We start from the raw sequence: 72,089 nt of genomic DNA, 5'->3' as shown, positions 1-72,089 counted from the left end.
CTTTGCGGCTTCTAATACAACTTATCATTACCTTTCCAACGCATGTCTAATTTTGAAAATCGGTTATACCATTCAAAAGTTATAGAGCTTAGAAATGTGACTCAATTTTTATTTAAAAAAGAGAAAATGTTTGTGGATATGTATGTATGTGTGTTTAAAAGTTAAACCGATTTGATATTTTTTCTCTGTGTTTGAAGAGGAGGTCAGGGCCGATTTAGAACCGGTGTAGTTTGTGACTTTTGACCACCCATAAGCCAGCTATAGGACTTGGTAGGTACAAAACAGCATATTGTTTTGGGGTATATATCTTCGGTTCAAGAAGAGACAGGAAAACCGCAAATACACCAAATCCATAGAGTTGAGTTAAGCCTTCAAATAGTGTCTAAGCTGTCAGGATCAGACATACACACGGCTCAGTATCGCCGAAAAACTGAAAAACTAAACTTGGAAAATTTTGGTTTTTCGACAATTACTCAACATTTCAACCTACTAATTGCGCCAATAACTTAGCGTTTGTAGAAGGACTAAGACGAATCTAACGGTGTATACCTTATATCCGGGAAAGTTCGAATTTTTAGGTTATAGGCTTCATAAGTATGATAAAATCTATTTCCTGTGGGAAAAACGGTTTCTTAAGATCAATAATTCCTGTAATAGCTTCAGTTATCATACTTGACCTTAGATCCATCAGATACTACTGATCGATACGTTTCAAACTCATGTTTACTGATCAAAATCGGTTAAGCCGTTTAGAAGTTATTAAGCTATAAAAGTATAATCCAATTAACGATTATTTCCGAAATGGTTTATGTAGTTGTAGTGGTTACGACGCTAAATTTGATCTGGCAACGGGCAATCCGATTTCATTTACCGGCCATCTCAATATTTTTGTTTCAATCTATTTCGAATAGAAAAAAATCTAGTGTACATTCGATGGATACTAGATTATCTGGGATATAATGCAACAAAGGTGACCATTTATAAAGCTTGACGTGTAATAGGTAGTGTGACCAACTCCAATTCAGTCGAACTCGGGACAAAGCTGAAAAAAATACTTAAAATCCGGGACTTTTCAATGAAAATCGGGCCATGTTTTTCAAATATAGAACTTTAATATCATCATTTTATTGACAATATAACATTTTTATGTTGACAATGATATTTTTGTTGGGATTAAGCAACAATTGATTGTAATTATAACTACATTTTTCTTAGTTTTTGACGTTTCGACTTCCAATCCGGAAATCGTTCTTAAAAAAGGAAATTTTTTATGTGGTACTAGTAATACAAAGAGCACTGAACGCTAGAATGCTGGAAAAAAGACCGGTTGGAAAGCCAAGAAAGGGCTGGGAAGACACAGTAAACAGCGACGCACAAGCACTTTTAGGAGTCCGTGTATGGAGAAGAGCAGCCACATACAAACAAGGGTGGAGGCAAAAAATAAAGGAGGCCAAGGCTCAATTTGGGCTGTAGCGTCGTAGAAGAAAAAAAAATTAGTACATATTACATTCCAGACATTGTCGACTTTTTTGCGTCCCACCAATTCAATTTAATGTGAATTCTTAAAAGAATAACGTATTCAAAATTTCAAAATAAAATTTTACCAAAACTTTGAAAATTCGGATGGCCCGGAAGCCTTGTTCGGGACACCTGGACACGACTTCGTAATTCGGGCCATGTCCCGGATTTTTCGGGCTAGTTGGTCACATTAGTAATAAAGGAAAATTGCATTCAACTTCATACATTTAATTTATAAATAACTTTGAAAAACTCCTGATACAAGAATAAAAAACCGCTAAACGCCGTAAAAATGAGTGGCGCATAAAATATTCCAGCTACAAAAGATCTGATATGAATATTACGTGGCGCGAAAATGGATTTTCATTTGATGCAAAACAAAATTCTAGTTTTATTTTAAAAGATTTTTCCATAATATTTGCTAAATTTGAAGTAAACGCGCCACAAAAGAGTTTTAAAATGCAAACTGTATCAAAGTTACTCTTTTGTGGCGCGTTTACTTCAAATTTAGCAAATATTATGGAAAAATATTTTAAAATAAAACTAGAATTTTGTTTTGCATCAAATGAAAATCCATTTTTGCGCCACGTAATATTCATATCAGATCTTTTGTAGCTGGAATATTTTATGCGCCACTCATTTTTACGGCGTTTAGCGGTTTTTTATTCTTGTATTATTACACAAATAATTTTTAATGTATATATCGATGGCATAAGTCAGTTTTTTCGAGATATTTTGAACATTTGTAAAATCCACCACATATTTGTAAATCGTTAATTAAGACTATAGAGACCGGTGTCGCGAAAAAAGGTCGCCAACAATTGGTCGAGCGAAAAAATGTCGCGCACATTTGAGCGCGTATCAAACGGTCGCCGGCGAAAAAACAGCGCCGACGAAATAAGGTCGCGTGCAATTGATCGCGCGAAAAAAGATCGCGTCATGTTTTACATTATTAAAACCATTCAATTGGTTTTCAAAAAGGTTCTAAAGAAATTCTATTTGCATACTTTAACTTTATGCATTATGAGCCGATTAGTCTTGGAATTCCATCTAATTACTTTTTAATGTATTTTGGATGTATAAGAAGATGGGAAAAATAACGTATATCTAAATACTTTTTAATGTATTTTGGATGTGTAGGAAGATGGGAAATATAGGAGAATGGGAAATTATTTCATATGGTATTTTCAGGTTATTCAAGTGAATATACTTGAAAATTGAACAATTTTTAACATGAAGAAAGTATTTTTTTTGTTCTACGTGAATAATTTTAATATATGGATCTAAATTCAGAAAGGTACTTTCCTTCACACTTTTTACAGGCTTAGGACTGTCAGCAAAAAACTGGCGTGTTTAAAAGTGTTTGCTCTTCCTAATCGGATATCGTTAAAAATGTACAGTAATAATAGTTCTATTTACAGTATATATTACATACAAACGAATACCAGGTACCAGTTTACCTATTTTTGGTATTTTCAGAGACCGGTAATTAGCATAATTGGTTCTTAGTAGAAAGTCGTTATGCAGATTAGTGAAGAATAAGTAGTTTAGATAAGGGCACCTTATTGTGTAGGTATTTATTAGGAATTCCATGAAGTCATTACGATAAGACATTATTGGAAATGCTAAAATAAATATTGTACAAAAGTTCTTTGTCTAATTGTGCGTTATTCACGAATGTGGTAATTATTATTCCATATTCGTGAAACGTACTTTTATTACTTTTTAATGTATTTTGGATGTATAAGAAGATGGGAAAAATATCGTATATCTCATTATTCATTAGCTTGTCGATTTGTCAAGATGGTCTTAACTTACGTAAAGAGTCAAAAAGGTGCCAATATGTTGGTGTATAATGGATATATCCATAGAAAGGAAAAAACGATTGATCAAAAGACAATTTGGAAGTGCGCTCAGTACAATAAGCATAAATGTACCGGGAGAGTTCACACAGTGGGAGATGAAGTAGTGAAAAGTACAAGTCACAACCACGTTGCCGATGCGTCAATATTAGAAGCAAAAAAGGCTTGTAACAGAATGAAAGAACTGGCTCATCAAGTTGAACTAACAACACAAGGAATCATAGCTACCGTTTCACAAGAAGTGTCTGTGGGTGCAACTGGGCAGCTACCTTCTATTTCATCCCTAAAGCGAACTATTCAGAACACACGCCAAAGAGTGGAAGCTATTCCGGCAAATCCAAGAAGCTTAACAGAGCTTATTATTCCGGAAGAATACACCAGAAACAATAACGGCGAACCGTTTCTTTTATTTGACAGTGGTCCAAACGAACAGAGAATTTTAATATTTTCCACTGAAAGAAATTTAACTTTGATGGCGAGCTGTGAACACTGGTATGCCGATGGAACATTCACATGTACTCCTCTATTGTTTGGTCAGCTGTATACAATACATGGCGTACAGTATAGCAACGTTATTCCAACTGTTTTTGCTCTACTTCCCTAATAAAACTCAGGCAACATACACTCGACTCTTCCATGAATTAAAAACGTTACGACCAGGTTTACGTCCTACAACAATAATGGTGGATTATGAAAAAGCAGCAATTAATGCTTTACAACAAGAGTTTCCTGAAGTCAGAATCCGTGGATGTTTCTTTCATTTCACACAATGTTTGTGGAGAAACATGCAAGGTACAGGACTGCAACAAGTTTATACAGAAGACGCGAATTTTGCTCTACATCTGCGACAATTGGCAGCCCTAGCCTTCGTACCTGAAGTAGATGTTGTTGCAACATTCGGAGAGCTACTGGACAGCGAGTTTTACACTCAAAATGAAAATTTACTAACAACTTTAATAAACTACTTTGAGGATGTATGGATAGGCAGATTGGATCGACGACAACAAAGAAGACCGCCAATGTTTCCAAGGAATCTTTGGAATTGCTTCGAATTTATAGAGGAAGATCTACCGCGTACTAATAATGCTGTCGAAGGTTGGCACAACAGCTTCTCCTCGATATTAAATGCAGCACACCCAAATCTATGGAAGTTTATTACGGGGCTAAAGAAAGAAGAGAGTTTAAATCGATTAAAAGTGGAGCAATACATAGCTGGAAACCAACAACCTCAAAAAAAAATTTATAAAGATACAGCGCGGCGAATAAAAACGATTTGTTTGCAATACGGGAACCGGCCAAATCTAGAATATTTAAGAGGAATTGCCCAAAATTTTCAACTGCAAGTATAAAAAACTAAAAAACAATTAAAAAAAATTTTTTTAAAAAAACAAAAAAAAAATAAAAATTAAAAAAACACAAAAAAATAAAAATAAAAAAAAATAAATAAAAATTAGAAAAAAATAAAAAAATTAAAATTAAAAAAACTTTTAAACACGCCAGTTACTAACTGCCAGTTCTAAGCCTGGATAAAGTGTGAAGGAAAGTTAAAGTATGCAAATCTGTTATTAATATAAATGTATTCTTTAACTATGATATCTTCAATAAGTACTCACCAGTGACAATGTATTAATGAAATTGTGCCTGTTATATAATTTTTAACCACAATATCATTATTTTATTTGGGAAATTTTATTTTAATAAAGATGGTAGCCCTTAACCTACCCTATCTATATGTAGTATATACCCTGTAAAATATATTAAGCTTATATTAAAACTTACTCTTAAATAACCAAGGGTAAATTTTGCGACACTGCCAAGTCGTGAAATAATACCTCTAGGTACTTTCCCTACAACATTTACAGTTAAAATTACCTTAATTCGACCATTAAATTGGTCGAACATTTTACATGATCAATTTCAAATAGGATTATTTACTTCCAATTATTTTCCTATTATTTAAAGTGGAAAATAAAACTAAAGTCATTTAGAAGTCAATATTGGGTTGACGAAATATTTTTTACCAATAGGTTAAAATGACTAATAAGAAAATATTTAACTGTTTGGGTCATTATTTAACAGCAATCCTTTAGTTCTATTGCATCATCTAAATCTGACCTAAGCCTGGATTAAGTGTGAAGGAAAGTTAAAGTATGCAAATGAAAACATATTTTCTGACGCGATCTTTTTTCGCGCGATCAATTGCACGCGACCTTATTTCGTCGGCGCTGTTTTTTCGCCGGCGACCTTTTGATACGCGCTCAAATGTGCGCGACATTTTTTCGCACGACCAATTGTTGGCGACCTTTTTTCGTAGATCCATAGAGACCAGGTAAAAATATGAAAATATATACACTCCCTGGCACAAAATTACGCCACTAAATATTTTTGATTTAGTTTGACAATTTATAATTTTTTATTTGTATTCCGATTTTCAAGGTTTTTGTATCAGTTTGTAGGTACATGTATTGACACCGTCTTTTATTATTCTGGTTATAAATTTTTTTTTCTTAGATGGCATTATACGGAGGTGAATAGAAGCGGTGTATTTTCTCCTAACTTTAAAAAATTCTGTCGAAAAATTGAAGAGCTGATTTTGTTTCATAGTCCTTTCGTATTATTCCGGAGACATCCCTAAGATTTTGTTTTTTGAATTATTCGAATATCTCTTTTCTTGTAAGCGCTGCACAATTGGACTATGAAACAAAATCCCCCTTCAATTTTTTACCGAATTTTTTAAAGTTAGGAGAAAATACAACGCTTCCATTCGCCATCGTATAATGTCATCGAAGCAAAATTTTTTGTTACCAAAATAATAACAAACGATGCCAATCCATGTACCTACAAACTGATGTAAGAATCTTGAAAATCGCAGTATAAATAATAGGTTATTGATTATGTTCAAAATAAAAAAGATGAAAGGAACTAAAACGTTAACGGGATTTTATTGTCTCATATGGTCAGTGGACCTCTAAATTTGAAAAAACCGCGGAGTGCTACCACTTAAATTGGTGCGTTTTTGAGAAAGAGGTGAATTCGTCCCTAGGCACAGGGTGAATTAGGGTGAGTTCTATGCACTTTTGGTACACAAACGTCTACAGGAAAATTATTCCAGGTTAAATTTGCTATCGAAATATCACATTTTAAAGTCAAAAATTTATTTTTTAACAAAAATATATTCAAAAGAAAAGCAAGAGAAGAACACGAAAGAAAGCAATTTTGTTTTTTGCCCCATAACTTTTTTCCACAGGGATATAGGTATAGGCATTGCTTTAGCGAAAAATAAGTTCCATCTGTTCTCTTTAAAATGAAGTTTGGTAAAAGTCTCTAGGATTTAAAGTTTCCGAAACAGGAGTTTTCAAAGTTCGCCGCGCACAGGAATTTTTTGACATCTTCCCCATTATTTCGCAAACATTGTTCTGTAACTTTTTTATAAGCATTTCTAGGTATATGCAATGGTATATTTAGTAGAAAGAGAAGTCAATTACCTATAAAATGGTCTATAGTTTATTGTATAAGATTATACGGCTCTTTTTAAGCAAGTTACGCTTTTTAAAATGTTTTACACTTTTGAAAATTTTTGATATTTTTAAGATTATTTTTTAAATTTACTTTAAAAAAGGTACTTTACTCTTAAGCGAAATTCATAGTTTTTAACATACCTCGTAAACTATTGATAAAATTTTATATCTGATGATTGCATCTCAGGTTTTAGATTATGCAGAGCATTCTATATCCCCATCTGGACGTATGGCATCCAAATCTGGGGAACTGCCAGTGAAACAAATTTACTCAAGATACAGCGCTTTCAATCAAAAGTTCTAAGGCAACTGTGCCAAGCTCCTTGGTACATTTCCAACGATAATATACATAGGGATCTACAAGTCCAAACCGTCAAAGAAGAAATTGTTTCTCTGTGCTCCAAGTATCACAATAGACTACAGGTTCACCCAAACATATTGGTCGCCAATCTCCTGACACCCCTACAGAACAGAAGACTAAAAAGAACAGCCACTCTTGACCTCAACACCAACACTAACTAATCATTCCAACTTATAACTATTGTACTATTCAAATTAATTCAATTATTATTGTACTCTTTTAGGTATTCACCACTGGGTGAATATTGACTGTGTCACTTTCTTAACACTCATATGTATTGTTTATTATTTTGTATAAAATAGATTGCGATAAAATGGATGTCAAAAAAAAAATTTATTGTTGAAATGTTTAAATGTTTATTGTCGGGGTTCCACTGTACCTGCAACCGCGCTATCAATCCTTTCGCTCCTTTCACACACTAACATGCCCCGCTAACTCTAATAAAAAACATGTAATCGTATTTATTTTCCTTCCGTTTAGTCAGAGGCGCTGATGTCGGCATTGTGATTGGTGGAACATGACTTTTGACAAATCCTGCGCTATCTGTGAATCTGTAATCTGTGTTCGTGTTCGTTCGTTCGTTGTCGTTCACTTATTTTATATGGTCGGTTATGTGATGTGTTTGGTGTTTGTGTTTAGTTTGTGTCACCATAAAAAGCTGATATTCAGTCGTGTTTTTTGATATTTTTGTTATTTCATAATCGAGTACCTTTTTAAAGGTAAGCTTTTTTGATTGTAGGTACTGTTTATCCAACAGTTTTAAAATACACATTTTATTTCGCGTTTTGTTGTTGGGTCTAATGGCCGATCAGCTGTTGTGTGCAGCCGATAAATTCAACAAGTAAACATATATTTAATCGAAATTAAATACTCATATTTCTATGTAAAATGTCACATTATTGTATAAATAAATAATTAAGAAACAAAAGTTGTTTGTGTTTTACCTTTATTGTCCACTTGAATAACATAATATTAAATATTGGAAGTACCGTATGGAGGCTATGGTGTACCTAGCGTGGAGGCTAGATAACGCTACCCTTCCTATCCAATCAACAGCAAGAACGTTTAAAATTTCACACCTATCATGTCGAAGCTACAGACCACTTATGTGGAGGCCAGATTTGTAGTATCCTTCCAATTTTCCAGGTGCTGAAATACGTGACATATTTTTTGAAGGGTAAGATCGCATTCTACCAAATCACACAACACTTTTTTCTATGCACACTAACAATGGACCGTGATAGTCGTGACGTCAAAACGTCAAAAAAAGTTTTCCAAACACGTTGTGTCTAGGTACACGCTAAAATGTACGCAAATAAAAAAGTTAAACTTCATCAAGCTAGTGACTATTTAGCGTGGGCAGTGACTGTATAGAGAGTTATCAAGTAACCCTAGGAGAATACGGTAACGCTATTTTACTGTATACTTTACATGTTATTTATAACGTTACCGTATTCTCATAGAGTTACTTGATAACTCTCTTATATTTTGATACACGCTATTTTGATATGTTTAGTGTTTGTTTGATAGAAAAATATTTGTTATGACGTTTAATTCTACCTAACTTTTTTTATTTGCGTACACGTTAGCGTATACCTTAGACACAACGTGTTTGGAAAAAATTTTACGTTTTGACGTCACACTATCACGGTCCATTTGAAACGTGCCAGGGTTAGAACGCACCACGGTTATTAGACTTTATTAGGGTTGTCTTGTCCGACGGTGGTGGGGAGACTTATATTTTTGACTTTACGTCACAAGAGTTTACATTCCCATATTTTTAAATTATTTTCGATCATTGAATGTGTCTTCTTCTTCTTCTTGTGCCACTCCTATCGGAGATTGGAAATCATCAAGGCTACCCTGACTTTGTTTACAGCTGACCTAAAAAGTTCATTAGTGGTGCAGCCACTTTGGTACGGAATTTGAGAGAGTGGTTTGGCTGCACCACTAATTGAATGTGTGTTATTGTGTATATATGTGTATTATTTGTGTAATTATGAAATAATTAAAAAATAGTACACATTTTATCTTATACCGGGTGGTGAATCGTAAAAAGGGCCATAGGAAACTCAATGTAAAATTCTGAATTGTTGAATTCCTGCTTCCCTAATTATTTTACATCAAAAGTCATGAGAGAATACTTGTAGAGAATTAAAATCTGTATTAAAATCAAAAGGTAAAATTGTTCTACGATTTAAATGCATTCCAAAATTTTGAAAAATATGATACATTTGCCACAATAGGTATGCGTGTAAAAGTAAGGCCACACGTTACTATTTAACTGACAGTGCTCACACCATTGACTGAATAAAAAAATCTTTATTATTAATCCTTTCTCCGCAACTGAGGGTACCTTATCAAACTGTATTGTTTTTAAACAATAGATGATAAAATAAAAATGACAGTTCAAAAATGTGAACATTATTGCATTGTGTGTGGCCTAAGTTTGGGCTGAAAACTAAAATGTATTACATTTTTACAAAATTTTGGAATATGTTTAATTACGTAGACCAATTTTAACAGTTATTTCCAATACAGATTTCAATCCTCTACAAATAGTTTCTAATGTCTTTTGATGTACAATAATTATTAGGGAAGCTGGAATTCAACAGTTCAGAATTTTACACTGAGTTAATGCAAAATTTTGACGCATGTCAAAATTCTCAATGTGTTTTAATTGTATGCATTTTTTCGAATCCTGAGAAAACTAATAAATATTTTTGAAAAATTTAAACTCAGAATGAAAGACTACATTATTACCGAGGGCTGAAAGTCCCTGAAAACTTCTATAATGTTTATTTTAATAAATTACAGGGCTGAAAATAAAAGAGAAGTGTGATATTTAATTTCAAATATTTCATTCAATAGAATCTGCTTGTTTATTCTAAGGGGCTTTCCGCCCGCGGTAATAATGTAATCTTGCATCCTGCGTTTAAATTTTTCTAAAATACTTTAAATTTTTCTAAAATCATATTACGATTCAAATGACAGTAAACTCTCGTGACGTAATCTCACCCTTAATGTTCATTGGTTAGTCGATTTAGGCAACCGTAGTAATGTCTAAGAACCGTGAGAACGCACTATGACAATCCAATAGTGGTTCGAGCAATCCTATTGGCGATTCGGATTAAGATCGCAGCGCCAATGTGGTATCAAATTGAACTGAGCTTAGGGGCCATTCGGCCATTGTGAAGTTAGTCATATTGATGACAGTGGAGAAAACTAATGGCGTAACATTGTTTACATATTGTATTGTTGTATGTTTAGTTTTGTGTTTTAGTTTTGTTCGTTTATCTGTGTTTTTCTTTTAAATTTAACACACCAGTAGTGCATTTTTAAGTCAAAAAAACTTGAAAACCACAATTAACCTTTAACGCGAAACAACAAATAACGTAACAACAAACGGGTAATATACAGCAACAATTAATTAAACGTGATTAAACCATAAACAAACAAAGTCTCCTAACCTAAACAATATGTCAGATGCCATGCCTTCAACCGTCAACGTGAAAGAAAATAAACAATGGCCCGTCATTGAATGGCCCCTTAGCTCGGTTACTGCAATATCCTCCAGAGGGCGTATTGCTTAAGACGAGATGCCAATGGTATTTTTCTCATTACATGCCACCAATTGCATACAATTGCTTGAGCCACCATTGGAATGTCATCGGGCGTTCTAGCGATCGCACGTTCAAATTCTTAGGGTGTGAAAGGAGCGTTATGTAGTGTTCAATACACACGAACTTTTTATATTAAGATGAATTTTTAAAAGCGTCGGAAATAATGCTACACAAAAATATCAATAGTGACTCAAAAACGGTCCTGTTATTTTCGCTACAGCACATAAATGAAACGCTACACTATTGTCTGTGGTTGGTTTAGCAGAAGAAATCTTTGGGGTTGGTACAATGGCAATAAGAGATAACGATCGCTCGACAGAAGGGTTCTAGTAGGTTATTTTCGTCATTAACGACTCCATATGTTTCCAAGATAACCCTCTCAACGCATTTTCCATAAGCCTCTAAAATGTCACAGGAGCATTACAGAGTCCAAATGGCATAACGTTGAATTGCCACAATCCAGATTCTGTGGTGATGGTTGTCTTCTCCTTATCCTCTGGGACCATTTCCACCTGCCAATATCCAGACTTCAAGTCCAACGTAGAAAACAATTTAGTTCCAGCCAATGTATCCAACGTGTCGTCGATCCAATGCTGAGGATAATTATCTTTCTTGGTAACATTGTTTAACAAACGGTAGCCCACACAGAACCTCGTAGTTCTGTCTTTCTTCTTGACCAGGACCAGCCGAGAAGCCCATGGGCTCTTAGAAGGTTCTATCATTCCGACTTTCTTCATTTCCTGAATAATCCTTTCATCTTCCCCTCTTGCCGCCAGCGGTAATCGAAAAGCTGTTGGACGAATTTGCTTAGCGTTACCAATATCAATTTTATGCTTAACAACGGTAGTTCTTCCTGTTTTTTTTTTCTCCTTTAGTTATGAAGTTGTTGTATGATACAATACCGCCAAATAAATTCCTTTAATTTCCTTTTCTCCACCTGATTTAGAGTCTGGCCAGCAATTTCAACCAGTTGATCGAACTTGTCGTTGGAGTAATCGTCTGACGGATAATAGACGTCACTGGTAAGGGAAATTGGGGAAATGGTGCGCACTTAAGCGGAAATCGATTCTGTTGTAAATTATTTAAATCTATCATAACGGCTAGTACGTTACAGTAAGCTCTAATTATTCTACTTTGAATATTTAAAATAGGTTTTAGAGAAATACAAAAGTACTAAAGCAGAATATTAAAAAACGCAAAGAAGTGCCTTGGCGCACGTATCCATGAGGGTAATAATGTGCACGGATTCGTAAATGGTGCGCACTGAATAATGTTTTTATAAAATTCTTTAAATATTGTTCTTTTCTGTTTTGCAGCAAATACAACATGTCCCTAGGTGCAGCTGGTTTTCTGGTGGTGGAATGAAACTTAATTTTATATCATATAATTTGTCTTCATCGATAATATCTGACAAATCAGTGTCTGTTACATAAGACTACTCAGGTGATAGTTCCATTTGCACTCTCTTCTTGTTTTGTTTGCCTTCAAGTTTTTTTCTGTCTGGCGAGATATCTAGCAATTTTTTAACAAATCATTTTTGAACAGTTGCCTTTCTTGCTGCTTTCTGTTCCTCCTTTCTCTTGAGATTCACGTTCCTTAATCATCTTTTTTCTTGGGGTTCTCCAATTTTATCTTCATTTTGGTGAACTTGTAAGATTATTCGTTTGTTCGAGATTTTCTTTTAATTTCTGGTTTAACTCGTGATAGATTAACATGAGTGGAATATAATTTTCTCCAGCACTCATGCAATAAACGGACATGATAGTTCTTCCACCATCAACAGACAGAGCGTACATTTGTAGCTCCTTTAGGTACATAAACCCGTTCGTCTTTTTCTTGAAGCCGATCACGCATGTCCAAAGCTCTTATCGTTTCCCTTATTTTTTGCCGTAATTTCTGATTGCATACAGAGGATTTTGTAAATCTTCGTTAGTAGATGTAAGAAACATATATTTTCTAGTATAGTTTTGTGTCCTCTGGAAAGGAAAATGGTAACTTTATTATTTACCACTTCATTGTTTGTAGGGGAATCATGCGCACTCCTGCTCACTATTACCCCATTTACGCCTTAAATAGCAAACGTCGTCACAAACAAAAAACTACTAAACCATATACCTAAACCAACAGATGCACCAAAATGTACGGAAAACAACATGATTTAAATCAATCAAACCAAAGCAACTTAACAAAACCTACGAACTTAGCGTCTTAATTTTTGGAGCAGAAAAACTAAAATAATTGTTGCGATTTTCCATAATCGGATCTCACTTAGTCCACGTGCAACATTCGACTGAAGATATATGGCGTCAACCGTTCACGAGATCATCGAAAAGGTGTAGGACTTATTGAGTTCTTAAAATCATCCACGAAATTTGAAATACAATGCAGCGCACGATTACCCGCTGCGCACCATTCCCCCACTTTTACTTACACAAGTTCCTACTTTTGTCTCTTTCTTGATGGTAACTAGAGAGTCATTAACATTAATGTCTTATAATAATGTAAGTCTTATAGGAATTTCTTTAGTTGAAGTAACCAATTCTTTTCCAATTATGATTCCTCGGCCAACCTCCTCATCGTGGTTCCAAGGCTCCATCAAAACACGTATTCCTTCGTCCATAGTGAACTAACCAATTTTGTGTAATGTTCTATACTTACGATTTTTTTTATAAATTGATAGATATATTTCTAAAAGCGTTGGAGATAATACGACACAAAAATATCAGTGTAGTGATACAAAAACGGTCCTGTTATTTTCGCTATAGCACATAAATGAAACGCTACACTATTGTCTGTGGTTGGTTTAGCAGAAAAAATCTTTGGGGTTGGCACAATGGCAATAAGAGATAACGATCGCTCGATAGAAGGGTTCTAGTACGTTATTTTCGTCGTTAAACACTCGGAGGTTTATAATGAACGGACGATTTTAATAGCATGACATTGTCTCATGGGAATTGATGGCAATATTGCGAATTGTCAGATGAATCTAAAACGCTAATATAATGAAGCTAATTGTAGTGTCACCATTTTGTTGATTTATAATGCAGAAACTGAGCTTAATTGGGTTTGACTGCATTTTTTATTATTATGACATGTTATAATAAATTTTAATGGTAAATGCTGTTTTTCTACAGATCATAAAGTTTTTAAACCAAACTCTATGTAGAAGTTATCTTAACTTTTCTTAAATATATTTAGCATTCGAACTACTGTATTAAGGCTCTTAATCCTTAGTCATTGAACAGAAATATCTTACAAATTGTATTTTTATACTCTTGAATTCAATAGCCTTAAGTAACCAAACCATCCAAATCAAAACCATCTTCGGTTACAACCCTTTAATATTGCAGAATTAGAATATGCTCTTAAAAACGACAATAACAGAAGTTCAAGATTGGATAATATTAAATATTTCATGATACCATATACGTCTCAAAAATGGCTAAACTCCTACTATTAGAAATATCTAATAATGTACTTAGTCAGAAATATTGGTATAGTTCCCCAATTTCAAGATATTATTATATCAAAACCTATAGGCGATGCAACTAATGAATAAAGCTACCAATTTTTTGCAGTTGGATAAATTCCAATCAAAGTTGTTGCATTCGATTCGTAAGAGCATTAGGAAACTTTGAGAACTGAAGTGATGATATCGAAATGGAAATTGCATTATTGAGTTCAATATTACTATTCGATGGTTTTTGGGGTAGCTGAATACGAATATACTGACGACCCTAGTCCTTGAGACACCTGGTGGTCTGTCTTGAGTTTTATGAAAATTCGATACAAAATCATTGCCAACTCTTTACTCGGGTGTTTTTGGGGTGGCTAATTACGAATATTATGACGGCGATGGTTTCCTAGGCATCTGGTGCCCTGGAGGGTATTTTTCACCTGGAATTTTGTGGAAATACGGTACAGATTCAGTGCAAACGATAGAAGAATTCTAGTACGTTATTTTCGTCGTTAAATACTCTGAGGTTTATAATGAATGGACGATGTTACTCGCACGTCTCATGGGAATTGATGGTAATATTGCGAATTGTCAGATGAATCTAAAACGCTAATATAATGAAGCTAATTGTAATGCCAGTATTTTGTTGATTTATAATGCAGAAATTCAGCGTAATTGTGTTTAATTGTAGAATTCGAATTATTTTTTACTGCTACAGTATCATGGCATATTATAACTACGGGTCTTAATATTTTTTTTAAACCAAACTCTATTTCTAACTTATATCCACTGGTCTTAAATACCTACTATTATTCCTCAACTTAGAAATGTTTCTGAACGTAATCATTTTAAGTATTTCAATACCACTATCCTTAATGATACTGGTCGTTTTTCACCAAAGTATTAGGATTTACTTACGGCTCTAAAGCCTGACTCTAATAAGGTTTCCTTTAATATGTGGAACGACTCTATTTCATATTAATTTTTCATACAGCTTGAATTTTGAACACATGGTAGAGATAGGGTGATAGCTATTTGGGTCTTGTAGATCCTTTCCTGGTTTTAATACAGCTACACCACTTTAGATTTTTGCCATAGCATCTATACATAATTAGTTAGATTATAACCATCGTTAGATGTGTCTGTATAAAAACGAGTATACATTTGGTATCTGTTTAGTATTTGATTAACTATTTCATTTATTATTATTAAATTATTTATATTATTTATTATTAATTCCCAAAACCTCCTTATAATGACTTTGATATCTAACTTACACCTGTGTTGACAGCTATAATAGCAATGGATACTTTTTATCTCGCGAGGTAGTGTCAAATTTGACCGGAGCATTTTAGCATGACTGTTTTATTTTTATTTAGTTAGGTGTTCCAAAGCTTATTAACAAATGATGTATCAGCTGGCTCAAAACCGGGGATTTTAGACAAGAAAAGGTAAAATTTGACACTTGATGGAAAATCGCTACAACTTATATTTGAAATATTTATCACCGTGACTTACGTGTCTAAGGGTGCGTTCACTACGGAGACCAAAGGATAGTATTTTAGCCTAGAGCATGGTATCGTACTCTTCATATTCGTGAATTCTTGCATTTAAAATAATGTATTTATTCTACCTGGCGATGGAAACTACATTATCGATCGCTATGTAAAATAAATGCATTATTTTAAATGCGAGAATTCACGAATATGAAGAGTACGATACCATGCTCTAGGCTAGGATACTATCCTTTGGTATCGGCGACTTTTAGCGACTCAGGTTCAATTCCTGCCGTTGGAATTTTTTTTAAATTGACATTTTGATTTGAAAAATAATTATTTTTTGATAATACCACGTTTTTATTATTTATACGACACAATATAAAAAGTCTGTATGTCTTTTATAAGTCGTAAACTATGCATTTGATCATATTATTATGATTGACCCTAATAAGCAAATGTGTTGTACATTTACCCCTAAAGCTTTCTGAGTTGGTACGACCCCCCTTTTCATTTGGATTGGTCGTACCAACTAAGCAACCTTCAGGGGTTCATGTACAACAAATTTGCTTTTTAAGATCAATCATAATAATAATATGATCAAATGCATAGTTTAGGATTATATAAAAGACATACAGACTTTTTATATTGTGTCGTATAAATAAGAGAAACGTGGTATTATTAAAATAATTGTTTTTCAAATCAAAATGTCAATTTTAAAAACAAAAAAAATTCCAATGGCAGGAATTGAACTCGAGTCGCTTGGGTGAAAGCCAGTAGCTAGGTATTCTAGGCTATTATACACGTAAGTCACGGAGATAAATATTTGACATGTAAGTTGTAGAGTTTTTTCATTAAGTTTCATATTTTACCTTTTCTTGTCTAAAATCCCAGATATTGGGCCAGCTGACAGATAAGCTTTGGAACACCTAACTAAATAAAAAGAAATCAGCCATGCTAAAATGCTCCGGTCAAATTTGACACTACCTCCCGGGCTATTTGTGTTTCTGTCTCCTTCAAGTGATGCATTTTTGACTTTAACCTTTGAAAATGAAGAAGTGAAAAATGCTAAAAAATATGAGTAGAAAATCTCAATTTCTAAGATGGCCAAAACCAAACAAAACCTAATCTTTTTAGGTATGTCCCTTTCAAGCAGGTGGCATATTGAACACGGTATTAAAAGGGAGATATTATAATTTATGATAACAAATCGAAATAAAAGTGATTTGGAAATTGTGGAAAAATTTGGATATTTAGATTTGTTTTAACAAAATCAATCTTTGTATACGAAGCGATACTAAATATGCCAACTTGACTTTTTAGTAAAAAAATATGAAAAAAAAATTTTTAAGAAACGCTTTTCTTTAGTTACGAGTGCCTAAAATTTTAAATTAGTTATAAAAAATCAACTAAAAAGCAAAAAATAAAAAAAATTGAAAAAATCTAACACATTCGTTAAAGAAAAGCGTTGCGCGTCTTCATCGAATAAACGGTTTTCGCCCCACGCTTTTCTTTAACGAATGTGTTAGATTTTTTCAATTTTTTTTATTTTTTGCTTTTTAGTTGATTTTTTATAATATTTTTAATTTTAGGCGCTCGTAACTAAAGAAAAGCGTTTCTTAAAAAAATTTTTTTTCCTATTTTTTTATTTTTTACTTTTTAGTCTTACACTTTTCAAACATTAAAATATATCGTTATGTTTATTAAAATATGTATAAATATGATAGTCGGAATCGGCAAAAAATTTGAAACTTTATTGCATAACGTAAATAATTAACGTAAAAAGTGAAATTATGTATAGTTCATATAACAAGCTACAATCTGTAAAAGTTTCAAGTTTCTTCGTTGTAAAAAACAAGAGATTTTATTCATTTTCCGTTAAAATCGTTTTTTTATTTAGACAATTATAAAACATAAACAATTTTTTTTATTTATTATTCGTGTATTGTTTCCGCGAATGCATATGTCTGACCCAAACGATTGAACTAAAGAAAAGCGTTTAATTAATACGTCAAAACGAATGCGTTAATGTTAATAATTGTAGCACAAAACCTTTTTTTTTTTAGCACAAAAATTTTTTAAAATCGAGGTTTGGTTGAACGATGGCTTAGTGTGAAAACCTCGTATCTCATTGTACAGAAAATTTTACATGAGTGACTTTAAACTGAATTTCTGCATACTCTAACCCAAAATATATATGAAAAATGTATGTGTAATGATCTAAACATACTCAGAATCAAAAATATGTAAACATAGTTTTTTTGTTTTAAGTTATAGTATGCAGAAATTAAGTTTAAAGTCTCTCCTGTAAAATTTTCTGTGAAATGAGATACGAGGTTTTCGCACGGAGCTATCGTTTTGTTTCGTATCATATTGAAATTTGACACGAATAATAGGGGAGCAAAATATGCTAAATTTGCAGTCACTCGAGCGTTATGAGGACCTATTGGGTTGTGAATATTAGGTCCTAAAACCAAAAAAGATAAGTAAAATTTTCCATTTTAGTGGGAACTTTCCACTTTTTAATTTAGTTTTCCATTTCCAACAATCGTTTTTTCCGATTATAGCGCCATCTATCCATAGCTTGAAAAAATTTCTTGAATAAAAGTTGCCTATTTTTACGTGAACAAGCCAAATCTACAATAAAAATTTGGGGCTTCCATTTAAGATTTTAAAGTAACCTCCAACCCCACCTCCGTGGGAGGTCATGTTTGATACCATTCGATAGATTTTTCGAAAACATAATGAAATTGTATTTTGCAGTTTTTCGATCTGATGTTTATTTTGCGAAATATCGCGGGTTTGAATTTAAAATTTTAAATTTACCCCCCATGTTTGGTACCATTCAATCGATTTTTGAAAAATATTGAAGACGTATTTTTTAGTTTTTCGATCTGACGTTCATTTCGCGAAATATTCGCTTTTTTTGTGAAACTTTTTGATTCACGCATTTCCTTACCTCAAATCATCAGATTTTTGAAATATACACTCTTTTGCATGTACTTAATTTACCTTATCTTAATTTGACAATTTCGAGTATTTTTAAGGATAGATTTTTTTCGGGCCCCCCATAACGAACTTCCCTGTGTTAAGAGCCAATATATGGCAGAAGTACATCTGCAGGGTACCAGGTTCTCCCCATATGATAATCTGACGCGCTCAAGTAACTGCAAAAATCCCCGCTTGGGCTCCCCTACCATAAGCCGATTTTTATATAAACAAATATGAGCGTTCAAAATTTGAAACTTCATTGTTTATCTATGAAGCATAACGTAAACAATTAACGAAAAAAGTGGAAATTATGTATTATAGTTCATAACATTAGCTACAAAAGGTAAAAGTTTCAAGTTTCTACATTGTAAAAAACAAGAGAATTTAAGCATTTTCCATTAAAATCGTTTTTTTTTATTTAAACAAATAATAAACGTAAACATTTTTTTATTGACTATTCGTGTATTGTTCCCGCGAATACATATGTCTGCAAATTTTCATTGATTTGCATTGAAGAAAAGGCAGTCAAATTAAAGTCTAAAGATTTGATGCAAGCTATTGAACTAAATAAAAGCGTTTAAAAAATAAATATAAAATAATGTTGTATTGAACACTCCCACGTATGCAAAAAGGTTTCCAATTTAGATTTAAAATCAAAATAGCTGTATAAGGCATGATTTCATAAAAAAATGTAAAATAATGATGTGTCGAACACTTTTGAGAATGCAAAATGAACGTTTTAAATTTTTTATTTAATACCAAAATACCTGTATAAGTTAATTAAAAATAGACGCATTATATCATTGGGAATAAGATACCGTAAAACTGAGACGGGGATATTTTGCTAAACATTTTTAACTGTATTTTTATTAATTTGTAACACAAAGGCACTCTAAAAATAATCAAAAATAATTTACGATTGATTAAATCGCTACTTATAGAGGTGTTGGATAACATGTGCACCTAGTATAAAAATAATAAATTGCCCTTGTTTTAAATACCTTCATTTAAAATTTGGTACCTGTATGATGGGTTTACTTTTCTAGTATATAAATTGTTGATAATAGATAACATAATAGCCAACATTCTGCTAAAGAAAGAGAATACGGATAAAGGAGTAACGTGCAACCAATGTCGTTTTTTTTACAAAAACAATTTCCCCGTTCTAAAACGTCAACGTCACAAAAAACAAGCTGGTCGTGGTTTAATTGGCAAGTGGCAATCACTCACCCAGTTTACATTACTACCACTCCTGCATTGAAAATAAACCGGGATACGGTAGAAAACACATTACCACCGATACGATACCCTGCCTGCGCTGCCTAGCAAACAACGATCCATATTGATTCCCTACTTTTTTTCTCACATATCAAACAGATGTGAAATTTTCGGTCACATTTCCCCCATGGAGTAAACATTGGAAATGAGCCCCATTCATCGTATGATAATGAATTTCATGAAGTATGATTAGTAATAATCCAACAGTTTTATCAAGAGCAGCAACAATTTAGAGGGCAGGTATGGAGTAAGGATATTTAAGGAACCCCTTTGTACTATCGGCGAAATGTGAAATAGTTTCATGAACATTGTAGACGATAGAAAATATAATTATTTTAAGAAAAAAAAACGTTTTTTTTTAACTACGGCAAGCAATTCATTTTGAACAACTCTTTTAGTTGTAAAATACTTGTCATATATCACTTCATACATGATACTTCAGCATGTTGAAATGTACCAACAGCCAGTCAGAACAAAACAGAGAAAAAATATAAAGTAACAAGAAACAAAACCAACGCAACAAATAAAAAGAAGAAAAATGACTGGTTAAATAAAAAGCTACAGGATATTTCAAAAAGACAAAAGAAATCATAAAATAAAACAATTTTACAAAAAAGTCAGAACCGTTTTTGAAGGTAAACAGATCAGTAGACTATGGGAAGAGTATTATGAAAAAATGCTATTTAGTACGGAGGGAACACACTGCGATGAAGAAGTAAGACCAATAGCCTAAGATAACGACGAAGCAGAAATTCCAACAGAAGAAGTACAAAAAGAAATTGAAAAGAAAATTAAACAAAGTTACCCAAAGTACCTGAAGTTGAAGTAGTTGGACACAAAACATACTACGAGATGGTTGAAACAGAGGTCTTATAGTGCCTATCTAGAAAAAAAAAGAAGAGCGGGAGGATTGCCACAATTACAGAGAAATAACCCTATTAAATACCACATATAAAATTCTACCAAACATAATCATGAGACTTAAATTATGCACTGACTGAATATTAGGAGAATACCAGAATGGGTTCAGAACGGGGAGATCGACAATTAATTTCGTACATATACTGGAGTAAATAATTCAAAAACCGACAGAATACAAGACACAAATGCACGTATTATTCATATATTTCAAAAACGCTTTTGACACAATTAATTAGACGAAAATGATGGAAGAGCTACAGCATCTTAAAATCCCAGAAAAATTAAGACATATGCTAACAGTGTTCTAAAGAACAACTCAGCAAATATAAGTTTCAACAGAACAACTTTTAAGGAGATCAAAGTAAACAAAGGCGTGAAACAAGGTCAATATATTTCCCCGACACTGTTTGACCTGATATTAGGAGTAATAATAAAGACGACAAATAAAAACAATATTACAGATCAACTTCAAGTAATAGCATATTATGCAGATGATCTAAAGTAGAAGCCACTGTTAGAATGCAGTGTTGGTCTTACGTTACGACGCGCAGCGATGCCGCTAATGTCGGCACAGTGGTAGGTGCGTGGTAGTTTGACGATAGACTGAGAAATCACCGGTCCTAATGCGCCTCTCAGGCACATCGGCAACGTGGTCGGCCGTTCTTCCGTAAGAAATACATTGCTCTATGCTACCTGCACTGCATTCTAACTGTAGCTTTTAGTATAGTCATCATAGCCATAGCAAAGACGAAGATGGTATTTATAAGACATTTGAAAAATTAGATAAGGAAAGAAACAGAATAGGGCTAGAGAAAAACCAACACAAAACAAAATACATGACGATAGAGCGACACAAAAACTCAGAAATACCTAAATAACACACAACTATTGAAACTATATCCACCTTTAGCTACTTCGAAGCAATAATAGGGAAAACTGGAAAACAGAGAAGAAAGGAAAGAATTCTGAAAGGCAAAAAACATGGAATGAACAGAAATCTGCTAAGAAACAAGACTCTAAGTAAAAATCCAAAGTTGTAGCTATGTATATAGACCTGTTGTTATACCGGGTGGTGAAACGTAAAACGGGCTATAGGAAACTTAATGTAAAATTCTAAACTGTTGAATTCCTGCTTCCCTAATTATTTTACATCAAAAGTCATGAGAAGCTATTTGTAGAGGATTGAAATCTGTATTAAAAACAAAGGTTACAATTGTTCTAAGATTTAAACACACAGTAGGTATGTGTGTGCAAGTTAGGATACACGTTACATTTAACTGACAGTGCGTACACTATTGACTGAGAAAAACATCTTTATTATTAATACTTTTTCGTCAACTGAGGGTACCTTATCAACTTTATTGTTTTTTAAACAATAAACGATAAAACAAATAAAACTGTGACAGTTCAAATTGTTAATATTATAACTTTAGTGTCGCCGAACGCAACCGTTATACAAATTACTACAGTGTGTGGCCTAACTTTGGCGTAATATTCTGAAAAATGTATTATATTTTTACACAATTTTGAATAATTATTGTTCGTAGAAAAATTTTAACAGTTGTTTTCAATGCAGATTTCAATCCTCTATAAATTGTGTCTTATGACTTTTAATATAAAATAATTAGGGAAGCAGGAATTTAACAGTTTATAATTTTACATTGAGCTTCCTATGGCCCGTTTTCCAATTCACCACCCGGTATATGAGATGGAAACAACAATGATTAACAAGAAAGTGCAAGATAGCAATATGAAGTGCGAAAGAAAAATAATGAGAAGGATACTGGGCCTCAATTTAACAAGAAAGGCAGAAACAAGAATGAGAACAAATGCCGTAATTTAAAAAGAATTAAAGGAAGAAAATATTGTCCAATACATAAAATATTTCAGCTTTGAATGGATAGGATATATACAGAGACGCCCACAGTCAGATATGCTGAGAAGTATAACTCACTGGACACCACTATGACCTAAGGGTAAAAGAAGGCCTAGAAAAGGATGGGTGGAGTATGTAGAAAATATAAAAACAATGAATATTAAATACTGGAAAGCTTACTGAGAGGACAGGAAGAAATGGAAAAAGTCACTACAGCACACATAGCAAGCTGTAAACGAAAGCCATCAAAATAGGATTTTAACCGTCATGGCGTTAGTTATAATCCCTAGCGATTGTAATGCTTAATGAATAAATTTCCAATGACACAGACAAAAATCATCTCCATAAAAACTTTTTTTAGTTGTATGTATTCTTAGGATCTTCTTCTTACCTATCTGTGACGAATATTGGCGATCATCATGGCAATCTTAATCTTATCTACAGCGGCGCTGAAAAGCTGCACAGATGTGTTGAACCAGGTTCTGAGAATCTTCAACTAGGATGTTCTTCTTCTTCCTGGACCTCGCTTTCCAAATATTTTTCTTACAGAAGGACATATTATCTAAATTTATTTCGCGTAAGGTATCCGAAGTATTGTAACTTTCAAGATTTGATGGTGGTCAGTAGCTCTCAGTTCTTCTTCATTCCTCTGAGGACCTCCTTATTTGTGACTCGGTGAGTCCACGGGATTTTAAGTATTCTTCTATATAGCCACATCTCAAATGCTTCCAATTTTCTTCACATATCTTCATTCAAGGTCCACAATTCAACACCATAAAAAAGGACAGCGAAGACGTAGCATCGCTGCATTCTCACTCTCACTTTTATACCAAGAGAGGTTGTGGCTCTTCAGGAAGGCTCCCATCCGGTTGAAGGAGGATCTTGCTTTTCCGATGCGCGCTCTTATTTATTGTTGGTCCATTTTTCATTTATTATGTTGCCAAGGTAAGTGTAGTGCGTCACTTTTTCTACAGGGGTTTGGTTGATGTAAAGATTGTTGGTATGATTTTACAATAATTTGCCTTAAAAAAACTAAACTAAAATCTGTGTGATATAGATAGATCGGATAGCAGTAGACGTTTTAGCCTACGGATTTTATTGGCATCGCGCACGTTTAGTTGGGCCGCTAACCGATTCGGGTGAACTGACACATTTTCGCTATAGTTGACACTAAAACGATGTATGGCATCTTTGATGGATTCTAAAGGGGTATCATGCTGAATGATTTCGTTACTGACGTAGTAGGGAGCATCAACAATAGTTCGTAGTACTTTATTTTGGAACCTCTGCAAGATGGATATGTTGGAGTTGCTAGCAGTTCTCCACGGCTGGATGCCGTAGGTCCACACAGGTTTTAAGATTGTTTTGTATAGTAATATTTTATTGTCTATGGAGAGTTTTGATCTGCGACCGATGAGCCAATACATGTTTCTTAATTTGAGGCCAAGTTGCTTGCGCTTAGTGAATATGTGTTTTATCCAAGTCAGTCGTCGATCCAGGTGCATTCCGAGGTATTTGGCGCTATCAGATTGTGGAAGTTGACAATCAATAAATTGAACAGGTGGGCACGTTTCTCTGCGGATGGTAAACGTCACATGTGTTGATTTCAATCCATTTGCTTTAATACGCCATCTTTTTAGCCAGCTTTTGACCTTGTTTAGACTAGTTTACAGGTTCCTAGAGGTTGATGTTGGGTCAGTGTGGGACGCCCAAATGGCTGTATCATCGGCAAATGTCGCAACAGTGGTAAGTCGTGTTGATGGCACGTCTGCAGTATACAATAAGTACAGAATCTGTCCAAGTACGCTACCTTGTGGAACTCCTGAATTTATTGGATGCAGTTCTGTATATTCACTTCCATGTTTTATTTGGAAGTGCCTATCTGTCAGGTATGATTTTAGAAGTTGAAAGTGGGGATGGGGCAGTAGCTTCTTTAGTTTAACTTGCAATCCTTCATGCCACACCTTGTCGAAAGCCTGAGATATATCGAGAAAAGCTGCTGAATAATATCTTTTACTATTCAGCTCCTTATTGATTTGATTTACCACTCTATGAACTTGTTCTATTGTCCCGTGTTTATTGCGGAATCCGAATTGGTGATCTGGAATTATCTTCTTTTCGTCTATTATAGTTTTTAGCCTTTTAACATATAGCTTCTCAAAAATCTTGGAAAGAATTGGCAGTAGACTTATCGGTCTGTAGGAAAACAACTATTCTGTTTTCTTCCCGGGCTTAGATATCATAACGATCTGGGCAACTTTCCAGATGCTAGGGAAATAATTTAGTCGTAGTATAGAATTAATAATGTAATTAATAAGTCTATAGCACTTTTCGGATAGTTCTTGAAGAATTTTTCCAGATACCAAATCGAAACCAGGAGCTTTTTTATGTTAATTTCTTCCATAATTGTTTGTTTGACTTCTCTAATAGTGAACTTGTTATGAGGCAGGTCCATTTGGAAGGGTACATTTAGATAGTCGGTAATTTCGTGTTCTTCAGCAGATAATTCTGAAGGAAAGGGCATGAAGACATTTTTCAGATATTTGCCAAAAGCTTCAGATTTTTCTTTATCATTTCTGGCCCAGGTGTTAACATTTCTGATTGGTGGATTAGGCAAGTAAGACCTTTTTAATTTTTTCGTTGCTTTCCACAGCGAATAATATGTGGCTCTGTAGGTGTAGGGTTTCTAGGTAACACTGGATTTCCTAATTTTGTTCTGCTATGATTTAGCTCTTTCAATTCTTTGGTGGCTTTGTTCAATTTTTTCTTGTTTTCTGTGGGCCTAGCTTGTTGCCATTGTTTTCTCAAGTGTCTTTTTGCGGCAATTTTTTCTCTGACTGAAGGAGATATTTCATATTTTCCTTGACGCGTTTCATAGTGTGAGGTAGCAAGCCTCCTGTATAATCTTGGTCAACTTTTCTGCCTCTACTTCTATGTCAATTTCAGTTTTTATGGCTGATTTAAGGTAATTAAATGATCTAATTTTTCCCTGAATACTCTCCAATCGGTTTTATTATTATATAGGGATGATTGTTTTGACTGATCCAATATTTTTGAATATATTGATATTATCACTGGAGAATGATCCGATGATAACTCATGGCAGGAAATTTATAAAGATGAATCCTCGGTATACATAAGTAAGACCAACATGATATTTTGCAACATATGTTCAATAAAGTTACCCCTATAAAAAGTGTTATATATTCCGGTATTTTTATCTTGCCTCTAACGAAAATACGTTAAATTTAATAAATATTTGATTTGATGAAAACAGGTATTGAATTCCGGTCCTGCCTCGCAGCAGCTACATCAATTGTTCCGACGGTGGAATAAGGCACGTGCACATTAGACCAGTTTTTCGAGCTGTTTCGCCCCGATCGTCCTTGCATCTGCCCTGTACAGATGTGCACGCGACAGGACACACCGCCGCTGTCCTTCCTCAAAGGGAAAACACCCTTTATGCAAACAGATGAATGCAGCGCGAGGGGGTTGGCTTATCAGGACAAAGTCTGATGGGGATTTTATGGATCAAATTAATGATTTTATTTCATGTGAATAGAACATACAGTGTGAATTATTTTAAAAACGACAATAACGCTGGAATCAAACTATTTCTTTGTGGTATCTAATTTTTTTCTAATCTCTTGCTGGCTTTAAATCTCGAACTGAAAAATAAACGTTATATTTGACATTTTAACTTTCGGAAAAGAAGCTGTTTTAAGTTGTATGTTGTATGTATATGCAGTGGCGGCTCGTACCACTTTAAGAAGGTAGTGCCACAACTCGGGCAGCCGCCAAAATTTTTAGTGACGGATTCACGATATTGTCAAAAAAAGCTAAGATAAGATACTGCCAACAAAAATTAAAAAAAATATGCGCGGATACTTTTATCTTATGTACATATCTTAAGTTTATTGATCTGAGGTGCCAAGCAATTGTCCAACATTGATCAAAACAGTTCCGTAAATTAATTAATAATAAAAACCTCTTAACCTACCACCAGCATTTACTGCTGATAGTGCTTGAAAATTGTTATTACGATTTAGTCTCTATTTACCAATTTATAAAAATAATACTATTTCATTATTCACACACATGCACAAATTTTTGTAATGTCACTTTTAAAGTTTACGATATATGAAGTTCATTCTTCTATTTTTTGGTTGCAAAGTTTTCAATGACTTTATAATTAAAATTATCAATACAATTTACAAAATGCTTTTCTGCAGATAGCATACCTAAAGCACTAGGTTTCGATGTAAACATCGAAAAACAGCGTTCTGCTTCAGATGTTGATATAGGAATGGTAACTAAAATACTTAAAAGTTTAATAGTTTCTTCAAATGTGCTTTTTGAACCTTCCCTCTACAATAAAACCGATAGGGAAACAGCCCCAGAGGTAGTACTTAATTCGTCTCACTAATACAATACCTACTTCTAATTCAGTTTTAAACCGAGTTTTGCTTAAAAATTAAAATTGTCTTCATGGTTCATTAATGATTCGGAGAACTGATGCTTATAAGCAGAAAACTTCTCCGACATAAATAAATTAGAAGCAACTAAATGTCCGGAGAAGGTAGACCTTTGAAAGATCTGGTACTTTGAATAATATGAACCTTTAAGTCGTTGTCTAATTCGGCGCTAAAATTGACCAGCTCCTTAAATATGCCTCTATTTTCTGAATTTTCTTTTTCGTCGTGACCTCTTAAAGCTAACTCGAAAGCTCCACATTTATAGTGTCCACTTATAACATTTGTAGTTTTTTTTTCTAGCGAAAAACCACCAAAAAAATTTTTAAAATACTAATCTTTATTGTCAATTAATAAATTAAACTTAAGAAATAATCAAAATATTATCAAAATACCCACGATCATGATGCACCAAAAGTTTAATTATAAATACAAAAACTTTTTAACAGAAAATATACATAATAAAAGCGACAAACCAGCACGTAAAGAAACTCAAAATAAATAGACCTGGCTTCATACCCTCGTGCCTGGCACAGAGATTCTAATGTTAAGGTATACTAATAGTCCAATATAGCTCTTTCTCTGTCACTTACAATGCTCGTAAAATCTTTCTCTCTTTACTCGTGCCAGTACTGACTTCGGCGCGAAGGAGATTCTCCTGTCGAATAATCTCCGCTGTCGGCAGGGATTGTATTGCGCCCATAGTTGCCATATTTTATATAATTTATGAAGATCAAAAGAAATACACACAAAAAAATTAATAGGAATTAAAGAGTTTTGAAGATAAAAAATATGTTTATGGATAGTTAGCAAGGTAGTGCCATGGCTCTATGGCACTACCTCACGGGCCGCCACTGTGTATATGTATGTTACAGTTCAAGTTGATTGTCCAGTTGGAGTTGACTATTCCTAGTTCGAGTCAACTCAAACGGTTGGTTTCAGTCAGGGGTGGGCAAAGTGCGGCCCGCGGGCCGCATGCGGCCCTTTGGACATTTTTTTGCGGCCCGCAGAAAAAAGTTAATTTTTTCATTTAAAGATTTTTTTCAATTATTGCTAATATTAATAATTAAATATTGATAATGCAGCTATTAATAATTAACCCTTTCGCAGCGGGTGATTTTTCCGCAAATTTTCAACATAACGCGTGCAATTTTTTGTGTTTCCGGTACAGAATTTTGTCGGCTCCTTCAATGAAATCCATGAAATTTCAACAAATGGAAACGATATTTTTGAAGTAATCAGAAACTGTTTGGAAAATTTTAAATTATTCCGTAACCACCTAGTAAGTGTAACAACTGACGGAGCACCAAATTTAAGAGGAGCAAATATTGTAATGTTGAGAAAACTTAAAGATTACGTTCATGAACAATTTCCAGAACAGATATTATGCAAAAATGTTTTGAAAGTAAATAACGTCATTTCAATTATAACTAATATTGTTAATTTTATTCGTTCAAGAGGATTAAATCATCGTGCAGTCATAGCATTTTTGGAAGAGTTAGAAACGGAACATACTGATGTCTTATACCACAAGCATCTTCGATGGTTAAGTTTAGAAAAGGTTCTTGAAAGATGGTGTGAATTAGGGGAGGACATTGCTATATTTTTAGAAATGAAAAACTGCTAGAAATTTGATAAATTTACAAGTTTTGAACGCAAAATGAAACTTTTAAAATGAAACTCAAACTATTCATTGATCATATAAAAAAGAAATAATTATTTCAATTATTTCCCTCGTTAAAATCATTAAATAATGTACCAGAAAATAAGTTTAGAATTTATGAAGAACATTTTTTTTAAATGTTTTTATTATTTAATTATTTTAAAGAAATCGAAACGTCGAGTAAATTTAATTTCAAACTTAAATTGTGGCATATTCTCAAATAAAATAGCAAATTGCATAAGATGCAACAAGGAAATCGCTTCAGAACAATATTAGTGAAAAAAGACATAGGTTCATAGACAAAGTAAAAATAAGTAAATTATATACTCATATATAAATCAGGGAAATAAGTGCGAATATTATTTAGGGTGAACAAGTATGGTGTGAAAATTTTGAAGAGTTCGATTTTTTATTATTTTATATGAAAGAACATAACTTCAAGAATACTCCCTGAAAATTTCAGTTTGCCCGTAGAAAAATTACCAGAAATACAGCATGTGTAATATCCCTACCATTGACTCGCTTTGCGGCAGCTTGGGTGTAGCGAGAACCGTTCAACATTTGTTCCCTTTCCTTTTGTAAATTACTCTGCTATACAAAAACATATTTCGGCGTGCATCACTTTACGATTTGCACTTTACGATTTGATAGACAGAAGAAATTGAAAATAAAAGTTGGCAAGACTAAACGTGTTTTTCTCAAAACTGCTTTTTTCAAAGGCGGTGGACTTGTAACTCAAAAGCTACTTGATAGATCCACCTGAAATGTTTCATATATTTTCTTTAGACATTTCGTAAGGTACCTCTGTCGAGATATTTTTTGTTTCTTGCTTATTTTTTGTTTAACAATAACAAGTATGTTGATTTTCACCATTCTTTACAAAAAATTTCGGTATTTTGACTTCAAAATAGTGATATCAAAAACTCAAAAATCGTCAAAACTCATAAGAGAGACTTGTAAGCTAATAAAATATCTTTGAATTTTCTGTTTCATCTGATCCATTGACGAGTTCTGATGTCTATTGCAAAATCCATTTTTTTTTTCGATGTTGGTAAAAATTTGCCACCTTTGGCTTATTTTTCAATATTTGGTCTTGAAATTTGTTTGGAGTATTCTTTTAATTGTACTGAATATGGTTATTTAAATTAAAAATAAAATAATTCTACCATAGTTTCAAACAGAATTCAAAAAGGTGCTTGAAATGATAATTTCAGAGCATACCACTATTTATATAAAAATATTATATAAAAATTTTATATAAAAATTAATTTTATTAATAATAAATAAATTGAAATTATTTATTTATCAATATTTATTTATTTATATTTGTTTTTAATTTTAAATATATCTTTAATTGTTAATATTAGAATTATATATTATAAAATTTTTTAATAGAGAATATAATAATTTTATCCTACTAACTTAAGAAATGTAATTAATAATTATATAATTACATACCCCCCCCCCACCTTAAACAAAATTAGTAAAAAGTTAAAAATTCGAAAACATGTGTTAAGGTAACAAATATTGCGGCCCTCGGTAATAGACTAGAAATAGGTTGTAACCCTTACTAAAAAAAGTTTGCCCACCCCTGGTTTCAGTAAATGTTGATTATAAATATAAAATGAAGATTTTTATTCAACATTTACTAGTAAAAGTAGACTCCAACTAGTTAGAGTATACTCTTCCCAATGCCATTTAGTAAAAGTTGATTCACACAAACAACCGATTCTATTTAGAAATTAAATGTTACTGCATACTAGTTCAGGAAATGAAGCATTTTGGCTCGCAATTTTTTCGTTTATCATGGATTTACTTGAAATCTTCACCGAAGGTTGGGAATAGCCCAAGGATCATTTTCTATATCATGCCACTGTACGATGAAATCTTAGAGGTGGTTGCCACCTCGTCTCGGGGCGGGAATTTTTCATTACATTTTAACCAGGGAAATCGATGGAAAATGCACTTCCAAAAAAATTGTTTCTTACGTTTTCTTCGTAAAACTAATATTTTTCGAGGTATTCGCGGTTGAAAGTAAGTTTTTCGAAAAAATTGACTTTTTAGAGGGTTTTTTGAGAATAAATGAAAAAATATACAGTGAATAAAAAAACTGTAGCTTTAAAAATTGTATCTTTTAGAAACAGAAACAAAATCCTTTTTTTATAATTTTTCTACAACCAATACAAACTGAGATACGGCATGTTAAAGGTTAGCTTTTTTCGTCAAATGCACAATTTGAAATATTCAAAGCCAAATAACGGAAAAACTCTGCATATTTCGAGGAAAACTTACAGAATATTTTTTAAGTATAAAATTAGACGTTTCAAAAAAGAGTTTCTAGCATAAAAATTGAGCGACTTATTATCAAAATAAGGTCGGTACCTACTTTTTTCTACGAAAAAACCAGTGAAAACTACCCTCCTAATTCAAATTGACCTTCGGCCTTCTGTAATTCTTTTTATATAATATGTATTATCAATACACCGAAGAAGTTAGACCTATTTAAAATTTAGAAAAATTGGAGTTAAAAGAGATAAAATTGGAGATTGGAGAGATAATTTTTTTTTTGAAATTTCGTCAAATATCTCTTATATTTTATTCAAAATATCTCCGAAAATATTAGAGATACAAAAAAAAATTATAAAGTATGTGTAAAAATTGTATCTTTTTTAATAACTAAAATTAACCTTTTCAAATATTTTCTTTACAGTGAACATTTAGCGAGGTATAGCTGCTTAAAACCTCTATTTACAAGCAAACAATTCCTTATTCGAGCCCTTTAAACTCACCCTACTTAAAAACTAAGGGATCTTACGGAATATAATTTACAAAGTCTTTATATATAATTTAGCTCTTATAGCTATAAGATAGCCCACCAGTTATAGAAAAAGACGAAGGTGACATCGATCTTGATGAAGATGACTAAAAAACTATATGTATTTGTATTGGTATTTGTAAATTAGTATTTTTGTGTAAATAAATATTTTTGTACGTAATTATACTTTTTTTCTGTATAGATCTATTAAATTACTTATAAAATTGCAATGTTATTAAGGGTAACTTTTAAGGGTTGAAGTATTATGATATTATATCCTAAAGCATAATACAGTCATTATTTAACCAGTCAAAACCTTTAACCCATATTAAGGTTTACAATATTTTATATAATTTTTGACAATAAGGGGTAGTTTACACCCCTAAAAATAATCAACGCCCTTGGGCATTATATAGAATATGAAGTACAGGGTGAGATGATCCTAATCCCAAATTTTTATGCAAATCGATGCAAGCCGAAATCATTCTTTTAGGAAAAGTAAATTTTTTATATATAGCTCCATCAAGGGTGGTTTTAAGGGTTGAAATATTATGATAGCATATCTTAAAGCATAAAACAATCATTTTGTAACTAATAAGAACCAAATGTTGAAAATATTAAAGTTTAAAATGTTATTTTATAATTTTTTACAATTAGGGGTAGTTTTCACCCTTAAAAAACCAAAAGCGTACAACGGCTCAATATAGAAAATTAACTAGAGGGTGTAATGAGCGTAATCCTAAATTTTTTTACAAATCAATGCTGGACGCAAAATATGAGAGGTTTTGCTATTTTTTCAGCTTCATTTCCTCGACTTACAATATTTATTAAATTTGAAGTAAAACGCGCAACAAAAGAGTAAATTTGATACAGTTTGCATTTTGAGGCTCTTTTGTGGCCCGTTTTACCTCAAATTTAGCAAATATTACGCAAAAAATTTTTCAAAGTAAATCTAGAATTTTATTTTCCATCAAAATGAAAATACATTTTCGCGCCCAGTAATATTCATATCAGCTCTTTTGTAGCTGGAATATTTTTACGGCACTCATGTTTACGGCGTTTAGCGGTTTTTTATTCTTGTATCAGGAGTTTTTCAAAGTTTTTTTATATAAATATGTTAAATGTATGAAGTTGAACGTAATGTTTTTCGATTACACGTTAAGCGTTATAAATGGTCGCCTTTGTTGCATTTTCAGACTTGTAATAAGACAATCCGAGTTCATATCCTAATAATTATGGCCGGCAAATGAACTCGGATTGCCCGATCAATCTTAGCGTCGCTACCACTACAACTACATAAACCATTTCGGCGATAATGGTTAAATGGATTATAATTTTGGAGCTCGATAACTTCTGAACGGATTAACCGATTTAGATCATTAAACATGAGTTTGAAACGTATTGAAACGTATGAAATGTATCTGATGCATCCAAGGTCAAGTATGATACCTGAAGGTATCACAGGAATTATTGAGCTTGAAAAACCGGTTTTCCCATAAGAAATAGATTTGATCATACTTACAAAGTCAATAACTTAAAAATTCGAATTTTCCCAGATATGAGGTATACACCGTTTAGACGCGTCTAGAGTCCTCCTACAAACGCTCAGTTATTGGCGCCATTCGTAGGTTGAAATTTTGAGTAATTGTCAAAAAACCAAAATTTTCAAAGTTTAATTTTTCAAATATAAGAGTCACGCTAGCGCTGTTGAAAAAGCCTGAAACGGTGGAAACAGCTGTCCAGCGATTGTGCAACCCTCTGAATCGAAAACAAGCAAAACCATATATTTTCTTTTAATTTTTCAGTTTTTCGGCTATACTGAGTCGTGTGTAGGTATGATCTTGATCGCTTAGGCACTATTGGAAAGCTTAACTCAACGCTATTGATTTGGTATATTTGCGGTTTTCCTGTCTCTCCTTGAACCTAAGATATATCGTCGGCTTACTGCCAAAACCAACTAACTCCACTTTTTGTCGATTCTGAGTTAAGTACGCCTTTGTACTTAATAATTATCAAAGAATGTACTGATGAAACCAGACACTTCAAAGCAGATTTTAAATGTGGGAAACAGAAGGGTCTCAAAACAACTAATTCCAATGATGACACTTTTATTCAGCCAAAAACAGATATGTGCAGTTGTCTGCACATCTCCGTTTAAATAAAATAGTATTTTATCATTTACAATATTCTAGTTCTGCCAAAACAAGACAAGTGCCTAATATGGATGACAGTAATGTTCAAAGTTACCTAGAAGTTGACTAACTTTGTGCAGACAAAACCCGACAAGTGCCGAAAAAAAAATGTTTTTTGTACTTTTTTTAACTTTCACTTCATTTTAATAATTTTTTAACAAAATGTTTCGTTTATAATTGTATTTTTACTTCAATATTTTTCAGTCATTAAATCATTTTTAAATTCAAACGATTTTTCATTTCAAATTAAAGTTTAAAACGTCGATTCCTCAAAACTTTAAAAAGTGGAGTTAGTTGGTTTTGGCTGTAAGCCGACGATATATACGCCCAAAAAATATGCCATTTTGTAGCTACCTAGCTCTATAGCTGGCTTATGGGTCGTCAAAAGTCACAAACTACACCGGTTCTGAATCGGCCCTGACCCCCTCTTGAAACACAGGAAAGAATTCAGATCGGTGTAACTTTTCCACACAGATACATACATCCATATCCAAATAATTTTCCCATTTTTAAATAAAAATTGAGTCATATTTCTGAGCTCGGTAACTTTTGAATGGTATAACCGATTTTAAAAATTAGACATACGTTGGAAAGGTACAGTGCTATCAGAAGCCGCAAAGGTCTGATTTAAGTTTTTTGAAATTTTTGGGAGTTTTGGGGACGAGAACGAAAATCGGACTCTAAATGGGAAGGGCCATAAAATCCACATCCTTGGACCAAAATGGATAGTTGACATATGGATGGGCGAGTTTTTTCCTAAACTTTAAAATGAGATTTGGCCCAATTTTCAATTCAGTCAAAGAAAATCGAAAATTTCGTGTTATTATTGTGTCGCATGTAGGGGTATTGTGCGCCACTGGCGAGAACTGCCGTTCTCTGGTAATAGTATAATGTGACACTTTATAAATAATTAGATACGTCCAAATAAAAATAAATCCCAAATCTATCATCTCTTCAACTATCAATAAAAAATTAATATTCTATATTATGGTCGGTGGCATAATGCTATTAGAATTGTATAAGCTTGAAATGCAAATTTTTGATGGGGACAGTAGCATATTAATGCAATAGTGTGCTCACCCTATAGTCAAAGGGAATTGGGAGTTCCGTAATGGCCGTTGTCAATTTCACGCGCCGGGGCAATCAAAAACCTTTCGTTACACACGTGACAACATGATACGTTGTGTTTGTACAGGAGGCCGACAAACAACGTAAAAAATTTTGTTTATTGTAGACCGCAATTGGTGTGAACTACAATTTTTACGAATTTCAGCTGTTGAATTTGAATAATATATAGACCATTAAGGATCTTTTTTTAGGTGTATGTGAGAGGTGGCATTCAGATTTTTGCGGATAAAGTTAGGTGATAACTTCGTTAATAATAATTGAATTATGCTCCTTCTCAAATAGGCCCGGAACATTAATAAAAAAAAATAAAATATTTAAAAATTTCAAAAAATTTCGTTTTTTTTTCTAATTTTTTTGCTTATAACTTAAAAACTATTCATTTTAGAACAAAGTCGTATAGGAATAAAACAAAGATAATTAAATTTTATATTAGATGCGATTGGTTAAAAATGTCTTAATTTATCACCCTTGCTTCAAAATAGCAATAAATATAAAATAAGGGGGCAAAACAAGCCTGTCGTTATTCAATGATTTTCCATCACTTAGGTTACACTTGGGACCTTCCTAATTCGCTTAGAAAATTTTTGTAATGTGCTAAAACCGTACACCAAATTTCATTAAAATTGACTTACTAGATTTTGCATAAAAATTTTGCAATCTAAACTTTTTTTAAAAAATTAAAATTTTTTAAAATCTTGCACAACAAAAACTAGAATATACAAAGATTTGTTAATTTTTTTACATATAAAGAAGTACTCCACCTATCTAATGCACTTTACAGAATTGAAATCGGATCATTTAAGCAGCTTCAGCAATGTTTTAAATTTATAAACAAATATTTTGGCTTATAAACAAATTAGTGCTGTGGCCAGGAGGGGGTGCTACGGGCTCCTTTATTTAGATGGACTTACCCAAGTTTTTTTATGTATTTTGACCCGTAGAACAAGAATTTTTTGGGTAACAGTTGATCCAGATGTCGATAAGATTGTTATAAACAAAGAACTTGAGGAATTACATAACATCGATTTTACGCAAAATAAAACCTTTTTTTGTATTTCTTGGGTAATTCTAAGCAAAAAATGTTCTTACAAGTTTTTTCGTAGGATGCATAGTTTTCTAGATAAACGCGGTGGAACTTTTAAAAAATCGAGAAATTGCAATTTTTGAACGCGAATAACGTTTGATTAAAAAATAAAATAGCAAATCTGCTGACAGCATTTAAAAGTTTAAGTCAAATTATACCGGTTTTAATTATTTGCATAGCTAAAAATTCATTTTTTTATTATTCAACAAATCTATTTGTTTATAAGCAAAAAAATTGTTTATAAATTTAAAACATTGCTGAGGCCCCTTAAATAATCCGATTTTAATTCTGTAAAGTGTATTAGATTGGTAGAGCACCTCTTTATATGTAAAAAAATTAGCCAACTTCTAAATGGTCTACTTTTTGTTCAGAAATATTTTAAAAAATTTGAACTTTTTTAAAAACATTTAGATTGCAAATTTATTATGCAAAATTTATTAGGTCGATTTTAATGAAATTTGGTACACGATATAAGTATGTTACAAATAATTTCCTAAGCGAATTACTAAGGTTCTAAGTGCCACGAAAGTGGTTAAAAAATATTGAATAACAACAGACTTATTTTGCCCCCTTATTTTGTGTTTATTGCTATATTGCAGAAAAGGTAATACCTTAAGAGATTTTTGCCAGTCGTATATCATACAAAATTCAATTATCTTTATTTTATTTCTTCACGACTTTTTTCCAAAACGAATCGTTTTAAAGTTATAAGCAAATAAAGCAGAAAAAAATCGATGTTTTTCGAAATTTTTAAATATTTTAATTTTTTTATTATTGTTCCGGGCATATTTGAGAAGGAGCATAAGTACGGTGACCATATCTTTTTAAAGAAAAAAAAGTACAAAAAACAAAAATGTATTAAAAACGCAAAATGTATCTTGTTATTGGACAAATATAACTTTTTGGCATTAAAAATAAATAAACTATGTAGCTAAACATAAAAAATTATATCAATGAAACTAAACATAACACATTACATAACTTTTGAAAAAGTTACACGCCTGTAATTAAGAGTTTTTAGATGAGGGACCTGGAATAGCCTCATCTTCTTCCGGTTTTTTGCGTTCATATTTTTCTGAACTTAAAATTAAGAAGGTCCGGCCTCTACTGAAGTAAATGAAACATTTCATACAAGTCTCATCAAAATTTGCGTACACCAGCATCGCTGCCTTGAGAGTGGATATGGACATTTGTGACTTTTCCGACGTCCAATAATAATTATTTATTACAGAAAATAAACGCTCGATAGTCGCACTAGTACCCCGAAGACAAAAAATAAATTCGCATAATATTTGTAAGTTTTTCAGTTTGAATTGATCTACACACTTAAAAACTTTAAGTCATCGATCCTGACTATTTTTTTCTTCTCTGTTCCACTCAGCAATTTTTTCACTTGTAGCCACGTCTTTCAAAATTCCCAGTTCGTCAAAGAGTTGATCTTCGTTTAACATGGTTGCCTTGATATACAATTTAAAAACTTCGAGATAATAACAAACATCGTTCCATGTTATTTCACTTCTTATGCGAGCTCCACACTCTCGTTGAAGTCGATTTAGGTTCAACCAGTACGAGAGTGTAAACGGCCACCTTGTGTAACTTTGGTATCTTGGTCGGTATCGCACCGCTCTTTGTCGGTATCGCACTTCCTCGCGAAGTAGAACGAGTGTGTAAGAGGGTACTTCGGACTTCGGTCAACTTTGGCGAAGTAACTTCGCCGAAAGTGTGGAGCCGCTTTAGATCTATGCTTTTGAATAGTTTAAATTCATGAAAATTTGTACTCCAGTTTTCTAGGTAGGTTACACATTTTGTGTAAAAATGTTTCACTTGTGCAGTGAAGTTTTGTGTACGACCACCGCACCATAAGCCTGATGTCTCACACACTTAAAATGTTTTTAAAGATCATTCAGAAACGCATTTACCAAACACTTGATATGGATATTGAAGAAAACCACTTTGGATTTACACTACTAATCCAGAGATGCTTGGATGTGAACCAGGATATGTACGTCTGTTTCATAGATTTCAACAAGGCTTTCGATAAAGTCCGCGACAAAGAGCTAATGGACGTCCTCAAAGCAAAACAATTACAATACAATGACCTTTGAATTATAACAAATCTATATTATAAACAGCAGGCACACTTACGCATTAAGGAACACACATCAGAACAGTTCGAAATTAAAGAGGATTACGACAGGGATGTGTATTGTCACTACTACTAACTCTGAAGAAATTATGAAAAAGTCCTTGAGGGAGAAATAGCAGGAATAAAGGTACCTAAATGGAACGCCAATTAACAACATTAGATATGCTGACGACACTATCGTAATAGCGGACAACCTCCAAGACCTCCAATAGCTAATGAACAAGATAGTTGAGTATGGAGAACAATATGGATTATCAGTAAACATCAAGAAAACTAAATTTATGAGGATAACAAAAACCCAAAATAATGATAAAAGCCTGACAATTAAAGGTAAAACTTTAGAACAAGTTGAAAACTACAACTATCTTGGCACAATAATTAATCACACAAACGATTACTCCAAAGAAATCAAAGTTCGAAAAGAGAAGGCAAGAACCAACTTCAATAAAATAAGAAAGGTAGTTTGTGCAAGAGAACTGAAATAATTAAGACTTGAGAGTTAGGCTGGCAAAGTGTTATATTTTCTCGACTCTGCTTCACGGGATAGAAGCATGGTCAATTAACACGTCGACTACTAAAAAGTTGGAAGCATTTGAACTGTGGGTGAAGGTACCTGAAGATAGCATGGACCGAGTCTGTAACAAACAATGAAGTCATGAGAAGAGTCAACAAAAGAATGGAAATATTGGAAACCATCAAGACACAAAAGCTGCAATACCTGGAACAGTATACAAAGAAATTTGTTTAAAAGTAGTAAAAGAAAAAAATATTCATTTTTTAGAAAAAATAAGTACATTCGCGTGTCCTTAGAAAGGTTTTAAAGTACATTAGGACAATATTTAAAAATAAGTACTGTCCTACTTAAATAAGTACATATGGTCACGGTAAGCATAAGTCAATTATTATTACTGAAGGTGTCACCTAACTTTATCTGCAAAAATCCGAATGCCACCTCTCACATCCAAAAATAGACGTTTTTTCGCAGATCCTTACTGGTCATCCGATAGCTGTTTTTTATTATAATCATACATAAAGAACATAGCTCGGTATCAATTATGAATTCAAATATTTTTTATTTTTCATTTGGCGGCTTGATAATATAACAAAAAATAAACATATATTAAATTTTAAAATTTCATTTTAAATTTTGTTATCTCTCGTCAGTGACTGTTTTCGATGGTCGGCAGTCTGTTTTTCTGTTACATTAAAATACAAAAAGAACAGATTTTTCTCTTACATTGGTTAAAAAATACCGTATTTCAATATACCGTTTTTAAATATTACCGCACCGTTTTTAAATATTTGAATCTCAGAAAAAAATAGTCACACACTATGGAGTATTCTATTTTTCATGGTAAGGACTGTACTGAATTTCTGTTTTTGGGATGGTTTAAAGCAGACTTTGGAAATCTCACTGATGCAGTATATTTTGGAAATTCTTAGAAAATTATTTGAAATCACTGTTAACAACGGTTAACCAAAGATATTACTAAAGCAATTAATTTACAGCTCACACTACTATGATGGATCATTAATATAGATTTTAAATACAAAAAATTAGCCTTCGCTGGAAAACTAACAAATAAAATAATTATAGTCATCTCCAAACCATATACGAATTGAACGTAAAGGCGGGTATACATATGCGCTCTGCTCGTTGTGCGAGACGCTCGCGCGCAGTATATTTGTTAGATTAGTACGTGTTTTCAAGTGACACACAAACGGCTCGCACACGGCGCACCACGATCTAACTTCTGTCGGCTTTTCAACAAATGCTTTGATGGTTCGCAATATGTATTTGGACGGGTTTGCGAGTGGTTTGTTGGTTTTGGGGCGCCTGAGTTGAATATTTGTTAGTAATGGAGGGGTCGGAAGGAAATATCAAACTTATTGATGTTTACCGTGGAAAATGAATATGAGATGATGACATTGAATATATTTAAACATGTTAGCTTGCAACTCCCAACTTGCAACCAACTTGCAACCATCTTGCAACCAACTTACAACCAACTTGCAACCAACTTGCAACTCAACTTGAAACCAATTGGAAGGAAACCAAACACTTCTCGATCAGAATAGGAGAAGCTACTCACGACGTCGGCCGATATCGGATCTGATCTGATCGGAGAAAAACGGATCCAATGTAGGCACCCACATTTAATACTAAGTTCGTAAGTTTCCTCTGGATCGCGGAAGGTTCGTCAAAATGAAAAATTTTAACGAACATTAACCGCGCCACGAAAGCCCGGCGCTCACACGGCGCGGATGTGTATCTCCGCCTTAATAATTGACAGGTATAGGTGTATTAATAACAAAAGTTCGTCTTCTCATATTAAAGACAAGACACCGGTATGGTACACCAATAATACAATCTATAAACTACTGGATGTAGAGAGCGAGAGTTGCTGTATTGGACAGACAAGCCAATGGCAACAACGCATTACCAGCGCAACAGTGACTCTCATAAAGGTAAAAATACATGCGTTGTTGTCGAATATTTCCACAACTAGTGATAAGTTTGACTATAATAATGTGCAAATTCTAAAAATAGCAAATAATTACACAAAAGGCTGGTTTTTGAAATGCGTTACATAACCACAAAAAAATGTAACAAATTATAAAGCAAATATCAATTGAGTAATATTTACTGTAATATTCTACAATATATTTAATTTAAATTGATCTACCATGTATCTACCTGCTACTTAAACTTCATTTTATGTATACAAATCAACTCGTTTAGCATTTTTCTATCGTTTTATATGTATTTCAACTAATTTTTCAGTCTGCATATTATATTCACAATCAGGTGGCTAAATATTAAATGACGAGAAAATAAAATTGTTTCAATTCCAGGCCGACAAAACCTAATACGCCAAGAACGTTACTTAAATAGTCGATAACTAAAAGAAAATAAAAGAAAAGTAGTAAATACAAAACTTAGGAAAACAAATGTATATTTAAAAAAATAAAATATTTCCATTTTACACACTTCTATTAAATGATTTATTGTAACTCCGCCTTGCTCCATATTAACGGTACAGTTTGACCAGTTTTCCAAGAATTTTCACACGCTATAGCAATTTTGAAAACATTTAATAAATCCTGTCCAGTTATAAGAAGTTTGTCTTTTCCTAAAACAAAAAAAAATAGATGAAGCCGTTATTTCAAGTAGTGCAGTAGGTAACAAAAAATGATCTTTCTGTCGTTTTTAAAGTCACGTTAGTAACATTTCACTCTGATGTGATAATTCATATCTTAATTGTCAACGACTCTCTTAACTGTCATCCGTTATATGTCTAAGATATTTTGTAAGAGATGCAAAGCGTAGTATAAGTATTAACGTTCCAAAGATTCACGATCTCCATAAGAGTAGACAAAAAAATAAATAATGAAGAAGATATTCAATAAAGAACGAAAACTGATATACGTATATCGATGAAATAACATTATGGGTATTAGTAAGGAGCAAAAACCGTCTTATGTCACTTTTTTACAACTAGGAGTTGTAAGAAAGGATCCAGTTGCCGATACCAGCATACAGTTCCAGTCCCGACAAGGTTTCAGGAGGAACCATCTCTTAAGGAGGGGGCGATGTTACGCTGCTCTCTCCTATCCGGCCGTCTGACGCCGAAACCAGTTCGACTGTTTGCGTCAAGGATGGAAGAATCGAGAGATCTATGCGTCGAGCTATGGGCCGGCTTTAATGATTCCAGAACATAATGAAAATATATATTTATATAATCCTATAACTTTAAACGCTCAAGCATTAATTATTTTAGTTATGGCGCTTGAATACGGTGTATATTATTTTTATAAATCATAGTAAAAATAAAATGTGTTAGTGTAATTAATTTAAACACTTAAAATTAACTACATTAATTAAGTGTTTTAAATTAATTATAAATTTGAAGAATTAAAATCGTTTCAGAAGATAAATATTAAAAAAACTTACCTTCTAGTACATCCATGAAATGTTCCAGTTCTTTTTTGTAAGCCTGTTGATATCTCGATGCAAAACTGTAAAAAATCGGAGTTTTCTTTGTCATCTCTAGTTTATATTCTTCGAGATTTTGCATTGGACATTTATTTTCAGCTTTGATCATACCTTTCTCACCAAACACCTGCCACGAAAATAAATTTTTAATGATTTATATTAACAAATTGTTATGCTTAAACATCTTTAATAAGAATATTTGGTATTTGTACACCATTTCCTCGAATGACCGAGTGACATTCGAAGGGAGTTTATTCAAGAATTTCGAAGGGAGTGCCAAAGTTCAAGACCGAGTAAGATTCGAATGATGTAGATGTTCGTTTTTGTTCTATTTCGACGTTATTTGTTTATATTAATAGACAGGAGAATGGCATGTGTGGAAGATTTGGTTAGGGAAAATCGTCGAATTACATCAGAATTTCAGAAAGTTTGAAAAGTTTGTGCGCAATGGATTCCATGCCTTTTGTCAAAGGGCAAAAAGAACTTTCGAATGTATTTATTTTTGCAACATCTCAGAGAATATAGGCAAAAAAGTAATGACTTTCTTGTGGCAATAATTGCTGGCGACTAATTAGCCCAGTAAATGAACGGGAAATTCGGCGATACCGTGTAATTTTCAGGGGCAACTTCGAATTGCATGAAAATTTGGATTTAGGTTCTACTTACCCTCCACTTCAAAATTGAAATTGTGCCGTTGGTTGCTTTTACTTGGGGGGTGACAGTCACCCCTTCTCGGGGGTGAAAAAACATACGTTCAAGATAAGACCGGAAATGGATAAATTGACTGATTTTAAGCAACTTTTGTTTTATAGAGTTTTTTACTTAAGTCAATACTTTTCGAGTTATTTGCCATTGAAAATGTTGATTTTTTAACAAAAAAACTACGTTTTCAAACGGTTTTTCGCAAATAACTCAAAAAGTAAATATTTTATCGAAAAAAATATCCTTAGCAAATGTGTAGCTTATAAAAAACGTTCTTATTCGTCTAATTCCAAATCGAATATTTCAAAGTGAAATCACCGAAAAATTAAGCACTTTTTGGAAAAAACCCATTTCAACTTTTTTAAAGTGTTTATAAAAAGCTTCGTTTTAATTATTAACAAAAGTTTTAGCATTAACAATAAGCTAGTTACGCTCAAAATAAAGATGGCCCTCTTTTTTGTAAAAAATCATGAAAATCTCGCCGTGTTTAGCTCCCCAAATGAAATTAATCGCTACCGCTTTACAAACAATTTACTTACCTATCTATTTTTTATATGATCTGTCAGTCTCACCGGTTTAAGGTGTTTATTTTTGAAAGGGTTATAATTAAGAAAGCTTGAATGGGTCACTAATCACGAGTGTATGCAAATTTTGAACAGCCATATCTTAACCAATTTTTGTCTTACGGAGAAACAAAATAAAACTGGCATATTTATAATAGCAAAAGCTACATTTTTTTACTCTTTAATATTTTTCTTATCACTAATACTTTTTAAGTTATTTTGAAAAAATGAAATTTTTCAAAAATTTTTAGAAAATTTTTTTTTACTATAAAACCAAATGTTTTCAAAAATAAGCTCTTCAAACCAATCACACTTACAGATCATATAAACAACACACATATAGTTAAAATAGATGGTAAAGCCAAACGATTAATTTCATTTGGGGTGCTAAATATAGGGAGTTTTTCACGATTTTTTTTACCAAAAAAAGGGGCCAATTTTTTTCAGCGTAACTCTTTTATTTTTGATGCTGTAAACTTTTGTAAAAAACAAATAATAAGATTTTTTCCATACTTTAAAAATGTTAATAAGGTTTTCCCGAAAAACGCTTCTTTCTTCGGTGATTTCGCGTTGAATTATTCGATTTGGAATTAGACGAATAAGAACGTATTTTTCATGAGCTACAACTTTGCTTCTAATCAATTTGTAGACTTTACTGGTACACCATTTTTTTCGTTTTTCTAAAGATATTTTTTTCGATAAAATATTTACTTTTTGAGTTATTTGGGAAAAACGGTCTGAAAACGTAGTTTTTTTGTCAAAAAATCAACATTTTTTAATCGCGAATACTCGAAAAGTATTGACTTACGTAAAAAACTTTATAGAACAAAAGGTGCTTAAAATAAGTCAATTTGTCCATTTCCGGCCTTACTTTAAACACGCCTTTTTCACCCCCCGAGAAGGGGTAAATGTCACCCCCCAAGTAAAAGCAACCAACGGCACAAATTCAACTTTGAAGTGGAGGGTAAGTAGAACCTAAATCCAAATTTTCATCTAATTCGGAGTTGCCCCTGGAAATTACACTCCCCAATGGTCATTTATTGGGCTAAATCTTGGTGTCATCATTTTGAACCATCCAGTTCCATCGATGAATGGAAATACGCAAATTTATCCGCCACCAACAAAGTAATGTCAAGATTTTTTTGACCATGAAGGACTCTTGCTCATAGTGTTTACAGAATCTAGAGTGCATATTAAAGCAAACCTCAGTTATGAAACTTTGGACAAGCTCCATTAAGCAATAAGAAGAAAAAATGTACAGGGAATCTCTGACGTGGTGGCAGTATTCTAAACAACAATGCTTGGTTTCCTGTTGCTAAAATAGGTAGAAAGAAAATCTAGACCGAAAGAAAAGTTGGATATTAGAGCATCCACCCATTAGTTCTGATTTATCGCTTTGCAATTTTTACATATTGAGCCACTGAACAACTTAGATGTTATGTTTTCTCTATATTATTGTACAGATTGGAGGCATGGACGCTTACAGACACCACTATTAAAAAACTTAAAGAATTTGAGATGTGGCTTTACAGAAGAATGCTGAGAATATCCTGGACAGCAAGGATCACGAGCAAGGAAGTCCTTGGAACAATGAAGAAGGAACCGGAGATTGTGATTACCATCAAATGCATAAAACTGCAGTATCTGGGACACGTCATGAGAAATCAGCACCGTTACTATCTGCTGCAGTCCATATTGCAAGGTAAAGTTAAAGATAAGCGTGGACCCGGTAGAAGGAGAATATCATGGCTGCGGAATTTGAGAACATGGTTTAAGGAAACCTCAACGAAACTGTTTTGAGCCGCAGCGAGCAAGGTTATAATTGCCAATATGATTTTCAACATCCGAAACCGATTGGAACCAGAAGAAGAAGAGCCACTGAAAAGGGAGTTAAGAGATAATTGGTTGTAGTTTGATGAAGAAGTACAAAACGCTGTAAAAAAATTCTTAAAGCAACGGGCACAAGAATTCTTTAATGTGGTATACATCGGTTAGTAAAACAATGAAATATGTGCCTTAATTTATTTTTCTGGAACAAAGATAGGTTTCAATTGAACAAACATTGTAATAGTCCATTGAAATGTTACATTTAGGGTTGCACTTTTTAGAGGAGTCAATTTTATTTTTTTAATGTGTAGGGGGGTTCAGTATAAGCTTAAGTTCAAGTTTTTGGGGTCGCCACCCTTTTCCCCCGGCCGCCATATTGGAAAAAGGGGTGTAAAGAGCTTTCGCGCTGTATCTCCTAAACTAGCAATCCTACAGAAAATTTAATTACACATAAAATGTAGCAAATTAAATTTTCTACAATTTTCTATCTATTACTTTTTATCGTCAAGTGACCAACAAAAAAGTTATAAACAAAAATATGAGAAAATTTTGTAAGACGTTTCCTTTTGGAGGTTATAACTTTTTTCTACGAGCGTGCAAAAATGTCTACTTTCGCGCACGCATTTTAGTTTAGAAAGTTTCATTTTCCGCACGCGTGTTACTTTTTCGCACCTTTTCCGCACGCGTGTTAATTTAGATATGTTAATATGGCCTTAAAGTAATTATAATACATGCAATAAACTAATATTTAGATATTATTTACTAATTTATTTCAAATATATCTTATTGTGTTCCTGTTTTAATGAAATTAACGCGACAATTCGATGAAATGAAATTATTTTGACATAATATTCGAAAGTCAAATCGGTAGATAATAACAGTCGTTTTGAATCATCGTCATGGAAGCCAAGATCGTCGTCATGCTAACTAATTATATTGAAAGTTTGGTTTTGACAACCTTGTCAAAGAATTCATTTGTGTATGTATTTTCACTAGTAATACCACTAGAGGTCAAATTATTTCCGGAAATTTTTTTGAGATCATGAATATTTTGAAAATTTCCTGAGTCGCAGACGAGGGAAATTTTCTAAAAATATTCATGATCAAAAAAAAATTTCCGGATATTAATTTGACTTCGCGTGGTATTCGGTAAGAAAATTCCACACCAAATTTGCATTTGAAAATCCAAAGCTGCATGAACAGATTAATAGCGCGCCATAGCTTTGTCAGCAATTATTTAGGCTTTCAAATTCGTAATTTCTACTCATTGTAGTTGCATGGGAATACCATTTCAAGATAGAAAATAGTATATTCTTCAATTTTACATAAGTTTTGAGTAACTACAAGTGATAGAAAATTATTTTTTGGCGTTTTTAAAACTAAACTACGCAAAATTGAAAGTACTGAATGGGAAAAAGGTAAATAAATTAGTGTCTAAATATTATATATATATATATATATATATATATATATATATATATATATATATATATATATATATATATATATATATATATATATACAGTGCTGTTTTTGTGACGGTACGCGCCGGTACGCCGTACCGGCACCTCTTGGGACAAAAAATAAAAAAATCAACAAAATTATAGACAAATTCCTGAATTTTTCCCTTGCTCCCAAATAGCTTTAAACCGCCATTATTAAGGATAAATTTAAAAAGTTTTCCCGGGGTGGACCCCCCTTATGAACAATCCCCAGACCCCCAGGAACATTGCGTACCGGAACCTAAGCGTATTGGAACCTTCTATTGTTACAAAAACAGCACTGTATATATATATATATATATATTTTATTAGACATAGAAACTAAATTGAAAACATTCAAAGTCCTGCATTTTCGCCATTAAGAAGAGAGGAGGTGTCCGAAGAATATAGAAAACATCTTAGCTTTGTAACTAAAATGAATCAAAACTAAATTATGTAAACAAATAAAAACCAGTCTGTCAAAAATGTTCTGTTATTGTAAACGTCAAAAAATTTCCACTATAATTCGCTGTTGGGTACCCCACGAGCAAAAAATTTCCGATAAAATACCTCCGTTGCCATGGTGATCTGTCAAAATAACGTATTTTGATTGGTTCAAAATTACAGGTGTGGAATTTTCATATTAATTAAATTAATTGATTAAGATTTGGTAATTTTTTAAAGACTCTTAGAAAAAATATTGTTCCTAACTCTTGCAGAAAGTCTTTTTTCCGCACTCGACTGCTTGCCGAACTCCCGCTTCGCGTCGTTCGGCAAACTGCAGTCGCGTGCGGAAAAGAATGACTTTCTGCACTTGTTAGGAAAATAACTATTTTCCGTTCGTTTCACAATAAAATACCATCATAGCGATTTTGTAGAGATTTTTTCAATAAACAATTTTCACTATAAAGTTGTTTAATTTTATTTATTATCTAAGTTTTACAGCGCTCCAATCTTGACTAGACTTTCGAATTCTCCTAGGAATACAATAAAAAAAAAATAGTTTATATTAGTCGAGCGGCAGCAATCGTTATGCCGACCACGAAAATCAAATTTAAGGTGAATGACCAATTGTGGTCTATTTTATGTTTTCGAGGTCGCCGAATCCGAATATGTAGTTTATTTTTATCTAGATTTGGTGGAACATGTTCAAAAATCAAATTTTATACAAAAATTCCGAAAATCAATTTTGATGATTTTTCAAATTTACCTCGCTGTATCTTTGGTCGCTGTAAATATTTCCTTTTGAAAATTTTACTGTGTCATCTTTGAGGTATGGGCCATTCCACGAACATACGCCTGTTTTGGATTACTTCGACAACGAATATTTTACTCTGCAACATAAGAAGTACGAAAGTAAATGGCGCTAATATTTATTCCAATAAACAACAATGTAATTTGCAATTTACTTTCGTTCTTCTTATTTTGCACAGTAAAATATTCGTTGTCGAAGTAATCCAAAACAGGCGTATGTTCGTGGAATAGGGTATATGTAGATAACAATTAAATTTGTCCAAAATGTTTAAACATATTAAAAAAGGAGTTGTTAGTTTTTAAACATTTTGTCATCATATTTCGTTACGTTTGTTTACTTAAAAAAGTTGAGTGACAAACTTTTTAGTTTATAATTTTAACCAACACAACAATAAAACATAATTCATGAAGAAGTTTTTTGGAAAACTTTAAGTCAAAATATACAATAGGAAAAAAGGTACGTTACTTCATAAACAAGCGGCATATCCCAAAAAACGCTTATATCTAGAGATCCTGACCACAGTGTGGTGAATGGCTAATTTTGATCATGATTTATGATTGTGATATCAAAAATTCGTTTTTTGCTCTTCTTAAGAATTTTGCATTTTGCGGTTGCGTCATTCTTCTTCTGAACCGGCGAATTTGTCCTCAAACAACTTCTTGGGCCTTTTCTATATATGCTTAGGGTTATAAGTTTTATAGTGGGGAGAAAGGTCAAAAACAGATTAATAATAGCATAGGAATGTTAAAATCATAATAAATTGTATGAATAAAAAATATATATAAATAGAAAAGTAAGCTTAACTTTTGTTTTTATTGTATCCCTATGAACATTCGAGAATCTGGTCAAGTTTGAAGCGCTGTAAAACCTATACAAATAAATAGAATTAAACAACTTTATAGTGAAAATTGTTCACTGAAAAACCCTCTACAAAATTGCTGAATGAACTGAAAAAGTTATAACCTCCAAAATTAAACTTGTTAATTTTTTTTTACATATTTTTGTTTATATCTTTTTTGTTGGTAACTTGACGATAAAAAGTAATAGAAACAAAATTGTAGAAAATTTAATTTGCTACATTTTATGTTCAATTAGATTTTCCGTAGGGGTGGTAGTTTACGAGATATAACGCAAAACCCCTTTGCACCCCATTTCCAAGATGGCGGCCGGGGGACAAGGGTGGCGACCCCAAAAACTTGAGCTTAAGCTTCTACTGATCCCCCCTACACATTAAAGAAATAAAATTGACTCCTCCAACAAATGCAAGGTATGGCTTAAAAAATGTAACATTTTATTGGAGTATAACTAATTTATTTAATTACCTCCAATCGCTGGTCATATCCATAGACACACTGTCTACTCAAATCAATTATACCAAGTGCTCCGCTATCGAATGCCATTATGATACTAACAGTGTCAACGTCATTGATGGTGCGTATTTCTGGAATATTTGCATGAGCGAAAACAGACACCTTGTTTGGATATTCTCCGAGAACAGAAACGATTTGGTCGATGTCGTGAACAGAGCAGTCCCTAAATATCCCATCTAAAACAAGATTATATATAGAAACTTGGCAAATATGTATATCTAATTCTAAACTTACCTGATGTTTTAAGATAATCTATGGAAGGCAATGGAGAATCCCTGCTACAAACTTTTACTGTTAATACTTTGCCCACTTCTCCTTGCCTTACTTTTTCTTTTATTTTGGAGTATGAGTCGTCAAATCTCCTAAAAAATAATCAAGTTTTACTTTGCTAATTTCTTCAAATTAAATTTTTTGTGATAACGTAGGCTTTTTGAACCAAAGTTAACAAATTAGCAGCAGGGTATAAAACATACTTTATGATTATAGTACCTACGTTCTTTAAGGTAAAATACTGCAAAACCTTTAAATTTTAAAGAGCCGCTTGGATTGACATGAAATTTGGCATACACATAGCTAACAAGTCAAAGAAAAAAGTGATATTGTGCCGATGTGTGCTTTTGCCCTAGGGGTGAGTTTCACCCCTTTTGGGGATGAAAAATATATGTTTGAAATAAGCCCGGAAATGGATAAAATTACTAATTCTAAGCAACTTTTGTTCTATAAACTTTTTCACCAAAATAATACTTTTTGAGTTATTTGCGAGTGAATATTTTTCTACAAAATAACCACGTTTTCAGACGGTTTTTCGCAAATAACTCAAAAAGTAAGTATTTGGTCGAGAAAAAAATTCCGATAAAAAATATAGCACAAAGAAATGTGAAAAATATAGTGTATATATTAGGTCAATAGACCAAGCAGAAGCAGAGTTATAGCTAATGAAAAATAGGTTCATATTCGTCAAATTCCAAATCGAATATTTTAACGTGCCATAACCAAAAAACGAAGCACTTTTTTGGGGAAAACTCATTTTAACTTTTTTAAAGTGTTTAAAAAATGCCTATTTTTTTTGTAAAAAATTTTTTAGCGTCAAAAGTAAACAAGTTACGCTCAAAATAAAGTTGGTCCCTTTTTTTGGTAAGAGATCGGGAAAATCACCCCCTAATTAGCATTTCAAATGAACTTAATTGTTACCACTTCACAAGTTTTTTACTCGCGTACGTATTGATCATATGATCTGTAAGTTTCATCGGTTCAAATACCTTATTTTCGAAAGAGCTGTAGTTAAAAGGGCTTGAACGAGTCACTTATCACGAGTGTATGCAAATTTAGAGACACCGAATCTTAACCAATTTTTGTCTTACAAAAAAACAGAAAAATACAAAATATTCAGAAAAGTAAAGCTGACTTTTTTTATTGTTTAAGATTTTTGGTATCTCTAACAATTTTTGCCTGATTTCCTGATATTTTTTGCCAAAACAAAAGGGATCAACTTTATTGTTAGCTTAACTTGCTTAGATTTGATGCTAGAAATCTTTTTTTATAAAAACAGAAATAAAGCTTTTTTAAACACTTTAAAAAAGTTGTAATGTGTTTTCCCCAAGAATGCTACATTATTTGGATATTTCACATTGAATTATTCTATTTGGAATTTTTCGAATATGAACCTATATTTCATTACCTATAATTCTGCTTTTGATAGGTATAAAGACCTAATATATACACCGTTTTTTTCACTTTTTGATAGGCTTTAGTTTTGCTAAGAATATTTTTTTGGACAAAATGCTTACGTTTTGAGTTATTTGCGAAAACCCGTCTAAAAACGTGGTTATTTTGTTGAAAAATGAACATATTCACTTGCAAATAACTCGAAAAGTATTGATTTGGTGAAAAACTCTATAGAACAAAAGTTGCTTAAAATTAGTCAGTCTATCCATTTCGGGACTTATCTTAGACATATATTTTTTCACCCCCAAGATGGGGTGAAACTCACTCCCATGGCAAAAGCACACATCGGCACCATATAACTTTTTTTCTTTGACATGTTAGCTATGCGTTTGCCAAATTTCATGTCAATCCAAGCGGTTCTTTAAAATTTACATCAAAAATCGTGAAAGAATAGGATAAAAATGAATGGTATGATAATATTACTTGATAGCACGACAGACTAACTGTAGTAATGGTCAGAATGTGTGTAGCAACAGAGATAATCAGGAAGTATAGTTAGGATGTGTGTAGAGGTCACCCTAACATGGACAATCGTAGCGGGGAGTTCAATCGTATCGGATGGTAGCGTCAGGCCGTGTGTAGGCCGTTTTAAGCTAACTAAAATAGCAAAAAGCATTACCTTTTGCTGTTGTAGTCAAACCATAAGAATTTTTTACTATGTAAATGATGATACGTACCTGTTAAATGCGCTGAGTAAGGGCGTATTAACTTTTTTAGATAAATCAATTATAGCTTTGGTTTCTTCGACGGTAACAGCTACAGGTTTTTCACAGAAAACAGCTTTGTGATGTTCTAGTGCGCCTCTCACTATGACTTCATGTGTATAAGTAGGTGAGGCACAAATTACAAAATCAACCCTAAAATAAGTTTCATAAATTTAATAAATTAGTCCAGTAAACAGAATAAAGTTTTGATACATAGGTACTTGACAATTAAGGCATGTATATAAAACCGGAAGTACAGTTGAGTCCACGAGTCTTTTCCCGTGCGTCATCATTTAAAGCATACGAAATAAGTTGGAAATGTCGGAAATTGACTGAATAGACTAACTAACATTCTATTCAGTTAATATCAACAGAAAAATGGAAAGAATACTACGAGAGTGTGCTAACAGAAAGTAGAGCCGAATATACCACCCAATCACCAACAGAAGTAATCGTTGAAGGCGAAGAGATAGTAGTGGGAGTTGATATGGTGAAGAAAGCTGTAAATGAACTAAAAAATGGTAGAGCTCCAGAGCCAGAAAATATTCCTGCCGAATTAATAAAATGTGGCACAGATAAACTCTTTCAAGCACTTACTTGGTGTATGAACAAATATATAAACGGTGTCACACCACCCAGTTTATGGAAATTAGCTTATATTTCTTCCATTCATAAAAAAGGAAATAAGCTGGATTGCTCAAATTACAGAGGAATATCGGTAACTAGTACACTAAGCCGGGTGTACGGGCGCATTCTTATAAACCTCATTGAGATGGAGTATAGGGAACAAGAAGAAGAACAGGCTGGTTTCCGCGCTGGAAGGACTTGCACAGATAATGTCTTCTGCCTAAAACAATTAATTGAAAAAATCAGCAACCAATCAAGAGACCCATCTCATGTTTGTTGACCTCCGTAAAGCATACGACAGCGTTCCTGTGACTAAATTGTGGAAATCACTACAAGAAACTAACATCAGCTACACTCTAGTGAACGCCTTAAAAAATCTATATGAAAATTCTACATCACAAGTAAAAATTGGCAACACACTATCTAAAAAGTTCATAGTTAACAAGGGTCTGCGCCAGGGCTGCTGTATTTCACCAACTTTGTTCAAGATATATGTTGCAAAAGCACTAAACCAGTGGAAATGTAAATGCCACAGTATGGGTATAGACCTCGGAGAGGTTTGTTTATATACCTTACAATTTGCTGATGACCAAGTGAATATAGCTAATGATAAAGACGACCTATAGTATATGGCAAGAAAACTAAAGGAGGAATATGAACAGTGGGGCTTGGAAATTAATGTAGAAAAAACTAAATACCTACCCATAGGAGCTGAGTTACCAATATCGAACTAGAGGATAATAAACAAATCACATCCTGTAGTGAATACACGTACCTGGGAGTAATCTTCGATAGAACGGGAAAAGACGATGAGGAAATAAAGAAAAGGGTAACACAAGCTAGAAGAACAATTGGCTGCCTAAATGGAATACTTTGGAGCTCCGAAATAGGAATACAGCGAAAATACAATATCTATGAAACACTTATTAAAAGCAGCCTACTTTACGGAGCAGAAACTTGGAGAATAACCGAGAACAACAGGAAAAAATTAGAAGCTGTAGAAATGGATGTGTTGAGAAGATCGTTAGGTATGTCCCGTAGGGAAAGAGTTCGAAATGAGGAAGTAAGACGACGAATTGGAATAGATGGCTACTTAACAACAGACATTGAGAGGAAACAGTTGATTTGGTATGGTCATGTTCAAAGAATGGAAGACACAAGATTGCCCAAAAAGATCATGCAGTGGGTACCACCAAACCGCAAAAAACGAGGAGGACCCAAAAAGACATGGAAAGAAGGAGTAACCAAAGCAATGAGTGCAAGGGATCTTAGAGAGGGCCAATGGGATGATAGAAGGACGTGGAAGTTAGGCATCGGACAACGTCGAAAGACGTTCTAAAACCGATACATACATACATGTCGGAAATCAACTAAACGCAACAGCAAATGACAAAAAGTGGGTATTATTTCGATCACGGGTTATAGTATAAAATTTGAAGTTATCAAATGAATAGAATGTCAAATTTAAGTTTTGCTTTAATTTTGCTGCATAATTACAGCTACATTTGAAGTAGCTTAATAAATTCTTCTATTATCATTGATTAATAGATAAATAAACAATTTATAAAAAATTCAATAAAATACTTTCTTTTTGTTATTTTATTCACATTGGCGGAACATTAAACACAAGCATTCCTTAACTGTGTCAACAGTGAGGTTAGCTTTGTACGTTGTCAAAATTTATCGTAAAATACCATAAACTTATCATACAATTTGTAACTCCAATATAAAATTAGTTGTGAAAACAACTGTTTGTATACTATAAAAAATTTCAAAATGCAAAAATTCGACAAAATAACAGCAAAAATTCAACTAACTGACAGCCTCAAAAGTAAACAAACCAAAACGTCAGAAATTGTACTTAAAATATGTGAAACATCCCCAATCGTCTTTCTTTGGACCTATCTCTTTTCAATGCACTGAGTCTAGATCGTTCATAAAAATAACATGTGTTTTTACTTAATAGCAGGCGGCAGCTGATTCGTCATTAGTTTCATGCGTGGAAGACAATGATGCTAGATAAAAAGTATGTGTTTTATCTCGCCAGGTATTAATGACGCACAGGTAAAGACTCGTGGACTCAACTGTAAAACAGAGCGTCTATGTTTTTCCAGAACCAAATTAAGAGAGATCGGTTCACATCTGTTCACTTCGAGAGGAGGAATCAGATAGATATATTTCCATGTCTGTTGTCTGCGGGAGTCAACAGTCAATCGGTAGATTTTATTTTCCATTTTCATTTTCCAAGATATTTACTTGAGTAGGGGTTGATATAGGTAGAAAGAAGTATTACTCAGGGTTGTCAAATAACTTATTTTAAGATTAGAACACTTACTTTGAATCTACAAAAACTTTATTCCTATCTTTGCTTGTTAAAAAGGAGGTTTCACCCAAACATCTTTTATAACTTTGTTTTATGTTTTCTAATTTCTTAACATCATCGTCCACGATGTATAAGATATTAGCTCTTCTATTTCCTATTAGATTTAATAAATGAATGGTGCCTAAAAACAATAATATAATATTCTGTATTTTAAATTTCACAGAAAAAAAGATACCTTTCAAACATTAAAATAATTTATGAGACCGATATAGAGATGAAATAAAAATTTGTCACAAAAAATTAAGGGGGTAGGCGCAAAATCTTGGTCCAATGCTTTTTAAATTCATTCATTTTTTTCGAATCCCGAGAAAACTAATTAGTATCTTTGAAAAATTTAAACGCACAATGAAAGATATTACCGAGGGCCGAAAGTCGCTTAAAAGTTCTCTAATGTTTATTTTAAGTTACAGGGGAGAAATTTAGTGTGATTTTTAATTTCAAATATTTCATTCAAAAGAAACATTTTGTTTATTCATAGGAACTCTCGGCCCTCGGTAATATTGCAATCTTTCATTCTGCGTTAAAATTTTTCCAAAATATTTATTAGTTTTCTCAGGATGCGAAAAAAAAAGGATGCATTTAAATATCAATGGACCAAGATTTTGCGCCTACCCCCCTAAATGAAATAAAATAAAATAAATAAAATACTTACCCGCTCTGCCTATGCCGAATATGGCTACGCCGAATTCTCGGCATTCACTATCAGCAAACTGTGCAGTTTTGATATGGCTGTAAAATATATGTAACAATTATAATATATAATGTACCAAAACTGTTTTAATAAAAAATGAAGAAATCATTTTAATCTGGTGGTTAGCCTTGAGCCAGGCTATTACCAAGATACCAAGGGAATTGCAACAGGATAGCAGCAGACCGCTTGTCTTCTACTTAAACTCTCAAAGCAGGAAAAGCGCCCGAACCTGATAGGATAGCACCCGAGCCAGTAAAAGTATCATCGAGGAGAAGGTGCCAGAAGTACAGGATATTATGAGCAACCTGCTAAGAAGGCAAGAGTTCCCTGGAAGTCTGAAAACAGCAAATCTCATACTTATCGAGAAACCCAGAAAGGCATTAGAGGCGCCTGGGGCGTACAGATCCATACTAGTGTTGCCCAATTGGTCTTGCAGTCTTGGTCTTGTTCTTGCGTTTTCGCAAGACCAAGACCAAGACCAAGACCGCTTTATTTTAGCAAGCCCAAGACCAAGACTGACTGTGCAAGACTTGAGCAAGAACAAGACTAAGCCTGCAAGACTCTTGCGTCTTGCAATTAGGATTGAGTGTCATTTTAGGGAATATAGTAGTGCGGGTATATGCTTAGAGACTATGAGACGCAAAAAAATATGTAACAAAAATTTGGAAAATTGGACTTATGCGGATTATGAACAATACAATAAACATACATAGCGAATCAAAATATTCATTAAAAGAACACTTGACATATTTATTTGACATGTACTCAGAGGTCATAATCAATTATTACAATGTAAAAATAAAATATTTTGTCATACATGCTTTCCTAGCAGACGACGGCGACGCACACCTTCGCTCTAAAATTAATTGTATGTAATTGTCTAGATGCGACCGTAAATATTTAATTAACATTTCAATTGTTGCTAAACTGTTCATTAAATTTCCATCGGCTTCTGGAATTATAATATATACAGAAAGAGCTTTTACTTTACCAAGTTATTTAATTATTGATTAACAACCACTTATCTAAAAGTTTAGTTGAAAATTAAAGATTTTTTTGGGAAAACCCGCTTTTTCCGGGGAAAGTTTTCATCGAAGTAAATCGGAAAAAACACGTCTCTATGCAGAATTTAATTGCAGTGAATTTTTATTTGAGTGTTTTTGGTCTAAAGTTAAAATCTTTGGAGTTATATAGCAAAAATTGAAAAAACACGATTTTCGGGCGCCATTTTGTTTATAAAAAAAGTAGCACACTATCTGCGGACTTTGCATATCTATATTATTAATATATGTATACAATCATAAGTTTCGATTCCAGTAATAAAATTGCTGGTAAATACCTTTTCCCAAAAATGGCCTATTCTCCGATAATCAGCCCAGACTAAAGTAAAAATACTCACTTATTATAAACTTCATCTTCTTCTGGTGGAGATAATTGTGTTCTAGTATATGGTGAAGGTAACTTAAATTGGTTCGTAGCCATTTTACGCTGTTGTAACACTATTAGTATTACTTTGGATGTTTAATTAGTAGTAACGGTTTTAATATAGATATATTGTGTAATATTACTGATTAAATATAGATGATTTTTTGTGCCCCCTAATATTTTTTTTGATCCTATTATAGCAACAAACATAATAAAGATATTCGCGCAAATATCAGTAAGCAATTTGTGTTATATAATAAATTATAATATCACTTTAATAGTGTAGGAAACAGAGGTTGAACCTTGCAAAATGGACACAAGTCCGGTTTTATTTTTTTTCTGGCATATCAAGGGGTGCTTATTATAAGACTAACTTTTTCTGAAAAAATTTCGCCCCGGAACCTCCCTTTTCACCCCTTTAAAGGGGGTAATTTATGGTTTTTGCAGAACGTAGCCCTTCCTGTACCTTTTACAAAAAATTTCTTTTATAGAAATATGAAGAGGACTATATTTTCTACGATTTATTTCCGACAGCATCTCTCTATCATCCACCGTTTAGCAAGTGTGGCGCCCCAAAGTTGACAAGTTTTTAAAAAAGATGTTTTTAGAAAAAATATATTTTTCGCTAACTGTAACGGAAATTAAAAAGAAATGCTACGGAGATTATTCACAAATATATGATTGATTTTTTTGTATAGGTTTCACTTAAGGGTAATTGCCCTTTTTTTAATTACAGGGTGTTACATTTTAAAAAACCCCTTTTTATACCATCTGAACCGTTTATGCTAGAGTAAAAAGACTTTCAGCGATTACCCATGTACTGGTGTTATTTACAAATTTGTATAATGCACCCCCATTTTTTCCCCGGAACCACCCAAAAAAGAAGAAGAATTAATAAATAAAGTGATTTTCTTGGAATCCTTCACACACAATGCCCTTCATTAATATGCTTCATATATCATTTTGTGCAAGTTATTATTACCCATGCATGGACACTAAACGCGATTTCCTAGTGCAACCCTTGTAGCCAAAAACAATAAATAAAATGGGGGGTTAAATTTTTTTTTTTGTTTTTTGCTTTTTGATCCATATGGGCATATGCTTCATCAATAGTGCTTTTCAAAAATATATATGGTTATTGCAACATCCCTGCGCAAACCACCCCTATCCTTGAAAATATACTGCAGAAACTACCCCTATACCTTATCCAGCAAGCTTTTAAGAGTTACCACCTTTTAAGAGTACGGCGCCACTGTGCCGTAACCGTTGCTTATACGAAAAAATGAATGGGACATAATTTTTAGAGTAAATAGTGGTCTTTAACCTTGTATAAGTTTTGTTTAAAAATAATACATAGGTAATGAGAAAATCGTAAAAACATGCTCGCCAAGGGATAGGGGTAGTTTCTGCAGTACATTTTCAAGGATAGGGGTGGTTTTCGCAGAGATGTTGCAATAACCATATATATTTTTGAAAAGCACTATTGATGAAGCATATGCCCATATGGATCAAAAAGCAAAAAACAAAAAAAAAATTTCAACCCCCCATTTTATTTATTTTTTTTTTGCTTAAGGGGTCGCACTAGGAAATTGCTTTTGGTGTCCATGCATGGGTAATAATAACGTCCACAAAATGATGTATGAAGCATATTAATAAAGGGCATTGTGTGTGAAGGATTCCAAGAAAATCAATTTATTTATTAATTCTTCTTTTTTTTGGGGTGGTTCCGCGGAAAAAATGGGGGTGCATTATACAAATTTGTAAATAGCACCAGTACATGGGTAATCGCTGAAAGTCTTTTTACTCTAGCATAAACGGTTCAGATGGTATAAAAAGAGGTTTTTTAAAATGTAACACCCTGTAATTAAAAAAAGGGCAATTATCCTTAAGTAAAACCTATACCAAAAAATCAGTCAATTATTTGTGAATAATTGCCGCAGGATTTCTTCTTAATTTCCGTTACAGTTAGGGAAAAATATATTTTTTTTAAAAACATCTTTTTTAAAAACTTGTCAAATTTAGGGCGCCACCCCCGCTAAACGGTGGATGATAGAGAGATGATGTTGGAAATAAATCGTAGAAAATATAGTCCTCTTCATATTTCTATAAAAGAAATTTTTTGTAAAAGTTACAGGAAGGGCTACGTTCCGCAAAAACCACAAATTACCCCCTTTAAAGGGGTGAAAAGGGAGGTTCCGGGGCGAAATTTTTTCAGAAAAAGTTAGTCTTATAATAAGCACCCCTTGATATACCAGAAAAAAAATAAAACCGGACTTGTGTCCATTTTGCAAGGTTCAACCTTTGTTTCCTACACTATAATTAAAAAGAGTACGTATCTAGTTGTATCACAAAGAAGTTAAGGTCAGCAATTTTACGCAAATTACTATGAATCAACATATATTTTAGACGTTAATATTTAAACTAAAATTGATAAATATATTGCATTTTATAAATTGCATAATTAAGGGAGTGCAATTAGAACGAGAATGCATTGTTTCGGAAAAATTCAAACAAGCTTATATTTTTCTAAAACTTTTTTTGTTAGTTTATATACATGTTAAAGTAAAAAGTTCTACTCGCAGATTTGGCCTCTAATTGTTTATTAATTGTTTAAACAATAACAATTGTTTTGTATAAATAATTTTAAAAATATCGTTAAATTCATCATCTTGCTTTGATCAAATATGTTTTTATTTTGTTTTTGATTATGCTGAATCCGAATATGGCATTGCAATTTGAAAATTCTTATACAGAAGCTCTTATACAGTATGTCTGCGTAGCTAGGATCCACACGGAAAACTTTTTTATTATCAATTTTACGAAAAAAAGTTATTCTTCATAAAATGCTCTGGATAGTCAAAAATCTAAAATTCAACCATCAGATATCAAATTTGATCAATTTTATACGAGTTATGTCAAAAATATGAATTTCGTTAAAGAGTAAAGTACCTTTATATTCCAGAATATCAGAAAATGCTATTATGAAAAGTTGTTTGAAATTAAAAACTATGTTTAAATATACAATTACATCATTCTAATCGAAAAAAATATTTTGAATTTTTTCTCAAATTACGGATACTCATCATAATTTTATTACAATTATGATAACTATTTTATTATCACTTTTACGAAAAAAAGTTATTCTTCATAAAATGCTCTCCCTAGTCTAAAATCTAAGATACAACCATCAGATATCAAACTTTTTTAATTTTATACGAGGTATGTAAAAAATGTGAATTTTTCTTAAGAGTTAAGTGCCTTTATTATTCACAATATTTTATTTAGAAGCATGTAATTGAACACTAAAACAATTTTTTTAATCCCAAACAACTTTTCTTAATAACAATTTTTGATATTGTGAAATGTAACGGTACTTTACTCTTAAGTGAAATTCATATTTTTTGACATACCTCGTATAAAATTAATTAAACTTGATATTTAATGATTGCATCTTAGATTATATACGATGCAGAGTATTTTATAAGGAATAACTTTTTTCGTAAAACTGGTAATAAAAAAGTTATCAATAGGTTCCAAGTTACGCAGACATACTGTATAAGAGCTTAAAAACATTTTTTTGCTGAACATTTATTATTGTTGAAGCTTATTATTAAATGTATTTTAGGTAAGTTTTGCAGAAAAAGTTTTGACCACTTTGTATAAACATTTTTTAGATGGTAACTTTCGGTTTTTGTATTACTTTTTGTTATCTTTCTTAATTTTCTCAAAAAGAAATAGTCTACTTTATTTCTAAAGTAAAGTAATTTACTTTATTTTAAATATTACATCCTAACCTTTAAAAAAGCACTTATAAAACTGTAATAGATTTATTCAAACTTCAGTAATACCGTCTTAAACTGGTGGTAATTCTGTAAAACTACGAAGATTTCAAAAATTACATTTTTTGAAACGTCAATCATTTGAATTAAATTTTTGAGATTTTTTTGAATGAAACATCATTTAGTAAGGTGATTGAAAGGTGAGTTGGGCAAAATGGAGGGTTTTATAAGAAAAATTGTAATAGTTATACATTTTTAAATAATTTTTAAACAAAATTCATGTAAGGCTCATTTTACGCCCCCACCGTACTTACGCCCATATATTTTATTTTTTTTATTATAACCATAAGATAGCTTAATTATTCTTCTTTCATGTTCAATTTGTAAAATTTCATTTGATCCATTAGTTAAAGAATTACATTAAAATAACTCAACCGTGCACTTCGCCGTACGCTAGTTTACAGTGCGCCAATCTTTGTGAGAAGGGTGACTCTAGCGTTATAAATAAAAAATTATGGATGATACAGACTTAGTTTTAGAAAATTCATTATATACGATTTTTTTTTGTAAAATTTCCTGAATTTTTTACTGGTTAAGTCAGTTTTTTCTAAAATTTATATTTTCGGAGTTATTTAAAAAAAACATCTAATTTCGCAGTTCATTTGTTTAATAAAAAATGAAGCACCCACTTCTCGAGTAGAACTTTTTGATATGTTGTTTATTAAACATTTCTTAATGAAATTACAAAAACTTCTATCTTGTTGGATTTTTTCCGACGTAAAAATCTATATGCACTCCCCTAAATATCTCGAAATATATTTTTCTATTTATCACTGTGTTGCCACTCGCGTTATATCAGTTTGGATCTACTTACATATTCTAGGGATGGCAAAGGAAAATTTTACATCGATATATCTTAATGTAATGATACATCTAATAAAGGGTTTACTGTAAAGAGACCGAAATCATTAGACCGAAAGCAGTAGACCGAACTCATTAGACCGAAAAGCACTTTATCGAAACCTCACTAGACCGAACAGCAGAAGACCGAAAAGCAGTTCTTTTTACTTGTCGCAGTAAAAGAGATAAGACTAATGTAATTACAACTAAATGTTATTTGGATGGTTATTATAAACAGTTAAAATGGTGTTAACGTCACTCTACCCTTAATTTATTTTTACCTTCACTAATTTGTTTAACGGATGAAAATTATTTCATATCAGACTGTACAGAGTAACAATTTACACAGTCTATATATAAAATAATACAAAAAAAATACAATAAACAAAAATCCAGATATACAAAATCTTAGCATAATTTACTGCAATATTTTTAAATTTATTTACCATTTCGGTCTAATGCTGTTCGGTCTAGTGAGGTTTCGGTAAAGTGCTTTTCGGTCTAATGAGTTCGGTGTAATTGTCGTGTACCCTAATAAAGATATATCAATGGCAATCGGAAATGTTCAGTCACCATTTCAGTGACCATTTTGATATTTCGTTTATTGAGGTTCATCAAATTATTAGAGAGTTTTTTATCAATATTCTTGATTATTTTTTAGCCTGGATTTGTTCTTGAGTGGCTCTCCATTTCTGAAACTCGTCTCTCGTAGCATCTTTAAGTTCTCGCTAGCCTTGTTTTGCTAACAGATTTGCTCATTCCCTCATTCCTATGCACCTCTTCATGACCCGGCAGTCATATTAAATAGACTTTTGCCAGGTTCTTGATCTGATCAAAAAAATCAAAAGTTTTGATTTGGTGAGTGGGTTCCTTACTGCCAGAATAGCCAGAAATTGGTTTACATAGTATATCATATTAGCGCCGGATAAAGGGGCGGGCGAGCTGGCGACCGCCCGGGGCGCCAAATTTTGAAGGACGCCGATATAAATATATTTTTTTTTCATTCATTCTTTTTTTTATTTTACATATTAACGTTGAACACTTTTTCTATGACAATTTTTGAATAATTATAATATTATTTATCAGAAAAATATTTCTATCTATAGTCAGAATTCACAACTCAAAAAAAAAGATTAATAGACTAAAACCAAAGCTCACTAATAAAAATAATGCAACCTAAGAAGTGTTATGGTTTTTATCACTCATACAAAATTAATGCAGACAAATTCTTTTTACGATCTAAAAAGATTGTTCATTTTTTTGGGTCATTTGTCACGTAGGTATCACGTATGTCAACAATCTACTTTAAAAATGGAAGAAGATCAAATTTTAAATTATCAACAAAATTATGAATAGTCAGTGATACTATAATACCTACTGGCGCTTATGTCGTAAAACTCTTTGGTTAAATAATTTGGTCTTTCTGTAAATTTGAATTAACACGCAATTTGCGTATGCTTTAAAGTGGAATAAAAAAAGTTTTGTAAAAAATATTGTTTGTGGAATTAATAAATTTTTATTATTTTTCCGTTACATAAATTTCGGTAAGTAGCGATCCACGTAATAAAAAAAATAAATGAATAATTAAATTTATGGTCAGAAATCCTACTTATTGCACATGAGGTCATGAGGTAAACGACGAGAATTTTTAACATTTGAAGTGACTTTCAAATATATTATTCTCATCAGCCTTAGTAATTAAATTTACCTATTCTTTCATAGTAAAGTGATTTATTTCTTCTTTTAAAAATTTTTTTCTACCAATCTGGGTATGTATGAATTAGGAATGACAAGTTCTTCTTCATATGAGTGTATAGAAATCTATTTCGAATACTTTGTAAACGTTAAGATGTTTTAATTTTTTCATAAAAAAACGGCACGTCGTCGTATGAAAAAAGGGTAATTTTTTGTCACAAATTGGAAGAGGAATTCCAAAATGATTTTTTATTTGAAACATCATTAAATCGTCAGTTTGTTAGAAAAATTACAATACCTCGTTTCTCGGAAACAAAACATTTACGGACATACGTTTATAGAGTAAACTGTCATCATTTTTTCATGTAGAATTATCCCTCAAAGTTTGTCGCAATTATTTAAAAACACCCTGTATCCGTTCTAATTTCCACAGTTTTCAGTGTATTCCTTCACTCAACCGTTCTCTGAAGTTCTTTCTGTTTTGCCTGTCCCCTTCCTGCAGATTTCTTCTTTCCATTGCTTCGTCCACTTCACCTCTGAAAGATCTTCGGGTCTGCCTTTCTTTCTTCTTCCTATCGAGCTCCACTCTGTTATTCTGTTGATCCAACGGTTTTTTGTCTGCTTTTCTTCTTGCCGTAGCAGGTTAATTCCAGATTAATTTTCAAAATTTTCATATGCAGTCTCTTGTTTGTCCTAGCCTATGTTTTATATTATCTTCTTCATTTGTTCCTTTGTTTGATATTATGAAGCCTAAATACTTGTACTCTGTTCCTTTGATTTGTTTACCTTCGTCCATTTCCAGCCTATTCTTTTGTTACTGGTATACCCATTCCTTCGCACTTTCATCTCCATGTTTTCAGGTTTTTTTTTTCAGGAATATTTAAAATAGGATAGGGGATATTGAACAGCCCTGTAGTAGTCCATTTTTTGTCTTAAATGGAGTGCCTATTCTATTGCCCATTTTGATAGTTACTTCGTTATTCTTCTATAGTGCTTATACTGCTTTTATTAATATTCGTTGAACTTAAAGGTCTTCCATTGTTTCCCATAGCCTTAGTTATAGGTATCGAGGCATAGACCTACTCATTATATAATAAAACAATGAATAATTTTCAATTCAATTTAGATGACTGTAGAGGCCAAGGATATGACAACGGCTCTAACATGAAGGGAAGAAAAATAAAGGTGTACAAGCTCGTGTTTGCAAAGAATATCCTCCTTATTTTTTATGCTATGTGGATCCCATTCCCTCAATTTAGTCATTGGGGATGCAGACTGTGCGCTTGCAGTGCGCACAATACCGTTTTTTGGTATTGTAAAAGTACAACGTGATACATTTTTTCTGTTTGTTGGCAATGTGCATTTATCTTTATCTTTTGTCTCGCTCCTTCGTTGCTTGAATTTCAAATACGCTCGTTATGCTACGCCATATGTTGCATCAGCTATAAGTAATAACTGGTTATTGTACTATTTTTCGATTGAATATATTGTTACATAGTTCTTTATAATGAAATTTTGATTTTTACCTTTTTTTACTATTTTTTTATATTTGCAGTATATACTATTTCGTATGAAAGGGCGCCAAATTTTGTTTTGCCCGGGGCGCTCAAAACCCTAGAACCGGCCCTGAGTATATCACTAACCTGATATAGTGCTCGAACCAATTTTCAATTATTTTTGCCATTGTGGCTTGGAAACAATCTCTTCGTCGATGGGTAGATGAGACCTTACTTGAAACTTTTTACTACTATAAATTAATAATCATTCAATAAGTACAATTATTCACATTATCGTAAAAATAAATCCAGTTAATATTTACCTATAGTATCGCTGACGGATATTACAAGAAATAGATAATTCTAAAGTTCCCCAATTTCGAGAAATTCTCGCTGAAATAGACCTTTTGAATGGTAACGAGAAAACTTATTTTAACTGCAGTGAAGAAGAAGTTTTACAAACTCATTTGAAGCGTTTCACTATATCCTTTAAATTCATTGAAAAGTTGAATATTGAACCAAGTTTTCCCATAATGGAGCAATGTAAACAAAATTTCTTAGTATGATCGTATGATAAAGATGGATGGTGATTTGAAGAAGTGCATTCAGGTTGAACGAGAACGGGAGACTGTTAGTGGCTCTTAAGGATATCGATAACATAGAGAGCTTTACTACATCAAACGGTATTTTTATTAAATTATTAAAAGCATCAAACCTTTCATTTTTAGTGGTTTCTATAACATACTTGATATATATTATACAAACTTAATAATTTTAATTCAGTAAATACACACCATACAAAGGAATTGATGGTTATTCTAGCTAGGATATAGACAAATAAGACAAGGTATATAATATGAACTCAAATCAATAACAAACTTTCAATGGGTAGACTTTGTGAGACTATTGGAAAAGGGATGGTTTTAGATCATTAAGAACTCATCATCATTATCAACCTGTATGCGTTCACTGCTGGACATAGGTCTCCCTCAGTTCTTTCCATTTGTCATTTCTTATTATTTTTGCTACTTCTGCTGGTATTTTTTGTTTCACTCTACTTTTGGTCTATAGTAAAAGTCTTATCATTATATCTTCTGATAGTTCATCTTCGTTGATTTTGTATTCGATACTTCTTGTTATTTGTTATGCTGTTCTAGCTCTATTTCTGTCTTCCATAATATCTTTTATTTTTCCTAGAATTAAAAGACCTCTGCTATCCGTAATTTCTTTTGTAATATTTTTCATTGCATATTGAATTCCTCTTGTATTCCCTTTTATTTTTCTGTACTGTTCTACTTTGGATTTGAATTTTCCTTCCATCTCCATTTCGTTAAGCTGCCTTCTGTAGCTAGGTAAGTTTACATCGTTCTATTTCCATCTTTAGGCTGGTTCCACTTACCGTAAATCTGGGTAAATTGCCGCAGGCTGGGTAAATCTACTCTTGATGTCATGATTCCTGTAACTAATTTGTGGTCGGAGGTGGTTTTGAAATATATCCTCACGTCCTCCATTATAATTCCTTCTGTGGAAAATAGGGCAATTGTTGAGTAATTTCCTGTTAGATTGGCACTGATTCTTGTTGGTTTATATGGCGCGAAAATAATCTTGTCGTTATCCTCACAGTATCTTCGAAGTGTATTTCTTGCTATGACTACAGTTTCTGTGAAGCCCATAAATCTCTTCGGTTTCTTGTATAACTAAAGTTAGGGCATGCTGAGGTTATGTTACCTAAAGGCATTTTTTAGAACGGTTCACCATCACCTCTAAGGCTGCTTTGCCACAAATTCTTGCGTGTATTCGCAGAGTTCTTGTTGCTTAAGTATTCCACGTAAGATTCGGATCAATGATAAAAGAGATACTTAATCCTTCAGATCCATCCATGATCAGAGGTTAAATTGTTAATGAGTCGCATCTCTCTGGAGCAAGTAAAACAAGAAGTTCAATAAAGATATAGTGGAAGACCCAAGAAGGACCATAATATGAAGAAAAAATGTATTTAGAGAAGTCGACTATGTATAAAAACAAAGGCAAAAATGACCCATACACCATTCGCCAAAAATATAAAAAGATTGTCTATCAAAAAATAGAATGCGTAAACATGTTTCACAAGTAATGGTAAGAGGAATATTTCGAGTCTCTAACCGCATCCAGTATTCAGTGGCTTTGTTAGAATTTATCCCGAGATACGTATATAAAAATTTATTAGTCTACCTCCCTTTTATTTGGAAACAGAGCCCATAATTCTTTCAAAGTTCAGCTTGCCACAGACTAAAAGAATTTATGGCCATTTTCACCTAGAGTCACATACGAATTCGCAGTAAAAGCGAAGTTTATTTTACTGGAAAGTTTAGCAAAACAGACTTACAATATAAGAATGTAAGGAATATAAATATTTATTACCGGAAGTTTGATAAAAGTTTGTAACGTCATATCAACAGACAACCAACTGTACAATAAGGGCATGTACATATATGAAATTATTATTATAATTTCAGTTGTGTGGACTGTATGTTTTTGATTGCTGGTTCAAGTGGAAATTTAGAGAGGGATTATACTAATACAGACAATGTTATAAGTTCCTAAAAATCTTACCCAAAATCCTGTTCGGCCACTGTTCACTGTTCGCGTTTTGACCAAATACATATGTTGGTTTCACATGCGGATTTTTCGTTGGAATGTTTTAGCGCGCCGGACAAGTGAGATGCACCTTTTAGATCTCCCTCGGCCTTCTTTGCTCCAGCATTCGTTGGTTTGCAAATTTTAGAAACCACGAAGGTGTTACCAGAAAACTTGGTCCCAATAAAGTTTTATTTTTAATATTATTTTAATTTTATTAAAGTAAAGCTTTTGCCTGTTTTAAGCAAGCCACGACACACGTATCACGTTGTTTTGTTGTAATTCGATGCTAACAGATCGATTTGTTTCAGTTCGTTCAGAGAAAGTCATGTATTCACTTTCTGATGAAAACCTAACAAGTTTTGAAACAGGTTAAGGTGCCTATGGTGCTCTTTGAACGAACTGGAATATAAGTTCTTGTTTAGTTTTACAACGAAATTATTATTTATAAAAATTTATTAGTGTACCTCCCTTTTATTTAAAAACAGAGCCCCAAATTCTTTCAAAGTTTAGCTTGCCACAGACTCAAAGAATTTATGGCCATTTTCATCTACTATACATTATAATACTATATATTATAAATACAATAGCATGACATCATTAATTCAATTTCTAAATTATTATATTCTTCCATATATTTATTTTTCCTAATACGTATGCGAGTTGGTGTGTTATTAGTAGAGACTGGAAAATATGCACTAAAAAATGTCTAAAATATGCATGCAATATGCATTTTAAAACAAGCTGAATATGCACAATTAACATGCAAATATGCATTTATATATGCACTTATTTTTATATGAATAATTTTATGGTTTACGTTAAATACATAAATAAATAAAAAATAATAAAAATAAATAAATAGGTTTGAATTTAAACCAAATTGTATTATTATTTCTTAATATATTTTTTTAACTTCAGGTTTTGTGACAAATAAAACGGCAAAATATTTTATTTTGACCACAAGATAAATAAGAGTACAATAAAATAAATGTACATATTTTTATTGTTACAATATTGATTCATATTTTCTAAACTAATATTATAAAAAGAGTACAATAAAACAAATTTACATATTTTTATTGTTACAATAAATAATCATATATTGATTCATATTTTCTAAACTAATATTATGTCTTCTATCTGTTAATATTTGTTTATAGGCAGAAAAAGATCTCTCAACGTCACAAGATGTAATTGGGGCATATTTAAACTTTGCTATTAGAGACGGATCCATATTAATATTTTCATCGAAGTTTCCAAAATTGATTATATTATTTATTGAACGCAATAAAGTGAAACCCTCATTTTTGTTTAAAACGTCATCAAGTTTATCTTTAATTTTTACTCCAATTTCCCCATTCAGATTTGTTATTTTCTGTTTAACCGAATCAACAATAGACATACTATTGTGAAGACATAAATTTTGAGCCTCTAATTTTGTAATTGAACTTTCAATGATATCGAAATTCGATTTTATATACAACAATTGATTTTTAATAGACTTTTCTTTAAAAATATTTTGACAGTTATCAATAGCGGTACAAGTCGGATCAAAACTTGAAATAACGCTTTTGATGTCGTCGTAGTGTTCAGATAAAAATATAGCACTTTTAAGCCAAGTTCCCCATCTGGTTAATACTGGTTCTGGTGGTAAAGGAATATCGGGAAGCATCTCCCTATATACCTGTACACGTAGTGGTGCTTTCAGAAATACTTTTTTTACATTATTTATTAAGGTGTTTACATTGGGAAATTCAATTCTAACTTTCTCTGCAACTCTGTTTAGGCCGTGCGCCAAACATGTACAGTGAATTAAATTAGGGAAAAAGATTTTAAGATTGGATGCAGCTTTCATCATATATGAGGCGGCATCACTAAGCATTAATAATATTTTTTCAAATGGTACTTGATCAGGTAAAAAAAAATTTGTTAGGGATTCGTTAACAAATCTAGCTATTGTAGCATAGTTTGTTTTTTCCAAACATTTTACACTAATTAAGTATGAGTTTTTAAAATCGCCAGAGTCGTTAAGAACTCCAACAATTAGATTCGCAATTTGTCGACCCTTTGTATCCGTTGTTTCGTCGACGGAAATCCAAAGATAATCGGCTTTTAACTGATTTTTAATACTCGTCATCACATCTTTGTAACATGCACTGACATATTTTTTCCGAAGAGTTGAAGAACTTGGTATTTGAGCTGGTTTATCTTTAATCTTGCAATAAGTTTTTAAAAAGTTTTGACACGATTTATGTTCTAACTTGTGCAGAGGGATATTGCAGTTCAAAAAAAAATGGCATAAATCCTTTGCAAAGGTTTCTTGCCCAACTGACGTATTCTGAATCTGCAAACTGTTCTGTAGAATCTGCTGGCGAGGTTTATTATCATTTTTTGATAGCTTAGTTTGGTGAAGTGAAGTTTTTATGTGTTGAACTACTTGGAATTTCTTTTGACATGGAATCTGGAATATAATGATAATGATGTTTTAGATGTTTTCGTAAATAGATACCTACATTAAAATGATCAAACTTTTTAAACCTCCCCCAATTTTTTTTATTTCTCAAAGTGAAATTGAAATCGTCAAACAATAAAGTACAGTCAGTGTACCGTAGTATACAGGGTGGGCCACTCTCAACACCTCGCTCTGTATAAGCCAAACCGTTGCGAACTTTAAAAAACAGTTTTTGAAGAAATGGGACGGTTTGTCATTTTAGAATAGACAGACACATAGATGTGCAAAGAAGTTTGATAAGTTTAAAAATCTATTGAAGTGGAGAACTTACCTTTTTATCACAAATGGTGCAAAACATACTTTCACTGTCGATAACTTTTAGATGATTGTTACTTCCAATCCAACTTCTGAGAAGACTTGATTTTTCCCTTGCTACTTTAGGCATTTTCACAATAATAATAAAATGATTTTTTTACACAGTATAGTCAATAACTTGCAATCACAAAAGTTGAATAATCGGCGATTGATTTAAGACTAACCATTCATAAAATAAAATAATCTATCCTACCCTTAAAACAGTGTTGCCAACTCGACCAATATAGTATTTGCCAAACCTCACAAGAATGATGGAATGATCAGTTCAACAGTAGGTATTCCATTATCAACTAATAAAAAATCCCTATAGCAAGCATAACCCAGTACAGATAAATTATTTGTTTTAAAAAATGCTGAAACATGATCCTGTAGTTAATAGTAATCTCATGGTCCACAGACATAAGTACTAATATAAACATTATTGAAGGCGAAGGGATTTGCTGATGTAGGTGTGTATGTGTGAATGGTTAAACATTTTTTGTTAGGAATCAGATTTGACTCACTGATATCAGTTTCAAGTTCCTGTGAGAGAGTTCCTAAGTTGTTTTAGTAATTGTAAGGCCAACATAAAAATTTGTTCTGAATTAGAAGATTTTCGATTTTTACTAAATAATTTTTATATTATTTAATATGCTAGAAAATATGCTATATGCTAAACAAGAAATAAATAAGCTAAACAACACAAAAATATGCCAAATCTAGCATAAAATAAGCTAAATTGGCAACGCTGCCTTAAAATTTCGTTTTGGTTGGTTTTCCCAGAATAATTCATAGTTGGCCGACACCAGCAGAAAGTACAGGTAATATTTGTAATGTTATTCAAAATATAATCGGTATTTACTTAGGTAATTTGTAAATTCTGAGAAGTCTATAAATCTTAAATATCCGGATAATGATACCTGCAGCTATAAATAACGCCCATTATGTTTATGGGTACAACAACAAAGGAGCTTAACAGCAAAATATTTACTTTCACATTTTATTTTAATGGATGTTGATGTTACTAATATATACCTTATTTTTAAATGGGGTAGAGTAAATTCCCATCAAAATATGCATTTATATGCTCTTAAATCTCCAAATATGCAAGGCATATGCATTTATGAAAAACATGAGAAATATGCAGCATATATATGCATATGCATTTTGCATATAATCCAGTCTTTAGTTATTAGGTCTGGATCCCGCGTATTAAAAAAAAGTTTATTAATAGCAAGCTGAAAATTTGTTAATAGCTTAAGGGTGCCTAGTCGGATAAACTTTGATATATATGAACACTGGAACAGGGGCAGTTTTAATTGTGGAACAGGTTAAAAATTTGGAACGGTCAGACCACGAAAACGGCACATTTATTTTGTCCGACAGAATAGACTTAAACTCTCCGAACAGAGATTAAAATCTCATGCAAAAATCAGACTGCTATTTATCACCTGTCATAATTCCTGTCATTTGGCATATTCTACATGTTTCACTCATTAAAACGCCCATTTGGTGATAAATAGCAGTCTGATTTTTGCATGAGAGTTTAATCTCTGTTTGGAGAGTTTAAGTCTGTTCTGTCGGACAAAATACATGTGCCGTTTTCGTGTTCTGACCGTTCCAAATTTTTAACCCGTTCCACA

At 32.6% G+C, this 72,089-nt stretch overlaps 1 protein-coding gene across 1 annotated transcript; it reads right to left on the bottom strand.

Annotated features, from left to right (window-relative positions):
* Positions 1-41,341: 41,341 nt before the first annotated feature.
* LOC114334717 (myo-inositol 2-dehydrogenase) lies at positions 41,342-57,334 on the bottom strand. Its single transcript, XM_028284820.1, has 8 exons — positions 57,126-57,334; positions 55,688-55,764; positions 54,988-55,156; positions 51,999-52,178; positions 49,831-49,958; positions 49,549-49,772; positions 42,357-42,525; positions 41,342-41,535 (listed from the first exon to the last, which is right to left on the bottom strand). Exons 1-8 carry the CDS (start codon positions 57,206-57,208, stop codon positions 41,408-41,410), a joined length of 1,158 nt encoding a protein of 385 aa, XP_028140621.1. The 5' UTR covers positions 57,209-57,334; the 3' UTR covers positions 41,342-41,407.
* Between the last annotated feature and the right edge of the window lie 14,755 nt (positions 57,335-72,089).

Source organism: Diabrotica virgifera, chromosome 5 (genome assembly GCF_917563875.1).
Source record: "Diabrotica virgifera virgifera chromosome 5, PGI_DIABVI_V3a".
In the NCBI taxonomy this organism is placed as follows: domain Eukaryota; kingdom Metazoa; phylum Arthropoda; class Insecta; order Coleoptera; family Chrysomelidae; genus Diabrotica; species Diabrotica virgifera.
The sequence above is the reverse complement of the archived record's forward strand: the minus strand, read 5'-3'. Positions and strand labels throughout refer to the sequence as shown.

Coding starts and splice junctions, on each gene's coding strand:
- LOC114334717 (XM_028284820.1), bottom strand. CDS start 57,208: ATGGCTACGAACCAATTTAAGTTACCTTCACCATATACTAGAACACAA. Junction 55,157..55,687: donor ATTCGGCATAGGCAGAGCGG/GTAAGTATTTTA, acceptor TATTGTTTTTAG/GCACCATTCATTTATTAAAT. Junction 41,536..42,356: donor TTTCATGGATGTACTAGAAG/GTAAGTTTTTTT, acceptor TTTTTGTTTTAG/GAAAAGACAAACTTCTTATA.